Source organism: Strongylocentrotus purpuratus, unplaced genomic scaffold (genome assembly GCF_000002235.5).
Source record: "Strongylocentrotus purpuratus isolate Spur 01 unplaced genomic scaffold, Spur_5.0 spur5_scaffold_13, whole genome shotgun sequence".
In the NCBI taxonomy this organism is placed as follows: Eukaryota; Metazoa; Echinodermata; class Echinoidea; order Camarodonta; family Strongylocentrotidae; genus Strongylocentrotus; species Strongylocentrotus purpuratus.
Window position 1 is genome coordinate 23,302,044 of NW_022145598.1, and position 72,089 is coordinate 23,374,132.

The following is a 72,089-nucleotide window of genomic DNA, read 5'->3' on the forward strand; positions in this document are numbered from 1 at the left end:
AAGAAGAAGAAGGAGAAGAAGAACAACAACAACAACAAAGATAATAAGAACCTTTATCCTGTACAGTCATGATGTTCCTGTAATAAAGGAGTCCATTTTCCTCTCCATTTTAGTAAGCAAACCAATTAATAAACCTTTGACTGATTACTCACGGATGACCTCTGATGCTCCCCAAACTCAGTCGGGATGATACGAGGATATCAATAATTAGCGTCCGAACCAATCAACATACAAATTAACACGATGGATAGACAGTGCATCCTCATCTTCCTCTACGGTGTCTCACGTGCGAAATGGGAAAACAGAAGAGGAAGGAAAGGATTTTTTTAGAAGAGTGATACAATTTGTATAAGAATGACTCGAAGGAGCTACTTTTAGTAAGTGAAACTAATTATAGCCACACGACAAAGAGATAATCAATCGTGAATAATTATTATATATATATATATATATATATATATACATGTATATATATCATATATTTTCTTTCTTTCTTTTTGCAACTATACCAAAGGTATTTTTCCTACACTAACTTACCGGTAGCTGGCGCTCTTACCATGGAGACCATGCTCTTACAGACTCCACTTCACTGGTGGAGGTTCTGACAATTAACCACATACAAAAACTTCTTTATCCCTTAACCCCCTTCAACTTTAAAACAAAAAAAAGTGTACCCCCTCCCTGAAATAACTGCCCCCTCATGGATCCGCCTTTGTAACGACGTTACATCATTTTAGCTTTGAACTATATCTATAACTGGGTTGTCTCATTTGCAATACGCCTGTTTCCATCAGCTCGAGCATGCCAAATAACCTGCTATTTTAACTATCCCGATCGTAAATTATCCAGCTAATTTGCGTCTTCATCAGCCTGCAGTTGCGATTAGCGGGATATTTGGTCGAGAAAATATCCCGAAAAATATTGGTCTTTTTTGCACCCGTCCGAGCTAGTTTGGGAACAACGTATCCGTCTGGTGAGGACACAATTTCGAGTGTCGGGATAATATTCCGAGTCTGAAAAACGGGAGTTATTTGGCAAACTCGAGCTGATGAGACAGGCCTATTGAAGAAGCTAGGGTATTGCCCGTAAGGTCATGGTTCGGACCAGCTAGGCAGCCAGGAAATTATCTAGACTAACCCTAACAGGTCCTGGTCTTTACGAGCCCCAGAGCGGGCCCAGAGCTCAGAGCAACGGTCTTGATTGACACATAACGAGCCGAGTGCGTCCCTGCTTGACAGGAACTACAATAAAACAACAGAAAACAACACAAAACAGATGTACAGACCCCACTCGCCACAAACCAACATGACCAATGGGAGGAATTTACCAATTTAGATTAACAATAATATTAAAATCAAGAGGTTTCTGTTCTTTGTTTCGCATTTACTGGCGGAAATCTGTGACATCTGAAATTTTGACAGTTTAAGTAGATAATTATACCATAAAGCATGCTAAGAAACAGAATGATGTCATACGATACCCTGCATATAATTGAATAAATAATATTATTGAACGGGTCATAATAATTATAATGATCTCTGTAGCTTGTAGGTTTCCATGGTGATTGAGTATGTATACAAATTACAATATTTTTTTTTAAGCGTTCGGTAAATGGTTGCTTTTGTGTTATGGGTGTTGATATCATATAATCTCCATAACAAGAACCCGCCTGACCGCTCCGATCATAATTATGGTATTCATGAAATAGAAGAAAAAAAGTAGTTTCAAAAGAGGAAGAAATTAACAGAGATGGAAATCGAACCAACTTAAAACGTACAAACGAAGTAACAAAGATAGTTTAATTATTTTAGTTAGTGATTATGTCACATTAGTTTCATGTTTTGTACTATATTATGATATGTTACAATTGCATGAATTCTGTATATAAACACTGTTGTAAACAGCTGTTATTTTATGATATGAACAAATAAAATCCCCCAAAAAGGGTAAATGGAAAAAGAAAAAAACAACATTAGTAATGATGTCGATGAAATCAAATGAATGTAATAATTGGATACTTTTTATCCAATGCGGGGCACCATTGAACACTTCATTTATCAAACTACTGCATAAAAACTCAAGATAAATACAATAATAGGAAAAGGGGAAAACATGGAGGGGAAAGGTGAAGGATTTTTTTATCATAATGAAGAATGACACTGGAAAAGGAGAAAAATTGATAAAAATTAACAATATAAAAGTTTTGCTTTACCAAATATCAAACCCTTTATTCTTTGAAACTCCTTTCTCATTCTCCCATCACAAGTTTCTTTTTCAAAATATTAACGACACTTCTTCATCCGTCTACGCAAACTGCACTGAAATAGGATCCAGATGTTTAGACAAAAAGGGCGCGAAAAGAATTTGTCAAAAATCACAAGCGATTTCCGCCTGACATAAACATGATATGTTAGACATGAGAAAGGTCAACGCTAAGAGATAAAGTGAAAGGGACCCCGACGTAAAGACAGATTATCAGCCCAAACCACTATATTCCATGAATAAAATAAAAAGTATCAGACACGGTTCTGATCTTATACGTACTGAAAGGAAATTGGTTGCAATTATCCCCGTTCCGCCCACTTGTCACATGTGATTTTAAGAGTGAAGATGTAAATGTCCAGGTGTTGGATATATCTCAGACGAGTTGGTTCACAACTTTTCATATTTCCTTGTCGTTCAGAAGAATAATGTGATTAGCCTAACGATGTCATTGATTTAAAGCAGCTCTTTATGCCTTCTCTTTTGAAGTGGATATAAATGTCAAACGTAATTCCGACACAAAGCAGAGATATACAGCAGTAGGATAACGACTGACAGTTCACTTTTTGTCACATATTGGAAACTTAATATCACAAAGAGAGAAAGGTTTGCCGAATTTATGAAATTTCCTCAAATTCGTCAATAAGAGACTCCTCTAAAAGGGAAGGCCGTCCTTCCTGTTAAAATATAGTTTTGATATATGAATACAAAATCAAACAGGTGTTAAAAAAGATAAGCGACTGTTTTTAACAAATCAGATGAAAAATAAGTCACGTATCAAGTTCTTATTCGTCATTTTATTTTCAAATGCACGATTTATTCTTAGACCTTTGGCGATTGTAAAATATGCAGATACATGGAGAATATGTCTTTATTAACATCATACATGTTGCCTACATACTTAAGAAATAGATCCCCCATGAGTATTATTTGCTTTTCATACGAAATTGATGATTTTTAAACAAAGTAAATACAAATAGACGCTCGCTCCAAGTCAATTATCACTCTACTACAGTTTTCATCTTCAAAAATAATGTCACACCTTTTCGCGTTATGAGATCATCTCGCGTCCTTCTTCCTTAACAACGCTTTGACATATTTCAACTCTTACATTTCATCTCTAATTAATTGCAGGTGGCGAAACAGATGAGAGGAAGAAAAATGTTAGTGACAGCAAAATGCATCGAATATAGGGTGTTGATAAGTTGAAAGGGGAAATATGAAACGACCGCTTCCGAATATCCTACGTTCCCACGGGATATGTAATTCATCATCAATCATAAACTTTGTGATCTTCCTTTTCTCACCTCAGATCACAATGGCGGACCCAGGATTTTGTTGCGAGAGGGGGGGGGGGGTGGGGGGCATTAATCAAACACAAACAGGCAAACAAGACAAAACAGGTATCATTTGTTCAGCGCTCCCCCCCCCCCCCCCTGTATCCGCCACTATAGATCGGCTCCCACCGTACATTATTATCATCATCTAAAGACGGTCTTCATTCATGATGATAAAAACAACAACATGCATTGGGGTCGAACCTGGAGGGAGGGGGTGGGGGCACTTTGGCAGTAACCCCCATCCTACCGAGCACCCATCCCCCCTCCAAAAAAAAAGAACCAAAAAAAAAGAAGAGCGGGTGGAGATATGAAGTTTTTTTTTCATGATAACCGAAATTGTGGGCTTTAATGAATAAACTTTGAGGTTAATTCGCCTTGTGTGTTGTTTTTTTGTTTGAGCCCGTCCTCCCAATCTTACGAGAAATAAACTTTTTATACATAAGAGGGTTTTACCCACACCCTCCCCCCATACACACATCCCACTTCTTTCTCTATATATCATATATATGTTTATAACTTCTCCCTCTCTCTCTCTCTCTCTCTCTCTCTCTCTCTCTCTCTCTCTCCCTCTCCCTCTCTCTCTCTCTCTCTCTTTCCCTCTCACTCACCTTGTCTCTTTTATTTTAATCCAATTTACCCCCTTATTCCGTAATTTTCCTCATTCAACGTCACATTTTCACCTCAAGGTCACGCCAATTAAAAATAAAACAAATTCATTCACTGTATTCATTTTATAAATTTATCAAATTCAGAAATAAGTGCAATTCATTTGTAATGGAATAGATAATCAAGTCACATTGTAATATTATTTGAATTATAATTCCATCTACTTGGTAGGAAGAAGAAAAAACACAACACATAAATTACGTTGATATCACATACCATCATTATTAAATACAACTTCAACTACTTTGACATAAACAATACATCTTGGCAGCCATTTTGACAGCAGATGTAGGATAAGTTGTGAGCCATTTCAATGTATCCCTTTTAGAAAATTGCCAATATATCAGGGCCTTTTTTTCCTATCGGCAATAAAATAATGGTAAAACCGTGAACTTTCTTTTTTTTTTTTTTTTTAATCCTGTTGGCAAATTGTCCAGAAGTTTGTCCGATATTAATGGGTTGGGCGGTGTGAGAAAAAAATTTTGCCCCCCCCCCCCCCAAGAAAAAACACACAAGCCCCATGCCCTCTCGCCTTCTCAAGAAGGATCTGCAATGATTTTTTTGATTTTTTGTTTGTTTTGTTTTTATAACGGTTTCAAACATTTTTCCTAACACAACCAACACAAGCATGACAAAAAAAAAACATCGAAAACGTTGAATGTGAGGGGCGTCACCTTATAAGCGACCCCCACTCCTAGTCCTTTTGGCGAAGGTTCATTTCATTTCTATGCTTTTACACTACTTTCTTCTCTTTGGGTCGCGGTGGTAATTTTAGCATTTTGACTTTTCTTTGACTTGCCGTTTCCATTAAAGTCCTGTAAAAGGAAGATAAAAAAGGAAGTTGTACATTTAGGTCTGTTTTCATCAGACCGAAGTTGCAAAATACTCCCTGCTATTTTAACTAGCCCGATCTCAAATCAGCCAGCTAATTTGCGTCTTTATTAGTCCGCAGTTGCAATAAGCGGCCAATTTGGTCTAGAAAATATCCCGAGAAATGCTGGTCTTGTTTACAAAATAGCCCGATTTTGGGAAATGGCGGGCTAATTTGCGCCCGTCCGAGCTAGTCTGTGATGAGCGTATTGGTCTGGTGGAAACGCGATTTCGAGCTTCGGGAAAACATCCCGAGTCTGAAAATAGCGGGTTATTTTGCAACTTCGGTCTGATGAGGAAAGTTCGGAATTGTTCGTATTGGGCGGATTAGATGGATTGCAACCAACATGCACATTTTAGAACATTATTGGGTTCTGGGCCATTTCATCAAACTTGTTATCGATAACAACTTGCAATAGCTGTTATAAGCTACTGAAATGGTAGCCTTTGATTGGCTGAGAGCAAATTGTCATAGAAAAGTGACACTTGTTATCGATAACAAGTTGCAATAGCTGTAATAATTAAGCTACTGAAACCGTTGCATTTGTTTGGCTGAGAGCAAATTGTCATAGAAAAGTGACACTTGTTATCGATAACAAGTTTTATGAAACGCCATGTAGCGCATGATAGAAATTGAACGGATTCAACAGAAAGTGAATCAGGGCTGAGCAAAGAGTAATGACCAAAGAATGGAAAGATGATGAAAATTGATCAATTCGACCTGCCAAACAAATAGGTGTAACGAACTAACTATACATGTACATTACGAGCCAAGTTTTAGTTGTTCGTAAAAATTATAATCTGATCGCAAGAAATAAATATAGTTGAGAAATAACGATAGAAAAAAGTCATTGAAATATAATGCTTATTTCACAGCATTAAATGGAATTGGATTAAAAAACATTTTCAAATGTTTAATTTATTTTCCTCAATTGAAGAATTGAAATGCAAAAAAGTCGAAGTGAAGTAAAAAATAAGATCTAACCTGCAAGTGCTAACTTTAAATTATAACCAATCTAAGATATTTTTTTTTTAAAGGGACCATGACTTTAAAACACACTGGGGGAAGAATGAAGAATAAAAAGTAAAGGAAACAAACAAAGCAAAAACGAACAAAACAAAAGCATAAACAACGAATAAGTCGCAGACTGAAACCAAGTTATGTAATATGTATATAAAGTTGTTTTGAATGATTGTTCAACATACAATGTACATGCTTATCGTATTTTTGTATTTTTACCACTTTGGACCCTCCGTCTCAGTAGGCTACTTACCTTTCACTTTACCTAGGAGCTATGTTTGTAATTTTATAATTCAATGGATGCATTACGATTAAAAAAGATGAAAAAATAAAATGAGAAGAAAACAAATTCAATCCGTGAGAGATCTGAGAATGTGAAGAATTTATAAAATGGACCAATTATTAAGATTTATACATACTTTATTTCCTGTATGAGAGTAATAAGGAGTAATTTTTCCAGAGGAGAGAATATAAAAACAAACAGATTATCGTGGAGAATTCACAAAATAAAAATAAGAGAGAGAGAGAGGGAGAGAGAGAGGGGAGAGATGGGGAGTGAGAGAGATAGAGAGAAAGAGAGAAAGAGAGAAAGAGAGAACGAGAGAGAGAGAGAGAGAGAGAGAGAGGGAGAGAGAGAGAGAGAGAGAGAGAGAGAGAGGTGATGATGATGATGAAGATGATAATCATCAATAACAATTATCAATATCATCAATATCATCATCACAATCATCATCATCGTCATTATAATTATTATCACTGTCGATATCATTATCACCATCATTATCATTATCGTCGTCTTTTTTGTCCTCACCTCTATATCTTTCTCGGCATCGCTGGATTTCCCCGCCATCCGAGCTGTCTTGACCAGGAGAACGAGTAGGATGATGATGCCAATGCTGAAGAGCAGCCACTCGAGGCCGACGATGATGTTCCATAACTCCACGAAGCCCAACTTGAAGTCAGCGACTATTTGGTCGTTGGCTTCGACGCTCTGTTAAAAAAAAATGACGAATAACAAAATATAAACTCATTGTTTTTCCCATTTCAAGGCATTACTTTCAATATTTGTGTATAAAATGGTTTTTCCTTGGCCAAATAATTTGTACCAGATCATTTATATCGTTTGATAGATTAATCACAAGGAGCCAAACATACTAAAAATGGGGATATGTTCATCAAATATAAGTCATAAGTATATTTGTAAAGCGCCTAGAGACATTAAATTTGTATTAAGCGGTATATAAAAAGCGGAATATTATTATTATTAAATGACAAGACGACAATAATTAATTCTGATTACTGATCATGACTAGAGCTTTTGTTGGTTTTGTTTTGTATTAAACTGACCTAATATTTCCATAATTATAGTGGATAATTTCAGTGGAGTAGAGTGAACCAAGCCATTGAGGCCCTCCCCCCTGGTATGTTTATGGGAGAGGGGAGGGGGGGGGGGGTGGGCATGCATCAGTCAATTAGCAAGGCCACCAATTATAAGGACGGTGCTTGTGGGAGAGAGTTCCAATACCTTGTCAGGTTCCTCCCCCCCCCCTTCTCTCCTTCATTATAATTATAATAATACCTCCCCATCCCACTTCCACGAGATTGGAGGGTCCGTAACCCCCACCTTCTTTGTTTGGATACGCCATAGGGGAGTGGGGGTGGGGGTAGGGGTAGGGGTATTTACCTGTTCAATCCAGAGCAGGGGTAGATACATCTCACGAATTTCTTCGGTTTCCCTGATTAGGACGAGAATAACAATTGCGAAATACATACATAAAACATAAAACATAAAATACATCATGTTTTCATGTAATAGATAACTAGCAAAAGAGTACATGTGAGGAGAGGGAGACAGAGAGGGAGAGGGAGACAGACATATATATATATATATATAGAGAGAGAGAGAGAGAGAGAGAGAGAAAGAGAGAGAGAGGGAGAGAGAGAGAGGGAGGAATTAAGGGGGAGACAGAGAGAGAGAGAGAGAGGGAGAGAGGGAGGAATTAAGGGGGAGACAGAGAGAGAGAGAGAGAGGGAGACAGAGAGAGAGAGAGAGAGTGGTATTCACAATACATGTATTTTACAGAGACTAGGGTTCGAAGAAGTGGATGCCTAACCCCATCTCTTATCATCTTTTTTTCTTGGTAGAGCTAAGGACATGATACAAAACTAAGTCGATTTTGATCATAATTATTTGGATAGCATTCGCTCTCCCCACGAGTCATCATACTTTGGCCATGTGAGGGCGCCCGACTGGTACTTTTAGTGGTCAAAGTGAACTTTCGTCATCATTATACAAACTAATGGTCTTTTTAAAAGCGACCCTTCCTTGTTCCCGTTACGCTACGACATGAATAGATTAGATCAATCGATCAAAACTAAAAAAACTTGTAATCTGTCAGAAAGACTTACCTGATCCCGCCCACTGGTTTTACAAACATGTTAATCTGGACGCGAAACTTCATCACGAAGGGAATACCAGTTTTCTGTATAGGAGCAATTGAAAATTGCATTTGAATATTTAATACCCCAAAAGAATCCTCTCATTAAACAAAATCAAGTCGAACAGATTATTTTGGCAATGATTACAGAAAATGATGACAATGACGATGGTGGTTGTGGTGGTGGTGATGACGATGAAGATGATGATGCTGATGGTGAGTGATGATGAAGAGGATGACGGTGACGTTGATGACGAGGAATATGGTGACGTTGGTGGTGGTGGTGGTGGTGGTGGTGGTGGTGGTGGGGATGGTGGCTGCGATGATGATGATGATGACGTCCACCTCAAAATTGTTGATAATAATAATGACGAAGATGAAAAACAATTCATATTCATCTAATCTCATTGATTTCCTGTTAATAAGTTAAAAAAATAAACTAGTTTACCGGTTCTACTTCCATATAGCTGTCATGAAGCGAGGAATTAGGTGACAGGCCATCGACGTCATCAAACAAAGTTTGTTGACCTCCTAAGAAATGAGGATTGGATATCGCTACCGGACTTCCTGTATCGATCAAACAAAGTAAATTTTCAACAGATGTTCTTTTTTTATCATTCTAAATCATCTTGCAGGCCCTTTTATTGACATGTTATCCATCTTTTATGGGCTTCTCTTTCATGGATAATAGCTCCTACTTGTTGTTTTTGTATCTTACCATGACTGAATTATATATGAAACTTTGAATTTGCCAGTTGTTATAAATAATTTAGGCTATTTCACTAAATAGACAGTTTTGTCGTTTTCCATAATAAAGTAACGTCCATTAAAATGAAATGTTGTAATATTTGGTTTTGTTTGGTCTTCGGGATAAAGTATATAAACATATCAGATAATTTTGACGTGTTAATACTTTTAGGATTTTTATATAAAAAATATAGGTCATGTAAAATATAACAATAAAAAAGTTGTCATTTAAAATTTCTAGCTCTTCCTGGTACTATGTACCAGTTCAAAACAGTTTAGTTTTTAAAAAATGATAACGAGAAATGTTGCCATTCTTATTCTTTTAAGCATTTAGCATTTTATTCTAATTAGCATTTAGTCTTTAGCATTTACATAATAATGCCGATTCGCTTTCCATTTATGATTCGGTCACATAACATTGAATGAATCAATTAAAGCCCGTCTGTGCTAGTTTGGCCGGGGGGGGGAGGATTAGACCATCCAGTGTGGTCACTCAGCTCTCAATTAACATAAAAAGAGGGTCATGGGGCTGGTACCAACGGGCACCGCTTAGGCATGCTATATAGAGGGCGCAAGTAGCTACAAGTACACATTGCAGTCCCGCTTTAAACAAATGTTTGTTCACCAAAATGGCAGGGGTCTTGTCGCATCACACCCGATGGTCCACACAGCTCTCGTTGACCGCTACAAAATCCCTCGTTCGGTGGAAAAGCTGTAGCGTTCATGTAGGTAGAGGGCGACAGACTGAATTTCAGTAGCGGTATGCCCTCGTAGCTGGAGTCCTTCACAAAATCGTACGACACAGACCTACATATTAGACACATTAATTAATTGAAATAAAGCTCTAAGAATAACTGTCAGAATTATACAGTTTATTTTCCCAACTGGGGGAGTAGCTGCAAAGTTTTAGTTTCATTTTTCATTTCCAACAGAACAGTGATTTTGACAAGAAATCAGAAATACAATTTAATGTTCGAGAATATAATACATTTTCATGGGTTAAAGTTATAAAATAAAACGTATACATAAATATGCAGTATAATAGTTTTTTTTTAATTTATTGTATAAGTAAAGTCTGTGGAAGGGAGGGATCCACTGAAAAGCAGAGCTTGTATAATATGGATCCCTCAAAATAATGACAAAGACAATTTTTGTAACAGGTAAATATACTGACTTGAAAGAAATATGTATATTATATACATAGACTACCAATTAATGGCAGAATAATAATAGAATTATAAATCCGTAATTTTGAAAACTTGTTACGGCACGTATATTATATAGTAATAATAATAATAATAATATAATAATAACGTTTTATTTACCCAGGGTAGCCACTTCAGTTATGAAACTGCTCTTCCAGTGGGTCCTGCATAACATAATATGTTATTACTACCCTTCTCCAATCTAATATGCAATTCATGACACTCCTTGTAGTTACTCGCCTCACCTACCATCCCAGTATAGCTTCCTGAGTGAGCTGCCAAAGGGATTACCCAACCAAGTACCAAGTACCAAGCGCCTAGCTAGAAGGTAGAAGGTCTCATTGTTATAAGTCTTTGGTATGACTCGGCCGGGGTTCGAACCCACGACCCCCGTTCATGAGGCGGGCGCTCTAACCACTGAGCCATCATGCCCGGAAAGGTTAAAAGCGACATTGAAATAAATGCAAGGAAAGAGAGAAATGCAAGGATAGAAAATGTTGGAAATGAATTGCATTTCCTTGCCCTCATCCATGTTTATTGCTTCTCATCACACCAAGGACGGATTCGCAACATATTATAAGAAAGTATAAAATAGTATATACATTTAAGACCACTAACCTGCAAAGTGGAGGCTGATACATTTGTAGTGTGTCTGTCTTCTCGACGTTCGGATGATAAAGTGAACCATCTAAACAGAGGATAACAATATCAAAAGCCCCAATAAAATCTACCATTGCAGTCGTTCGCATAGGGGTTCTGGGACACCCACCCCTGGACAACCACCCCCCGATAACCATGCCTAGGATAACCACCCTTTAGGACAACTACTCCAGACAACTACCAACTCAGGGAAAAAATTACTTTAACAATTTCTGGGCTACTTTTCAAGCTTGCTTGCATGAAAACGACACTCTTTAATTTGTTTTGCATTGAACTCTTTGAAAAATTTGGGGGCTCTTGTAAGATTTTGGCGGGCTCTTTTGGGCATTTCGGGGGCCAATTCGCCCCGAGCCCCCGTTTATTTTGTTTTCCCTGTACCACCTACGACAACCATCCTCTAGGACAACTTCCTCCCTAACAACTATCCTAGGGGGGGGGGGGGGAGTTCTCTGGGTGTTAGTTGTCCGGGGGTAATTGTCCGGGGGTTTATTTGTCCGGGGGTTAGTTGTCCTAGGGGGTAGTTATCCTAGGGGGTAGTCATCCTAGGGGGTAGTCATCCTAGGGGATAGTTGTCCTTGGGATAGTTGTCCTAGGGTTAGTCGTCCTAGAGGGCGGTTGCCCTAGAGGGTAGTCGTCCTTGAGGGTGGTGCCCTATGGGTAGTTGTCCTAGAGTGTAGTTGTCCTAGGGTTAGTCGTCCTAGAGGGCGGTTGCCCTAGGGGTAGTCGACCTAGAGGGTGGTTGCCCTATGTGTAGTTGTCTTAGGGGGTAGTTGTCCTAGAGTGTAGTTGTCCTATAGTTGTCCTATAGGGTGGTTATCCAGGGGATAGGTGTCCGGATGCGCGCATAGGAGCTCCTTTCGTCAAGGGATGCGGGCTCTAGCCTGACTTCTTAACTTCGAGCATTACGAGCAAGCGAGCAAAATCTCGATACTCTTATTAGAACCCGACAGTTATGAAGCATCATTAAACGAGTAACCCTTTACCAACTCGAAGCTGAATATAAGTGAGCGGTAATTTTGAAACTGGGGGGGGGGGGGGGGGGGTGCACTGATGTGTATGAGGGGTGTGGAGGGCCCGTATCATCTTATAAAAATGTAATTTTCCCCTCTCCCTCTCTTTCCCAATCCTTTCTCTCTTTCTTCCTGTGTCTCATTTTCACCACAGAGAGATAGATTCATGTTAAAGGTAATACAAAGTTTTGGGAAATTTCGAAAATTGGGTGGATAGTGAATCTTTACAATTTTGATATATTTGGATGCCCCTGTGGAAGTAATATAAGCACTCAAAAAATTAACCCCTAAAACACTTCTGTTTTCGAGAAAAATTGAATATCAAAATTTACCGGTGCTCCCGGTAAATTTTGATAAATTTCAAATAGCGCATACGACCGTACAATGGTAGCTGCGACCATGAAAATCTCAGAATATGTAGTTGTGATATAAAATTTCCAAACGGGAATAGCTAATCGGTCGATTTTAGTCAAGAAACATTGTTTCATAACTAAATTAATATCTTGGCCTTGAGAGGGAGCTATACAACATAAAGAGTTTATTATTTATAATTTCATAACTTTAGACTCGATTTCGACCGGGACAACGATCAATGAATATTGTAGGAACGCATATGCTTCCAATATGTTAATTTGAACCAAATTCATGACCCCATACCAAAACTTTGTAATACCTTTAAAATGGCACGCTAATACTAATCTTACCTGTGCTTTCTGCGATTTCATTAGCTTCATCTGACCACCAGAAAGGCAGGTTTTTCTTGCCATCTACTCTTTCAATGTGATTGATTAAGCTCCCGTTTTCTTTTCCAGTGAACACGTTGAATTGCCCGACGTATGTAGTATTGAACTAATAAAGAGAACACATATTATTTCGACATTTTAAGATAGTGACAGTGTAATTTTGTTATCAAGACAGGCGTTATAATAATAATAATAATAATAATAATAATAATAATAATAATAATACATGAGATTTATATAGCGCCATTATCCATTTTAATTAAATGCTCAAGGCGCTTCAAAATATTAGGGAACACATTACATCATGACAAAGAATCGTGTACATTTACATAAGAAAGAAAATGCAAAAATGAAAGAATGAATGTTTGTCTTCAAAACGCAAAATTAAACAAATGGGATTTAACCTTTTTTTATTTTTTTATTTTATTTTAATAAAACAAGTGGTGGCAATAATACAGATAGACCACTTCCCTGAACGAATATGTGTGGTGACGGATGCCCCGAATATTTAAGTGACGATTTGGTGGGGGGGGGGGGGGGGGGTGATATCAAGTCAATGATATGAAAGCTTTAATTAAGGGATAGCGGAAGCAAATGGGTTTGAGGTTAAGGTATTTAGGGTTAAATGAAATGTTTTTTCGTTGGTAGGCATCGGGTTGGGTTAGAGTAGAGGTAACTGACCGCGGGGCTATTGACGCCAGAGCATTTGTCGTACCACCACTATATTCAATCATAAGGACTCACTCCAACAAAGTAACCGAACCGACCCGACTCGAATGCGGGCGGGACTGTCTGGAACTGCTTCGCGACGACTAGAAGAGGCTCGTAGTATCCCCACATCATCTCCGAGATCGTCCTCGTGACGATGACTCGCTCATCGAGCTCGTAGAGGAGACCACGGATTGCCGTACGAACCAGGAATTGATAGTTTTTCATGATGTGAGCAGTCGTCTGGGGGGAGAGGGGGGGGGGGGAGAGAGAGAGAGAGAGAAATAGTGAACAATGTATGGAAAGACAATCAATGTGTTTTAGTAAATGGGTATATACGGCTTTTGCTCGAAGTTGTTTGATGATTTGAAGCAAATAAATAATAGAGAGAGCGAGAGAGAGAGAGAGAGAGAGAGAGAGAGAGAGAGAGAGAGAGAGAGAGAGAGAGAGAGAGAGAGAAGGGGGGTTGAGGGATATTAAGAGTTAGAAAAATTGAGAGAGATTTTCAGAGGGGGAGAGAAAGAGGGATACACAAAGGGAGAGAGACAGTTATAGAAAGAGTGACAGATACAGAAAGATACATAAAGAGAGAGAGAGAGAGAGAGAGAGAGAGAGAGAGGGAGAGAGAGAGATAGAGAGAGAGAGAAAGATCAGCTGGGGGCGTTTCACAAAACTTGTCATCAGTGACAAATGACATGTTTTGTTAATATAAGCTATACTGAAATCCTTTTTAAATACATGCAATCATACATATTTATGTATGATTAACAAAAGTTAAATTAACTTTTGTTCATTATTAGGCCTATGTCAAATAAACAAACAAAAAAAATCTACAAAAGAAACTAAATAACCGAAGTCGGATATTTACCAACAGTGGAGAGTTGATGGCCGTTACGGTATCCGTCTCCGGTCCCACTGAACGATCCTCATCAAAAAAGTATCGGTAGCGTAGAAGAAAGGACACAGTGTCGTTATCGTGGAAAGTGACGTTATCGCGAGCCAACTCCATTCTTTAAAAAAAAAAAAAAAAAAAAGATAGAAAATACATTAGACAAGAAAAATACCTAAGTTAAGTTGATGCATCCGACACCAGACCCCCTCCCTCCCCCTCCCCTTCCCCCTAAAAATGAAATAAATAACTGTTACAAAATTACCTTACCCAAAATGGAATCATGTTGGTTTGGCGGGGTCAAGGAGATGTAACAAAAAAAATTAAACGTGCCACTTTTTGAAATCTGCTTCCACGACATGACCAGGGATAAAAATATTACATAATTATTTGGCATCAACTTTATTGAACCTTTTTTTGGTGGGGCGGGGGGGGGGGGGCGGGGTGTCTAGAAACCCAAGATTCTGCTTAACCTGCTTTATTCTCAACAAAAAAAGCGGACAAAAAGGCCAAGGGCTTGGTAAAAGATATATAAAGAAATGAGGCGAAAGAATAATTAAAAAGTGGTAAACAGAGAATGATAAGGATGATAAGGAGAAGAAGGTTATTGTTGATCCGTCATAGCGACTAAATAATATAATTTAGAAATAATTCCTATGCTGACCTGTACACATAAGGGCCCTTCTCTACGACCTTTGGCCTTTGACCTTTTATCAGGTCATCAGGATTTTGGATGTCAAAGAAGTACACGCTCTGATAGATGGGCAAAGAAGGTTGTTGCCACTCGGGGAAAAAGCGAGAATTGGGATCCAAAACGAAGACCTGGTGTAGGAAGAAATATCAATGATATGATGAGAATCACTGGCGTAGCCTACTGGTGGAGGGGCGGGGCGCTTGCCCCCGAAATAAAATTAAACCATGATTTATTGTCAATTCGATACGTCAAGTGATTTACAAATGTTCGTGATATCACATGATTTTCAACAAAATGCGCGTTTCTTCATTTCTGTTGCAAACTGACACATTCCCAAATAGCCAGGAAGAGCATATGTTTGTCTATAGCCACTAACAGTAACGATAGTAGAAAATTGCAAATGCTTCCTACTCTGGTATCCAATTTATTTCCACTGCAGTATAATGATTTATTTGGTTACGTAAAATAAATGGAATTAAACAACAAAACTTACATGATGTATGACGTAGCCATACATACTCTCCACGGACCATGGCAGGAATAGCAATCCCGTGAAAATCAACGCCAGTGCCATCAGCAGCAAGAATGCGTGGCAGACGACAAGACGGGGTGTGCATTTTCGCTTCACACCATCCTTTGTGAGGTTCTGTTCGATGTCATCGAGCGGTCGCTTGATGAGTGGGGCCATATCGGCATCGCATTCAAAAGATGAATCGTCGTCATCATCTTCCATCATGTGCATTGTGTATTAGCCTTAGGTCTTCGACGAGGTTCAGATAAGACAAAATAGACCTTTACAGTCATAAAATAGTAGTTTAAGCCTAACAAAATATTTACACCCCTTACAAAAACTGTGTACCTACATGTACATGATATTTTGAAAATGACAACACAATAAATGAATGTTATCTAAATTAGAGACTAGATTAAAGAATAATTTTTTGAGTAGAATGAATGAACGAATACCCTGAGCCTTAAAATAGTGACAATTTGGGCAAATAATACAACAGTGGAGTGTCACAAAAATATATAGGCCTATGTTCCTTGCAATGATGCACTTTGATACAATTTATTATTTATTTTGTATTTATGTGTTTATTTCTAATCTGTTGCCATGGTAGCCCATTCGCCCATAAGTAGTGGTCTTTCATGGGGCTCTGAATAATAATGCACATACTTGCATCAGAAAGCATAACATTTATAAGGAACAGTTAAAATAAAATTCCATAGTACATTTAGAAAGAGATAACACAGCAATAATAGACGTGGCAGAAACGAATACTCTTTTGCAAAATAATCATCAGTAACCTATAGTTGTAATGCCAATAGGAAAATATTGATTCAGTCGCAAATATGTGAATCAATAATGTTAATATTACAGAATATGCAATGAAGACAAATTATGCAGAATATGGGGTTAAAACAATTATTCGGCGTATAATATTCAACGATTGAAGAGCAGGGCTGCGTACCACAAAACCGTCATAAGTACAAGTTCAGCGACATCCCATTGAAATGCGTGTAGTAAGTTTAACACGCGTTTCAATGGGATGTAGGTGAACTTGTACTTATGACGGTTTCGTGAGACGCAGCCCTGATCACTAATTTTGCTTATAAAACCCGCGAAATCAGAGAGAACAAAATGTAGGCTTTATCTTATACAATATTACAGGTCGAATAATCTTGACTGTCTAATGTACAATGAAGACTACTAGTATACACTATGCTATTGCTATCCATGGATCAGTAATGAGAATTTGTATTTAATCAAAAAAGATCCATTTACCTGTTGACTTCGCTCCAATATGGTAGTCTCTCACGCACTGTATGTCGACTGCTTGTAGCTACATCCACTTTCCAAGTGCCGAACAGCGTATCGTTATACATTAACCGTTCTTCGTTTACAGAGGTTAGATTAAATTACAATTATAGCAAATATTTATGCAAATGATCCTCCTGAATACCCATATTCCAGGTGCAAGTATTCGGTACATGATAAGCACTTTTTTGTCATCTAACCCCATTCAGACGGGCTAATTATATTCCAAACCGACCGCCGATGTAGATGAATCTTTACCACTCGCCTGACTCGGGTGTAACGTCATTTTTTTTCTCGTTAGGTCTGTCGGGCGCCGTTTTGTTCACGAAAACGTCATACGTACAGGTTTGCCGACATCCCATTGAAACGCGTGTTTGATTCAAAACGCGCGTTTCAATGGGATGTCGGCGAACTTCTACTTATAATTATGACGGTCTTGTGAAACGCTGCCCTAGTGTCGTTGACTTTTTTTTTTGGGGGGGGGGCGGTGTCTCATTCACATCGCTAAATCGATTCCCCAAACCCAAACCAACCTGTTCTTGCAGGCAGTGAAATAGCGCGGCTCAGTCAACATTTTTCTTAAATTCACGGCACCCTTTTAGGATTTCATTTAAGAATTATCATGTTGTCCTGCATTATTGCTACACATATTAATATTAATCTTTAAAGAGCGTTTTCGAGTAATCTTTCCCTTTATATTGTCTCCATTTTTTCCTTTTCCTTCATCTCTGTCCACATGCTTTCACCGTTTTGTTTGCCATTCGATGTGGAGGGGGTGGTGTGTAGCACGTGCCCAAACTGCGTCAAACTGCGATGTTTAGCATGCATGGCGGGATATCACATCGTACGGACCCAGATGAGATCTGCGGTAAGAACACGACTCATTCCCCCATGATCTATGATCACTTCACGAATGTTACATTAGGGTTGTGTTTAGACAAAAATTGTGTCTACTTTAAAAACATGCTTTTTGTCTAACTTGGCCACAAAAAAGGAATAGGCCTACAATGAAAATCCACAATATTCCATTCTCGTATACGCATAACACAAGTCATTATAACGTCCCTATGCGCTTCCAACGAGCTTAGGAAATTATTACCCTAGTTGTAGCTCTGGCAGCCGTTATCAGCGCATAGTGTATTTCGAGGAGCAGGTAATCATTTACTTCATCTGGGTGAAGTGTGGCAAATGTAGATTAAACATATACTGCATAATCAAATATAAGGCGGGAAATTTGGCTAGGCATTGTACCCGCTCGTGTTTTTCGGTTCTAACATTGCAGAATTAAAAATATAACCTCAAACATTCCCGAGAATATCCCCTTCAAAGGGATAGTTGAGTTCTGTTTTCAGACCGCAAATTGCTTCAAAGTGCATGGTTATTGCACTTTATTCTTATCTATGACATTTCTAGTGCCATTTCAGAACCTACAATTGCTATCAAGGTAATTTTAGACCCCAAAATGTATGAAATTTAGCCAATATGATCATACGATTTCAGCTCCACTTTCAAAAAAATATGGTGACCGTTAATTAATTATTTAATTAAAAATAACAATACATGGGCAGGCTGGTTGTGCGTAATATAAACAACACGAAAATGCCAACAAAAAAGGCAACGTAGGCATTGGCTAAAATACGACGTATAAGGCGCTTTTTCATTTTTCAACTGCTTTTTCAAATGATCTAATATTTGTGGGGGTACACAAGACAGTATTAGAAATCGTTATATTTATGGATATTTCAGCCGTCTCTGAACCGATTTTGTTCAAGCAAAGATGATGTTGTCACTTATATCGTATGTTCTTTCAAATTCAACACAAAGTTTTTCATTATCTCACAAAAAATAGTTTGTGTAGCGCCCGCTGCAACAGAGCTCAACTTTCCCTTTAAACACAACGCTTCTATCCATCTCATGCGTAAAACAAATTCCATAATTCCGTAATACGATTGTGGCCTCATAAGCCTCATTGGTAAATCAGTTGTGAGTCAAGGTGTGGTGATTATAGTGGCATGTAGAAAATTATAATTATTGAATATGAGATTAATATACGATAATGGTCGAATATATTTACTCAAGAAACGTGACACCGACGATATACCAGCAATTATCGGGAAAAGCGTCACGACCTTAAATCTATAACCCTGATTAACGTTGGAAATTCTGGGTTTTTTTTCTATGCACGTGGATGATAGCCTATATACTTAAAAGTGGAAGTCCACTCTACTCTGATATAACAGTTGGTTTAAATATAGAAGCAGAAAATGAGGAAACAGGTCTATGAATGTTTGAGCAAAAGCCGATTAAAATATTTATTAAAAAAAAATCATTTTGAAGGCGCAATTACTCAAACACAAAGGGCAACACTGTGACATAATTATCTTGCGAGCTCTCCTCCCATCTATCATGCAATAAAAAAAGCAATAAGAGTTTAAATTTTCCTTAAGAATATTTAAATCATACATTTACCCTAAATATAATGATTGCAAATATGTTTCTAATCGGATAATGCTCAAACTTTCACTATTGTTTTTCTCTTATTAGGTGGGTTCTGCTAATATGTGCTTTCCTGGTGCTCCGGCATGTGCTCTGTACGGCGACACTCGTGAAAATTGCCACCGGTTGATTTCGTCAAAGCTGTAAAGGTTAGGTTTAAAGCCCCACTGTCCTACTTGTAGCTACTTGCTATCTCTATATAGAAAACTTCCCCAATCGATGCCTGTTGGTCCCCCATGATCCTCTTTTTCGTCTCCTCTTTTCCCCCTTTCTTTTCTCTTCCTCTCTGTATCTCCTTCTCTCTCTCTCTCTCTCTCTCTCTTTCTCTTTCTCTCTCTCTCTCTCTCTCTCTCTCTCTCTTTCTCTCTCTCTCTCTCTCTCTCTTTCTCTCTCTCTCTCTCTCTTTCTTCACATATGAAACTCGGGGAAGTTCACGATCACTATCGAGTATCGATACATCATAATTCAAAACGGAATAACCAGTCACATGAACAGTATTGAATATCATCCATTTCATGTAGCAAGAAAGAAATTCATGTCATCTTAGAGAGTTGTTTCTGCAAGGTAGCTTATATTAGCACAAGTAAAGATAAGTGTACATGGACATGTGTGCTTTTTCAACGTTGGTGAGAAGTATTTGTTTTATTGTTAGAATTATTGCATTGACAATACTTGGTATTTAGATTAGGCCAAATATTCCAGTAAAAGAACATTTAAATGATTTTTCTTTTTCGTAAAGTTTGGATTGGTCAGACAGTGTCTTTTAGTAAGAATTGGATGAACAGCTTGTGAAAGTTTTATCTTGAAAATAATTGTCATTCACTTCCTTGATATTCTTTTTTGTGTCTCTTTCTTATCTAAAAATACCGCTGCAAAGAAAAGTATTAGCTCTATGTATAGAAATGAACCGGCTACTGTACCTATTCAAACAGTCCTTAAACTGAAAGTAAATATATTATGGTATATCCATGTGTGGTATAACAGAGGTAGGAAAGACATTATTGTCAAGTATACTTAAAAATCCAATAATACTTGAAAGACGTTATATCAATTAATCATAAACATTGTTTCCAAATCACAGTACTTGAGAGCAGTTGATAAAAGATAAATTGAAATTATCCTAATTTGCATCACTTCTCAACACTTGAACAACTATGACATTGCTTAGTATAAACGTGTTAATAGATTAGTTTCTGCTATGCAGACGAATAATATAACATGTACATGCACAAGCATAGCAGTATAGGCACATTTTCGTATGGGGGCTGATGCTTTTTGCGCAAATATTATCACCTCTTCAGTTTCAAAATGTTACGCACACAAGTGAAATGAGTGTCAAATATTTTTGAATTTTTTTTTCCCTCTGAAAATCACAGAAATGACATATTCGGGCACCTCCTGCCTTTCTATTGGGGCATCTTACTTCATGAACTTTTTTTTACTATTTACAAAAGTTTTGTTGGAAAAGAATTTAAAAAGAAAACAACTAAAAAGAGACTTCTTCATATTTTTGTTTACCTATTAAGTTATCGTTTACAAATAGAAGAAAATATTAGAAAACCATGTATATCCCTCCAGAAATGGAGGCAAATGCTAAAAATGTGAATATGTTTATATTATTATGAAGAAAAGAATAAAGAAGACCTGAAATGGTTATTTTACACAAAAAATAAAAAAATCTTACTTTATGAACGGTGATATTTTGGCACCTCAATATTGTAACTTTAATCTTTCTTGGGGGTGGCAAGTATGAACGGTTCCCCCCTCCGCCTATGTAAACGAGGTGTTTGTGACAATCATAGCAAATTCAATTTAATGTGTCATACATTTTTTCCAATTTACTAATCATGGTCAGAATTCCTGCAGTGAAGGAAACAGGGTATGAGACATGAAAAAGGTATTATATAGAATTTGCTTAGTTATTGAGTAAAATAAGTATTGTGATTTCGTTATTTATTACAGTTATTAAGTTGTAAATGCAATATGTAAAATGCTTACTCTGTAATTGACATTGCTAAATATTTCATTTTTTCAGAGTAGCATGCATGTACCTATCAACTTTAAGAATGTTTAAAGTTTAGGTACATAAGACTTATATGTACTGCATTGCAGAAATATCGGAATTCACAATCTTTTAGAAATCTCAAGTTTCTAAAAGAATTGATTTTGAGGTACTAGGAAGTAATGGCGGTTCGATTGTTGTCTTTTTTTATGATCTGGCCTGTAACACTTTAGGAGGCGCGATAGCTCAGTCGGTAGAGCAGTGGTTTCGTAATCCGGTGGCCCGGGTGCGATTTTTTTTTTCCTACGAACTTTGAGCTCGCGAGGGAACCTGCGCATGCGCACTCGCGAAGGAAACCAGCGCATGCGTACGTGGAATCCGGTAGGGTGGTCAATAGGGTGATAGTAATTATACAAAGCAATCTTTCATCAACTCATCGTTAGCTCAATCGGTAAGGACAGCGTGTTACTAATTGAACCTTGGAGTTGCCGTGAGGGTTCAAATCTCAGTTTATTTAGTTTTTTTACCTTTATAAATAGTGAGGCAAAGCAATAAATAATCAAAGTCTAATTGTTTGTGACCTCTTTGCATGCGTCAAGTATAACAGTTCGTATGTGAGCATGCGCCAGGTATAAAAGTTCGTAGGAAAAAAAAGTTCGCGGCCCGGGTTCGAAACCAAGTCGATGCGCTAGTGCCCTTGGTAAGGCATTAATCCTCATTACCAGGCCCTCGGATAGGACCTTAAACCGTCGGTCTTACTAACAAGCATTTATTGCTTTCTTAGCTGTCAGATAAAATAACCACCACTATCACTACCACTTTATAACTTAATTTGAAACCAAAAGTTTGGAATGAAAACTATAAGGATGGGATAAAATTCCATAGGAGACTTAAGTTTTCAGCTGGTGAAATGGCAGTCGAACCTTTAACAACGACATGTACACAAGTCGCAACAGAAATCCTCGGGTATATATTTACTCGATAAGTAGAATCTTAAATAAAAAGTAAAAATCTTTGAGTGACCGGTTTTACTATACTTATTTTCCCCAATTGACTGTAGTGTTATGAAAACCGTTTGGCAAACCGTTTTTTTTTTAATTTGTAATTCCAATCATAAATATCTTGATTATCAGACAGGCGATCGGCTTGTAAAAGTCAAGGGGTTCCTGACTGACCTAAAGGTTTATGTACTGGCGATATGAATTGACTTTCACCTTACAAAACAAGTTATAAGAAGATCTTGATAAAATTTATTTTTCATTGCATGTCCATCCAGTTAAGTCTTTTCCAAAGATTATATGTGGAGAATATACTGAATCTTAGTCTTTCAATTTGAAATATGTTTTAAAGACTTTTATATTTTTTTAAAGAATTTATTGAATTAAAGGAATATTGTTGTTGTTGTTGTTCAGTTAGCTATTATGCAGAATTTCAATTCTATCCTGGATCATGTAACTAAATTGTACTTTTAAAGCCATAAATTTGATTGCAAATTATATTTGTGATAATAAGATTTTGTACGTGTGTTAGCCAAGCTGAACTTTAAAGTTTCTCTATCAAAGAAATGTTGGTATAATAATGCATCATATTGTATACAAGATACTTTACAGCACGGGTGGCCAACCCGCGGCCCGCGGGCTTTTCTGGTGCGGCCCGCGGAGCATTAAAGAAGTGATAATAAAAATAGCTCATGAATGAAATGCGGCCCGCATAGCAGCGATGAAATAGGGTAAAACATTCACAAACAGCTATCTCTATTTCCATAATTTGTTCCCATCATTCACAACATATTGAATCGTTACGTGGTTGATACAAAACTCCTAAAATTTCCTCTCATTACATTACATTAACGACATTAACACCCGGGGGGGGGGGGGTATTCACCTATCACATACGGGGGTGTGCCACTCTAATGGGTGACTTTGTCACAAAAAAATCCCTAAACATGGGTCCCACTTCTAACAAAAATACCATTAAAAATGGGTCCGTTTCTTCAAAAATTTCAAAATTTCGGGCGTTTGCCATGCAAATACCCCAAAACATCCGAAAAACATCCGAAAATTGTGAAAAATGGGTCTTTTTTCGAGAAAAATTACCCCTAATAATGGGTAGGGGTTTCGAGGCTTGAGCGGCACACCCCCGTCCAAGCCAAATCTGAGTATCCCCCGGGCATTAACATCACTCGCCGTGTTAATTTCAGTTTTTACATATACAAATTAATGTTGTGAATCGAGAAATAAATTATGTTTGAAATGCTATACTTGACTTGAAACTTGCAGCCCTTTTCTCCCGCCGTTTTGTTTTGCACTGATTTTTTTTTTTGCTTATTTTTTTTTGCAAAATTGCAGGTGTGTACATGTATTGCATGAGTGTTTTTTTTTTTTTTTTTTTTTTTGGGGGGGGGGGGGGGGAGATGACTGCCTATGGCCCGCCAAGTTATGCCATTCGTTAGCTGTGGCCCGCGAGCTTTAAAAGGTTGGCCACCCGTGCCGTAGGGGGTAGTTGTCTAGGGGTAATTGTCCGGGGTAGTTGTCCCAGCGGGTCGTTGTCCGTTCTTTCCCTTTGTAGCACTACTTGAACTTTTGCAAAGATTTTACAATCTGTAGATAACATTTCGTTGATATATTCTATTGTATTTTTGTATTGGTGTGGTTTATTGAGATAAAAATCATCGACCATGCAGCAGATAGCTGAAACTGTTCAAGTTACACAGTCAAAATTACATGGCATAAAAATTACATTAAAAGATAAGGAAAACAATTCAAGTGTTGTTTACATTTAGATACAATTTAAAAGTTTTATTGTTAATATATAATTGCAATTTTTTGGAGGAAAATAAAAATTGATATTTAATAATTTACAGTTAATTGCAACAATGACGGAGTAGGTGGCCCACGAAGTCTGATAAAGATTGAACAATAAAATTGTTTCCAGCGGCTTTGTTGCCAAATTTTAGCTGATGACCCTCTCCTATCAAAAGCACCTCTTCCCCTCCCAGGTTAGCAATTCTTGTACCAAGGATTTTTCAAATATACAAAGAAGTGCGCTTATCTTCAATATGTTTCATAATGCCGGTATATTTAGGGATATAATATTTATATAGGCAGATAACAGACTCTTAGGAAGCAGCTTACTATGAGTCGCCCTGGGAACTTTGAACTCTTAATCTGAGATAATTTGTTGGGAAAACACTTGAAAAACTTATGCCTTATCAAATCATGACAGGTCGACTAAATCACCCAGTTATTGGTCTGTAAACTGTGGGTCTGTGGGAGAAACAGGTCAATCTAATAGCATCAGACATTTACCCCTCTAAAGATAACAATCATACTTCGGCGATCTGCCTTTTGAAATCAACACAATTGAACATTACATATATCGGTACTTAAGGATCCACGCAAAACTTAGGATTGAACAACGTAGGAAAGATGTTACTGCTATCACAAACTGTAGTTACTAAGCGTTGGTCTAATGTACTCTATTTATTGATGTGGCACTTGTATCAGGGAGGGGAATGGGGAGGGGTGCAGGGTGTCACCAGTCTTACAGTTTGGATTAAAAGCGAGATCACAACCTCGTCGAGTGAGGTCAGGATAACTCCCGTCTCTCCTCATTTACTTTTCTCTTTTCACTCCTTTACTTCATCAGTTTTCATATTTTTCTTTTCTAGTTTTCAATACAGGCCCACATGTCCAGTGCTGATAAAACGAAATGAATAATCTGAATCGAAGTAAACGGAGTCGTCTGGTTCTAAATTGTTGTTAATTATAATTAATTGAATGATGATTATGATAATTTTTAGAATTCAAATCGTGTAAAACTACGGTCATGGTGATGGTCCTAGTCTGGTGCAGTCATATCAATTCCACTTGTTGAGCAAACAATAGATACATGACCCGTCAGAATAAATTAAAGGAGTTTCATAAAAACTAAATAGCTAGTCAGCACTGGCAAGTATTTTGATAAGTCTCATACTATTGTTGATTTACTTATGCTAATAGCGCCTTGATGACTCGGTAAATACAGAGTTGAACGCCATTTGCTTATAAGACTTTGCATTTGTTTGCTTCGGTAATCACAGAAGTTTGCTAATTGTTAAGTGCATCACAAGGCCAAATGAAAACAAAATTAGGGTGTATGGAAGTCAGGTGACATAACTGTATCAATGATGTACGTGCTATTACCACGATTACGAGGAAAAGAAGTCGCTCTTCAGACTTCACCATAACCGTCAACCACTCATATTTTATATTTGAGAGCTATATTGATCGTCATAGAAAAATTGAATTTTAGACCGTGTACAAACTTTAAAGAAGTAAGTACCATGCATGATGGGTGTTCTATTCTGTCAAATTATGTAAGCAATGATGATTGTGTCTGTATTCTATTTTGTTTCGTAGTTACCGCAGTTTATCTTGTCTCGTTGGGTGTCTAGACGATGAACGACTGTATTGTTCAACTAAGTGAACAAATAAACTTCTTGCAAATTTCTTGCATTGTTTTCTCAAAACAGTGTTTACAGGTGTCACTGAATGATATAGTTATTGAATAATTTCTTTTATGATTTTATTATGTTTTCTATTGGACTTGATGATATTCTAAAATGATTTGACACTCACACGTTTTATGACATTGCTCCTATTGTAGTCGCTAATAATAGTTATTAGCCAAGAAACATATATCGTGCTTCAGCTTATGCAATATTTTTCAGATTTATTTTTTCATTTTTTTCACAGAGGAAACACGTCATAATACTGAAGATGGCGAGGGTTTCGTCCAATAAGTTGATTTGTTGGGGTGTGACCGGTGCGATCATGGCCAGTATCGGAATCGTTCTCATTCCCGTCACAGATGTCGTCATTTTAAAAGTCTTGGAACAGGTAAGTTACAAAACAAGCTGCCCTATTTTATTGAATAAGAAGTTACTCTAGCAATCTAGCGGGTTCGACGCAGTAGAAAGGAATGTCTTTTTTTCTTTTTAGATCTATGATCAATCTTTGCTATTTTGTTTTTATAGTAACGTAAAAAACTTGATGATACAAAGGATTGAAGACACTATACAGTATATATACCATTCAACGTTATAAGCTATGGTGAATGATCGTGCTATAATGTTGACGAACAGACATAATATTATGCTCTCTCACCCATTTCCTGTCAGCTATACATGTTTTGTCGTTTATATTATTTGCTGATGATTCTTCAGTGTTTTTCTCACATAAAAACCCCAATTCACTACTTGAAACCATAAATCTTGAAATGAAACTTGTTGAAGAGTGGATCTGTGCTAACAAACTTTCCTTGAACTTAAATAAAACTCAATGTATGCTCTTCAGCAACTCTATTTCGGGATTGCCTGGCAATGTTTACATTAATAAAACAATTATAAACTTAGTTAATTCGTCAAAATTCCTTGGTTTTATCATTGACAATAAACTTTCTTGGAAAGAACACAACTTATATTTAAGTAAAACACTATCAAGGAACATTGGAATAATCAATAAATTCAAAATGTCGTTTCCTAAATATATTTTGAAAAGTTTGGACTCAACGCTTATCTTGCCTTATCTTAACTATGGCATACTTGCGTGGGGTAATTCGTTTAATTACCAGTTGGACAAATTATTGATACTTCAAAAACGCGTCATACGAATAATCTGCCACACTAATAGGTTAAGCCACACTAATAGCTTATTTTTAGAAAATAAAATATTGAAAGTTCATGACTTGTATAATTTCTTTTTAGGCTGTTTTATGTTTCGATTAAATTCTAAGGAACTTCCTCATGCCATTTCATCGACATTCAAAAAGAATCAAGAACTTCATAATTATCCAACCAGACAGTCTTCCTTTTGTCACTTACACAAACTGAGAACCTTACTAAAAAACAACAACTTTGATTTATACTGGTCCGGTGTACTGGAACTCATTGGACATTTCGCTCAAACAGCTGCCAAGTTTAATTACGTTTAAATATCACTTGAAACATAAACTTCTTCTTCAGTGTGAGAATGTTTAAGGTCATCATGATTAGAGACCATCGGTATTATCAACACTTGTTGGCTGGCTGCACCACACACCCGTTTTTTTTTGTGTTTTTTTCTTTTCTTTTTTTATAAATTATGTAACGAACGTATTATGTAAAGGGAACCTTAATTACAAGCATAATGCTTCCAAGGTTTCCTCCTCATTACTGCAGATTATTGTTAGCATCATTTGTATTTAATGACTTGCCATTAAATCGTTTTTATTACTGTTGTATCTATCAAATATTATGTACATATTTTGTTACCTTGTCTATACCTTACTTTGTAAATTCTTTTCATATGCAGTTAATGTGGAAATAAAACCTAAATAATTTTTTTTTTAAATACAAATACATGTATATGTGAGGATGTTGTAATCCCAAAATCTTAATCCCTCACTCACCTCCTTCATATCTTCCTCTTTCTTTTCCCCTTTTCTTTCATCCTTTTCTTTCTCCTCTCTCTCTGTCTCCCTTTCTCTTTCTCTGCCCATTTCTCTTTGTCTGTCTCTATCAATCTGCTCCCCTCCCTTCTCCACCACCTCTAATTCTCTCTCTTTCTCTCTCTATCTCTCTCTCTCTCTCATCGTCTCTCACCGTCTCTCTCTCTCTCTCTCTCCCTCACCGTCTCTCTCCCTCTCTCTCCGTCACTCTATCTTCTGCTGTCCCTCTCTCCTCACCGTTCTCTCACTCCTATGTAATAGGAGGGAATCATTGTCCCCAGCGCCCTGGCCTACCCTCTATGGGAAGAGGTCCCTATCCCAATTTATTTCCAGTTCTGGTTCTGGAACCTCACCAACCCCGAGGAGTTCTTACAAGGTGGACCAGCCAGACTAGTAGAGCTGGGACCTTATACCTACAGGTGGGTAAACCTCGGACAAAGGAATGTATACAGGCCTACATAATCACCGTTACCCCCACCCCCTCTCTCTTTCTCTCTCTCTCTCTTTCTCTCCAGCTTTCTCTTTCTCTCCCTTTCCCTCTTTCTCTTCCTCTTTCTTTCCCTCTTTCTCTACTTCTGTCTCTCCCTTCCCCTCTCTCTCAGGCACCGTATTCTTTTTTTGTTATCATAATGAGACCTATGTACATGTATTTATTTTTAAAGATTATTATCTGGTGAACCAAAATGTCTAACTCAATACATCAATTGATTTTTTTTTTAGGAAAATCAAAAAAAGGTATCAGTTTTCAAAAATATCACAATTTTCCTCCTTTTTACTTTTTGACACCCCCATTCAAATTGGTCTGGCGACTCCCCTGAAAATGTTGACAATTAGGTAACAAAATTTACTTGTTGGACATCGATCTCTATCACACTCTTAATCAAGCATATGAATTTCCATTCATACATTTAATTGATTATACAATTAATGATATATGTAATAATAATAATAATATTTAGCTTTCATGATGACGATGTATCTCTATAATTATCAAATAAAATCACACTCTTTAATTTCTCAACCACGCACCAGGGAGTATCGTCCCAAGGTGAACATAACTCATTACGATAACCGGACAGCAAGCTACCTCAACATGAAGAGTTTTGTCTTTGATCTGGAGATGTCTGTCGGTCCCGAATCAGACACCTTCACCGCAATCAACGGTCCTGTCTTTGTGAGTACATGACTGTGGCAAATGAAAGACATATCCCTAATACGTAACATACAAGTAGAGTCCTTCTCAATTTCCCATCCAAATGGCACCTGAAAACCTAATTTGGCATATGTGTCTTTATTTTTGCTAGTCCGAAATCTTTATGTGTAGATTGCAACCTGAAAATTTGATGACCTTTCCTCTCTTTTTGATTTGTCAGAATTTGGTACTGACTTCTGTGCCTCTCCCTCCTGCAAAAACATAGATCCTCCCCTTCATAGTGGATTTTGGATGAGTAGAAATGGCATCTTCCATGTTTTTCACTCAATGTTAAAAGGTCCACGGAGCCAAAACCAAGTTGTTGAACATTTTGTCTCGTGAAAACTCATCACTTATCTGAACTCAATTTTAAATTAGGGGTGGTATTTTTGTTTAGTAAATTCTTATCTCGAATCACAATTTAAAGCTCAGTCCCTTATCGAGTATGCATAATACTCAGAAACGTCACAGTGCTTTAGTAGTCAAGTTTTGAACCATCAGCGTTCCTTCCATTTGATGACATTTCCTCTTTACCTCAAAGACTATTGCCCACTGGCTCAAGAACGCCCCGGACTTGGTGCAGAAGGCTTGGAAGCTCATTCACGAGCTTTCCAAAGCAGATGTCATCATAGAACTTTCAGTTGATGGCTTCGTCTGGGGCTATCCGGACAAGTATTTGGAACTAGCCCAAAGGATTCTTGGTGAAGAAGTCGTTCCTTTTACCAACTTTGGGATACTATTGGGGGTAAGAGGTTTCTGTTGTGTTCATATTGTCTAGAAGTCGCCGTTTCTCTTTTTACAATCTGGCATTGTCCATCCTTTGTTTTTCTCTCTGTTCCAATCTCTCTGTCTGATTGCCTGTCTTTCTCCTCTTTGCTCTTCGCCCCTTCCCCCCCCTTTTCCTTTCTCTCTCTATCTCTCTCTCTCTCTCTCTCTCTCTCTCTCTTTCGCGCCCTCTCTCTACCTATTTCTCCCCCTCTCTTTCTTTCCACATTCTTTAATCCCACACCGGTCTACCAATTTTAATTAATTATTGTCAGTACTCCTTCTCGCTCTAAGTATATCCTGCTCTCTCTCTCTCTCTCAGTACAATACTGGTCATGATGGTATTTTGGTCGAAACAGGTGTCTGCCCCCTCTCTCCTACCAGTTTCATTTGTTTATTTATCATCCCTTTTCGCTTTATTCCATCTCACTCTTTCTTATTACAATAATAGTTAATATGATGGACATCTCTTTTGTGTATACCGATGATTGTTTCTTTCTCTCTCTCTCTCTCTCTCCCTCTCTCTCTCTCTCTCTTTCTCTCTGTCATTTTCATCCTACCTCTATTGAAACGAGTGTCAGTTTCATTTAAAATTAATAACAATAATAACTACATTTATGAGGCGCTTAATACAGGCGTTTCTAGGCGCACAGGTGGTACTGCATAATTCAGTTAAATTTTCAACATGGTCAATAGCTTAAAAGCAACAAAATAAAATATTACTAATACTAATTACTAATTTATCTCTCTAATTCTACCCTGCTCTTTCTCAGACCCGACAAAAGTGATGATGGCATTTTGGTTGATTCAGGTGTCTGCCCCCCCCCCCTCCCCCCTCTCTCTCTCTCTCTCTCCCTCTCTTCATTCTCCAACCAGTTTCAGTTATATATTTAACTAATACTCATTCTCGTTTTAATTCTCTCCTGATCTTCTTTTCCGTACAAGTGATGGTGTTTGGTCGGCGCTTAACGGTGCCCCCCCCCCCCCCACTTCCCTCAAAAGTGATGATGGCACTTTGGTTCATTCAGTGTGTTTGCCTCCCCCTTTCTCTCTCACTCTCTCATTCTCCAACCAGTTTCAGTTATGTCAAGTTTCAAGTTTTACTGTCCACATTTTACAGAAAATATAGACATACATATATAATAAAAATTATACAATTCAATTGTAGTATAAATGAGCGCATCTCAATGATTCTCAATTCATATAATAGATTAAGTAGAATGTGAGGAACCTATTAAAAAGCAGTGCTTGTATAATATAGGTTCCTGGAAAAAATAAGTAATGTAGATGAAAAACAGTAGCAGTAGAGAAAGACGTAATTTAGAGGAGAGAACTTAAAACACACAAAAAGGGACATTTGTATACAAAATAATGCATTAGCACCAATACCCAGAGTCACCCGGTTAAAATGCGTAGTCAAAATGCGTAGTCATCCGAGCAATTTAGTAAGCATAGCACAAAGTAATTTGTTTTCATACATTACAATAACGGAACATGCATCATTAATGAACAATTAAGATTAGCATTGCAGAAAAAAGGACTGTGGGGAGGGCAAACAATTATATTAGATGTAAGAATTTAAAAGAAAAGTTCGAAGTTTGCGTTTAAAGGTACTATGTCCCATTTGCAGGCCAAAAAAATGAAAAGGTTAAATTCCAACGGCATTTGAAAGACAATACTAATTTAGAACTTCCCTAGAGAAAGGGGGGGGGGGGGGCTTGAAAATGTCTTTAAGTGGGAAAATAACGACTATTAGTTTTCAAATCGACTTAGTAATAATAGTAAGTAATAGTCTGATTTTTCAGACCATTGTACCGAATGGTCGTTCGTTTTATGCTGCACAAAGATTTAATCAGTGTATTTTCGGCCATTACAAGAAGTGGGTTATTGATGTAGACAAATGCTCATGTACCCTTTACAGCTCATTTTATGTATGTTATTACCAAAGATGAAAAAGGGTCAGTCAGTCACTCAATGGTGTCTGACAGTGAAGTCTAGCGAGTAAACGGGTTTCCTTGCATAATTGGAATATTAGGACGCTGCTAACGTTTAAATTTCACAGATAGAGCATACATGACATATTCATAATTCCTGCACAGTTCTACAGAATTTGATGTTGGCTGCAAAAGGGACATAGTATCTTTAACACAGTCTTTTGAATGTTAAATCTGAGATACACGGTTCTACATGTTATCAGTGTCTGTGATATGATGTAATACTGAAGCCCTAAAATTATTGCGCTTCAAAATGATCAAGAAGTGCCTCAAAAAAGTAAAAATCTTTGAGTGACCGGTTTTACCATACTCGTTTCCCCCAATAGACTGTAGTGTTATGAAAACCGTCAGGCGAACGGTTTTCAAAATTTGTAATTCCAATCATAAATATCTTGATAATCAGACAGGCGATCGGCTTGTAAAAATCACTGGGTTCCTGACTGACCTAAAGGTTTATAATTATCATTGCATCATGAGCTAAATCAAGAATATGTTTTCAGAATCTGAGACAAAGTTACCGGATCCCTTTAAAGCAATTTAACGATGGTGCTTTCTTAACCTCCGAATCCAAACCATTCCAAAAAGAGGGACCGGTATACATGATTGTTTTGGGGGCAAAAACTGTCCGGATTGGGGGGAGATGGAAATTGTCTCTTTGTCTTGTGGGATAGGAGTAAATAACGCTGTTCAAAGCGAACATAGGAGGGAATATATTGGGCAAATTATCCTTGCTTAGCTGATACATGAAAATTCCGAGGAAATAAATGTTTAAATCAGGTACTTTCAGAAAACGATTTGCAAGAAATAAAATTTTGTGTGGGCCTGGAAATCTGCCAGATTTATTATTCTTATTGCTCTCTTTTGGATCATAAAAATTGAATTGATTTTTTTTTTTTTGAACAATTTCCCAACGCTAGCACCCCGTAATTTAGATACGGTAGCAACAGAGTTGAATATAATATTTTTAAGACATGAGATGGAAAAGAAGATTTCAACTTTTGTATTTATTACACCTACGTTCCTAGACAACAGTTAGCATAAATGATCAATTTGATTTTTCAGTCAATAAAAAGACTAAGAAATTTAGTGGAGTTTATCTGGGTTAAGGGTAATCCATTAACCAAAACTGGTAGCTCACATAGTGTATTGCTGAAAATCATAAAATTAGTTTTGTTCAGATTCAGGGATAATTTGTTTGTTTGTATCAATTCAACTACAAAACGCAATTCAAAATACAGGGAATCAAGAAGAATTCTAGGATTGGGATGTGAGCAAAAAATGCTTGAGTCGTCTGCAAAGTGTAGGAACGAAAGAACCATGGATGAATTTATGAAATCATTTATATAGATAATAAAAAGAAGCGGGCCCAAGAGAGCCTTGTGGTACCTCACAAGTTATTGATCAAATACTTGAGTTACAATCATTAATAGAGACAAATTGGGTTCTGTTGGTAATAATTAATAATAACTAGCTCTAATTCTCTCCTTCATGATCTTCTTTTAAGTACAAGTGATGGTATTTGGTCGGCGCTTAACGGTGTCCTCCCTCCATCTGTCTCCCTTTCTGACTCCCTTTCTGTAATTCTTAAAATCCCATCTTAATTGATACCAATATATATTCTATCTTGCTCTTCTCAGTATAACAACAGTGATGATGGCGTTTGGTCGGTGTATACCGGTGAAGATGATCTTATGATGCTCAATCAAATGGATATGTGGAACAGGGAGAAGTTACTACCTTGGTGGACTACAGACTACGCCAATGCCTTGAATGGAACAGGTCAGTAATATTGGTGATAGTGGTACTAAAAATAGTGTTAATGAAAATAATAATAATCAACCAATGAGAAACATATAGCTCTACTAATTAGGCTTGATAAGGAACAATGAAATAAGAGTTTGCTTTTCGAACATTTCGCGGTTCTTTTTCATACTTTGCCAATTACACTACTATCCGATACACCCGATTTTTCATAGACTCTTTTCTGTTTACTTTCAAAAGGGGATGCAACCAACATACCCGTAAAAACAACCCCAAAATTGATGGTGATAATATCGATAATAATTTTTAAAAATCAAACAAGAACGACGACAACAATAGTAATAACAATAATGATAATAATAATAATACAAACAATAATAATGATGGTAATAATAAAAGAAGAGGAAAAAGAAGAAGAAAAGAAGAAGATTATAATTATGATTATGATAATAATCATTACATTCATACAGCGCTTTATACTAATTTCTCTGTGCGCTTTATTACTATTACCCCGGTTTTAAAGGCACACTGTCCTACTTGTAGCTACTTGCTCCCTCTATATAGAAAACTTCCCCAATCGGTGCCTGTTGGTCCCCCATGATCCTCTTTTTCTTATGTTAAATGAGAGCAGAGTTAATGAGATAGCCACCTGTCACAGTGGCCTCGCTGGCTCGCTGGGTGGTCTAATCCCTTGTAGCTGAAGTAGTAAAGCCTACCTTTAACCGAATTACCCTGAAAGGCGCCCTGCCCTGGCATTCAAGGAATTTATCTTTCCGGGTACCCATTTATTTCAAGTGGGTGGAGAGTGGTAAATGGACACCAATGTTTTGCCAACTAGTGCCATATCAGTGATTCGAACTGCATACCTTGCGATCCATAGTCCGATGACATACCCACGAGACCGGCCACAACACCTTCAGGTACCCGTGGCGTCTCCGCCTAGATAAATATAGTATCGAAAATAATATCGCTAGTGATATTCGTTTGTCTCGCAATGTGGTCAATAAGGAATCTAAAAGTTCACGACGTTTCGTGCGCTACTGCAACACTTCGTCAGGTGATAAAAACTACTGTGAGCACCTGACGAAGTGTTGCAGTAGCGCACGAAACGTCGTGAACTTTTAGATTCCTTATTGACCACATTGCGAGACAAACGAATATCACTAGCGATATTATTTCCGATACTACATCCGCAATCAGGCGCGCCGGAAGCAGTTTGGGATTGGGGGGGCAAACATTCCAGGGGGCTCACATTCCAGGGGCAGTGACGTAATGAGAAAAAAAGTTCGGAAGGGGGGGGGGGGGCAGACGAAAAATCTGCATCACCACCAGTCTTACACGTTACATGCAGGTCCCGCGAAACGTTTTTCAAAGTGGAGTATTATTGATCAGGTAGAGCGTAAATTGGCGTGGGGTCCAGGGCATGAGCCTCGGCAGGGGGTCAAGGGGCTGAGCCCCCGGAAGCTCAGGGGTTTTAGGTATTTAATTAAGGTCAGATGAGCATCCAGGGGGCCGCCTTAGGGCCCGTGGTGGGGTCCAGGGGGCAAAGCCCCGGAAGCTCAGGGGTTTTAGGTATTTAATTAAGGTCAGATGAGCATCCAGGGGGCCGCCTTAGGGCCCTTGGTGGGGTCCAGGGGGCAGAGCCCCCGGAAGCTCAGGGGATTTAGGTATTTAATTAAGGTCAGATGAGCATCCAGGGGGCCGCCTTAGGGCCCTTGGTGGGGTCCAGGGGCAAAGCCCCGGAAGCTCAGGGGTTTTAGGTATTTAATTACGGTCAGATGAGCATCCAGGGGCCCGCCTTAGAGCCCTTGTTGGGGTCCAGGGGGCAGAGCCCCTGGAAGCTCGGGGGTTTTAGGTATTTAAATACGGTCAGATGAGCATCCAGGGGCCCGCCTTAGGTCCCTTAGTGGGGTCCGGGGGCAGAGCCCCCGTAAGCTCTGGGGTTTTAAGCATTTAATTACGGTCAGATGAGCATTTTTTATACCTTATTTGTGACATTGGCAGGTCACTTATTTTTTTCTCCGTCTTTCTTTCTTTTTCTCTTTAACATACTTTTTCAAAAAGGAGGGGGGGGGGGGAGGGGGGGGGGGGCTCGAGCCCAGCCACTTTGCAGACCATGACATAAAGGCTTCTAAATAAGCGTATTTCGCCCGACTGTAATTTGGGAATTTCTTATTTTCCAACAAACACATAAGAAGGTATGACTTACAAAAAAAATGGAGAAAAAATGCCGGAAAATCATGTCACAACATCAACATTTGTATATCACTTGTTTCGAATAAGAAATACATCACCCCCCCCCATCAGTACGCCAACGTTCAGGGGCTCATGTCTTCTCACCCCTATAACAAAAAAACGGACACGCTTTCCCATTCTCGCACAATATGTCCACGATATGCGCGTATCGCTATTATAGAGACCTCCATTGATAAATACCGTATAGGTGGCATGCGCAATGTTTATGAAATTTAATTCCTGTGAACTTTCCTTTTTCTTTGAATGGAATTGTATATGTGATTTAATTCAGGTTTTTATTATTGTTACGTTCTTTTGGATTAAAAATACAAACCATGTTTACTCCTTTACTGTTTTTTTTGTTTTTTTGGAGGGGGGGGGGGCGTTTTGGGGGGGGGGGCAAAAATGCGTTTTGCCCCCCCACTTTTTTGACTGGGGGGGCAACTGCCCCCCCTGCCCCCCCACTTCCGGCGCCTATGTCCGCAATGAGTAATATATTTAGCATAAATATAGTAGTTGTCAAATATTATTATAAACTTGTTTATTTTTTCTCCCCATTTCAGATGGGACGATAATGCATCCATTCGTAGACAAAGATGAAGAGGTGTATGTTTACTCTACCTATGTGTGTCGGTAAGTCTAACAACTCCCTAGGGAATGGAAATCAGCTTTTGTGATTTTGTCATGATTAATTAGGGATGACTTTGTTTTTGAGTGGAAATTCACGCTCATATTAGTGGAATCCACTCCCAAAAGATAAGTTAACCACTACTTTGGGATGGATTCCACCTAGTTAACTTTATGGAGTGGAAAACGAGGTGATTCTTAGAGTGGATTTTAACTTCTCTGCATTAAAAGAAAAAATGTTCAGGAATCACTGTCCAAGTTTAGCGTTCATGACAAGCATTTGATATTATATTCCTCAAATTGTACAGAAGCTGCATCATAAACGAGTACAAACCCATTATACAAACTACGTGATGCTGCGATTATTGTAACCCATACGAGCTCTCTCAATGAAAAGATAAATAGAGGAGGTGGTGTGGGCGTGTGGTTTAGCGGAATAACTGATTTTCTTTGAGCTGTTATTTAATTATTTAAGCAAAATTTTGTTTGAATTATTTGCAGATCTGGCTTGTTGGTGTTTAAGGGGTACCGGGAGTTTCGTGGTATATGGTTGTATTACTTTAGCGCACCAGAGTACCTGTATGCCAATGCCAGCATCTACCCCACTAACATCGATTTCTGCACCCCTGATCAGACTACCTGCCCCCCTACAGGATTGATCAATGTCAGTGAATGCTATTTTCGTAAGTAAACATTAATAATATGATTAACGTGGCCTCATTTGCCCAGAGTAGCTATATAAGTATCAATACTGCTGTTGCTTCCTATTTCATTATACTTCCTTCCCTTTACTGTTTCAGTATCATTGCTTTTTTTTCGCTACTGCTTACCGGATTCTTTACTTGACTAATTCGTGATTTTATCATTTAATTATTATGATTATTTTTTGTTTTAGTATTATTAGTATTGTTTGTTGTTTTTGATTTTGTTTATATTTATTTTATTCATTTGTATCTGGCAATAAATAAAATACAAAATAATTCAGGGAAAAAAAAAATGTTTTACAAGTTTAGATAATGCAATCTCTGGAACGCCAGGGTTAGAGAAAAAAGTTATCGTAACTAGGGCATAAAGCCCCCTTCCAATAACCAGTTTTTGTTAACATAAAATACATTAAGTTCGGTGTCTTCACTCAAAGGACATTAGAAATGTGTATAAATAGATTATACCCACTCTGAGACAAATCAAGAAGTCAACAAATTTTGTATGTGCGATTGACCGTGGTCTTTATAGAGAGCTGATTACCATGATAAACTCTTTATCAATCAAACTGGTCAGCAAAGTAATTATAATGAAAACATAACAAACAACAATGAATGCAAATCATTACTTAGAGCATTATATGTCGAGAGTGATCCGGCCGGGCGACAAAGTAATATCTTTTGACTAGCCGTATAATTTAACAATTCTTCTATTCGCCTGGCCAAGCGAACGGGGCTCCTTCTCTTGCTGGTTTTGCACAGACAAGAGACACGCATGAGCGAAGGTGACTTCCCGCCTGAAATCCTGAGCGTTACATCCGGCATTAGCCAGGCAATCTCAGCTTAGGCCCAAAAAAAAATTTGGTTGTCCTCGATTGCTTTTCTGGAGTAGGGGCGGGTGGGTGGACGGATTTTAATTATTTTTTTATTTTTTTCTTCATTTTTTGTGTCTTTTTTTTTTTTTTTTTGTCTCCCCCCATTTTTATTCTTTTATTTTTTGTATTAATATTTTTCCATAAAGAAATAAAAATTCATTGGGATGTCAAGCATTTAAACAAACAAAGTCTATAAAACACTTTAATATGGTAAAAGACTAGTTTAATGAATTATATACACTTAAAATATTGTATCAAACCATATTATGTTTATGTAAATTTATGATGAAGAAAAGAAAAAAGATGCAGAAACCAATATATCAAATCAAGACCAACACAGAAAGTATTTTTGGCTTCGAAATACAGCACCTTTTAAATCCCCACTGTACTACTTATAGCTACTTGTGCCCTCTATATAGCAAACAATGCCTAATCGGTGACCATTGGCCCCATGATCCTATTTATCTTATGTTAACTGAGAGCTGATTTGATGAGATAACCACCTGTCCAGTGACCTTGCAGGGTGGTCTTATCCCTCCTGTAAACTAGTATAGATAGGCTTTAAAATGAGTTTAAAAATGCTCAGAAACTGATTTGAATGAACGGCATTTTGACATAGAAAAATAAAAATGGCAAGTTTAATAAATACAGAATTGCGTACTGAAAAGGCCAAACTGGCAACGGGACGCATTTTGATCCTTGCAAAATGCATAAAATGGTATATTTGGCATTTAAGAATGCTCCCCCCCAAAAAAAAAAAAAAAATAATAATAATATTAATAATAATAATAATAAATAAATAAATAAAAAAATACGAGAGGCCCGAAATGACCAACCAAAAACGTGGTGAGCCTAACGACTTCCCGGTTAAGACCCTGGGCAATACTGATTGTATCCCCAGCGTACGGACAAGTCAGGCTCGTAAAATTGTTTAGATACCGCAATAAAAACAATCCTCTAATATCATAAAATTTTGTCTCCCCTTCCTAACAGACCGCTTGCTCTAGTTTTACATTAAGACAACAAATATATGTCTTATATCTGCGATTATAGGCGTCCAAATTCGCATGAATGCCGCGAAATGGACGAATTAAATGCAGACGAATTAATTCACCTGATGAACATCCAAAATGTATTATGTTTCAAAATATAAACAGAACAGTTTGTGTTTTCTGTCTTGAATATTTCGTAAACAGAAGCACCTATTTATCTGTCATCACCACATTTTCTCTTTGGGGATGATAGACTTTTCGATGACGTCATTGGCATGACACCTGACTTCAATGTTCATGGAGTAGAGGCTGAAATTGAACCGGTAAAAAACACGCTTAATTTGCCTTTTATATATGTTCTCCTTTTTCTTCATGTTCTAATAAGTCCTTGTTGTTATTCATCAGCTTTCCTCGTCTTCTCCTTCTTTACTTTTTTTCTTCATCATTACTTCTTCTGCGCCTTTTAAAATGTTAATTTGTCTTTGTCCATCCTTAGAAAATATTCGATATTTATTATTCTGTTTGATATATTTGTTATTATTGTTACTCTCCATCTCGATCGGATTCCATCATTCTGTTCTTCGTATACCCTTTCGCTTTCTCATATGTTTATGTTGCTTTTAATGCATGTACATATTCCATGTCTTACAAAATAGAGACTGTCAGGCGCGGATCCACGTGGCGATTTTTCCGGCCTGCCCCCACCCCCCCAGCCCCAAAAACTGTTTTTTTTAAAATAGGGTAAAAATGTAAATTTAACCTTTTTTAAAACAAAAAACGAAAGCGGCCCCCCACCCCCCCCCCCCCCATAAAAATAATAATAATATTTTCGCTCACACCAAAACAAAATTAGTGGTTCTCCTTTCCATCACCCCCCCCCCCTCCCCTGCGTATTCCCCGGTTGAATGAATCGCTGCTAAATATTTTCTAACGAATTGGCCCCCCCCAAAAAAAAAAAAATATGTGCTCCCCCCCCCCCGCTTATTCAACGGCCGGCTAAGTCGCCGCTAAATTTTTTCTCAAGATTTGGGCCCCCCCCCCCCCCTCTTGTCGCCGGCTGGATCCGCCCCTGGAGACTGTCTACACCATTACCAATGTAATCACACTCAATGAGACCACGTGTTATACAAAATTGAATTGCTATATATTATCGTTGAACCTATTACTAAATAATAATTTAAAATACATAAAATATAATCGTTAAAGCACAGGTTTTGAAATCAATCAAATTATTTTCGCCTATTGGACATCAATGATAACAATGAATTAGTGGTATACCTTAAAGGTATTACAAAGTTTTGGTATGGGGTCATGAGTTTGGTTCAAATTAAAATATAGGAAGCATATGCGTTCCTACAATATTCATTGATCGTTGTCCCGGTTGAAATCGAGTCTAAAGTTATGAAATTATAAATAATAAACTCTTTATGTTGTATAGCTCCCTCTCAAGGTCAAGATATTAATTTAGCTATGAAACAATGTTTCTTGACTAAAATCGACCGATTAGCTATTGCCGTTTGGAAATAACATATCACAACTACATATTCTGAGATTTTCATGGTCGCAGCTACCATTGTACGGCCGTAGGCGCTATTTGAAATTTATCAAAATTTATTTTTATATTCAATTTTTCTCGAAAACAGAAGTGTTTTAGGGGGTAATTTTTTTAGTGCTTATAATACATCCACAGGGGCATCCAAATATATCAAAATTGTAAAGATTCACTATCCACCCAATTTTCAAAATTTCCCAAAACTTTGTATTACCTTTAAGAGTTATGACTAATATTTAGACTACTATGTCACCAAGTGTTTTATCATGATTATAATTGTATTTTCCTCAGTTATCTGGCGTTACATTCAGAGGAAATCTGCGGGCTCAGGTGAATTTCAAGGTTGGACCATATGATTTTATCCCGTGAGTATGATGATCATCTTGCCTATGATTAGTCTTATTCGAAAATATAAACCTTCATTAACCAAACACATGTTTATAGTACGATTCGATTTATATTGAAAGATAGTACTATACTTTGATGTGTCGTGATTTAGTCATTGTTGGTCAAACAGTTTTTGAGCGTCAAATAACGCCGGGCTGGAATGCACCCCAGAGAGTGGAGACTGTGCACACAGTCTGTGCGGGCAAGACTAGTATTCAATCCAATGACCGGTGTAATGTAAAGCGCTTAGAGAAATTTTGTATGAAGCGCTATATTATAGCGGAATATTATTATTATTATTAGTGAATGAATCACCGGACTAATGAAGCTCATTTTATGGGGTTCGGCTCGAGTCTCTGCCACCGAATCAATGACCTCTAGCCAAAACATTAATCTACATTTGCCGCTCTCCACCCAGGTGATTTACATCCTGTCCATCACACAAATGTCCTTTAGCTCTTACAGATAAAAATGTAAAAATGTACTTCATGTTTGTTTTACGTACACTGGAAGTCTACAAAACTGCACTGAGTGACTATTTGCGACTGAGAGGTGAAAGAAAGAAAAATGATTAGAAATAAATGCTGTTCTTTCACATAGAGAAAAAATGATTGTTTATGTTGTTTAACCTTCTCATTATTGCATTACTCTTTCACTCCAAAAAGCTGAATACCATGCAAGATGCACCGCCTTTTCATAAAGGCTCTGTACCTCATTTGAATATTAAATTACTTTGAAATTCTTTGTGTGATTCCACTGCCTAACCACATGTAATATGCTCACCTTTTCGACTTGTACTTCTCGTTACTGAATACTATTATAATCATACTTCAGTTGTGTTTGTATAATTTAGGAATTATATAAATTCATTTAAATTAATGGAATCATCCAATAATTGCTATAAAAATAAACTTTCATGATGAGGAGATGGTACTGTGGTTATATTTGATACGAAGAGGCCACAGAGAACAGATGATGAGAGTTTCAGGCCAACAATTTCTTTTTTTCTTCTTCTTCATTTGATCAATCCCCAGACAAGCAGAGCATATTAGGGACATGTATCTTCCACTGATATGGTTAAATGAGGTGAGGATATAACCATTCTAATAATCATCTATTTTCTAAGGAGTATTTTAACAATCTTTTTTTTTTCAACGCCCGTTATTTCTACAATTTTGTCCGTGAATAACATTTACATGGGAGCCGTGACGGCTCAGTGGTAGAGCAGTGGTCTCGTAACCGGGAGGTCCCGGGTTCGAAGCCAAATCGATGTGCTATAGTGCCCTTTGGTAAGGTATTACTCCTCATTACCAAGTCTCTCAGAGAGGACTTACAAGCATACACATGCTTTCTTAGCAGTTAATTAAAAAACCAATCAAGGTTATTAAAATACACATGTTGTTGTTGTTGCTATTGTTTAGGTTTATAGGCGTTCAATATTCAGGAGTGAATATTTACGCCTCTTCTGTTATTTTTTTTTATTTTTCATTTCAAATTACATTTCATTTTTTTTAATATACGGTGTGAGTCAAAAAAAAGTTTACACCTAGAAAATTGCTAATTTAAAAATCATCTATAAACAGTGAACTATTATAAATCTTATGAAAGAGTGTATAATCCCGAATCATTTAGTATCATTTTGTGTGGTATGTGTTCACGCTTGGATGAACAGGAGACATTGTTTGCGAGAGTGCAAAAATCGACTTGCGCCAAAGTTGCTTATGTGATGTTTGAATAACACAATTGGGATTTGGGTATTAATTCGGTCTTTGCAAATCCAAATAACGTCCCTAACAAAATTAATAATGCCACACATATTAAATATCGAATATAAAAATCAACGAACATTTGTGCGAGTGTGTGTGTGTGACTTTACTTCTGCAAAAAGCATATGCAATGCATTTCATTTGATACATTCGATTCTTTCTCTCCACTCCTCTTATCCCAACATTATACATACTGTATAGGCATCACAAGTCGATTTTTGCACTCTCGCAAACAATAAACAATGAACCTTCTGAACCTTCTGAATTTGGAGTCAGCAGGGCGGTATTCCGCATGTCGCTAACTTGTATGGCAGGTGGTACATGCTAAAGTGTGTTTCTAAAGTTCTCAACAGATGTGGCTATTACAGACTGCTGGTCGAGTGCGTTCCATGCTCGTCCAGTTCTTGGGAAACAGGAGTATTTATAAACGTCCTTTCTGGCAAAGGGGATTTCTATTGAGCATTGGTGGTTTCTTCTTTACCTTGACCCTGTTGATACTTGTATGTAGTCCTCTTGCGTTAGGCCAACCTTTCCCTTTTTGATTTTGTACAGCATAACTAAACGACTTTTTCCCCTCCTGCGTTCCAGTGTTTCCCATTCTAGGCAGGTCTGTATTTGTGTGACACTGCAGTCCCATTGGTAGTTTCTGGTTACGAAGCGTGCCGCCCTCCTTTGAACTGCGTCCACTGTATCAGGCGCGTAGCCAGGGGGGGAGGGGGGGGCGTTCGGGGCGGTCGCCCCCCCCCCCCCATAAAAAAAAAACGCCGGCCAAAAAAAATAAAAGAGAGAAAAAAAGAAGAAAGGAAGAGGAAGTAGGAAGAGTCGAGAACGGTACAACGAATTTGAATTTGAATTTGATTCGGTTTATTGAAATAAAAGAACATGCAGCTGGGAAGCTGAAATTATTCAATTTACAAAGTCAATATACAACACAATAAACGATCAAAATATGAATGATTAAAACGTACGACTTTAAATCATGCATAATGAAACAAAATGAAAATCAAATATTACATCAAAATCTAAATATATAACAAACATTAATTCAAAATCTAAATATGTTACGAATATTACATAAAAATCTAAATATATTACAAATATTACGTTAAAATTTAAATATATTACAAAAATTGTCTTCTTTCTCCAATAATTTATGAACGTCAAAGCTTCCGCGCTTCGCGCGGGAGGGGGGGGGGGGGAACTGAATTCAGATATGGATTAAGAGTCGAGAACGGTACAACGAATCGTCTTCTTTCTCTAATAATTTATGAAACGTCAAAGCTTCCGTGCCTCGCGCGAGAGCGGGGAAACTAAATTCAGACAAGGATTTAGAGTCGAGAACGGTAAAACGAATCGTCTTCTTTCCCTAATAATTTAATGAAACGTCCAAGCTTCCGCGCTTCGCGCGGGAGGGGGTGGGGGAACTGAATTCAGACAAGGATTAAGAGTCGAACGAGAATGGTACAACGAATCGTTTTCTTTCTTTAATAATCTAATGAAACGTCAGAGCTTTGGGAACTTGATTCAAACAAGGATTAAGAGTCGGGGACGGTACAACGAATCGTCTCCTTTCTCTTGACTAATGAAACTGAATTTAGATAAGGATTAAGAGTCGAGAACGGTCCAACGAATCGTCTTCTTTCTCTCATAATTTAATGGAACGTCAAAGCTTCCGCGCTTTGCGCGGGAGGAACTCCCCTTCCTGCACCCACCCCCCCCCCCAGGGAGCGCGCTACACGCTTCCCGTGCTCACTACCGCCCCCCTAAAATGAAATCCTGGATACGCGCTTGCACTTTATTAATTTGCCCTACCCTGTATGGATCCCAGGCACAGCTTGCGTACTCTAATACTGGTATTACCAGGGTCTTGTATGCGAGGGCTTTCACATTCCCTGGGCAAAACCATAGATTTCTCCTGAGGAATCCTAACGTGCGGTTGGCTTTCATGGCTGTGTTTTTAACATGGTTCGACCACGTCAGTTTACTGTCTATTTCTTCTCCCAAGTATAAGGATGAGAGCTTTTCTATTGTAAGTCTTGTCCACAAAAGATACAATCCCTTGTCAGAGGTTTTTTCTTATTCGAGATGATTATCACTGAACACTTGGAAGCGTTGAACTTTATGTTCCACCTATTATATCTTGCCCCGACTCCAGAGATGTAAGATCCGCCTGTAAGGAGTCTGTGTGCATCTCATTCTCTACTTCCTTGTATACCAAACAGTCATCTGCGAATAGTCTGGTTTAGCTTTTCAGCAGGTCTGGAACGTCATTGATATACATCAGGAACGGTAACGGCCCGAGCACTGTACCCTGGGGCACCCCGGATAGAAATTGTTGATGACATCCTACCTTCACAAGTCACTCTCTGTGTGCGGAATGTCAAGAAATTTCTAAGCCACCGATGTATATGGTGTCTAATCCCGTAGTAAGCTTTTCCAGTGGTTGTTCATGTGGAACCTTGTCGAACGCTTTAGCAAAGTCCAAGATGGCCATGTGTACCGAGTTACCCCGGTCAAGTATTCTAGCAACATCATCGATCGTTGAGATCCTGTTCATCCAAGCGTGAACACATACCGCACACAAATGATACCAAATGATTTGGGATAAAACACTCTTTCATGAGATGAATAATAATTAACTATTCGTAGATGATTTTTAAAATAATTAGCAATTTTCTAGGTGTAAGCCTTTTTTTTACTCACACGGTATAGATTTGGATAAATTGGATTTATTAAAAGTTAAACTTTTTATTAAATTTTGAAGAGGTCAATGGCTGGTGAGAAAAATGCCTATCGGCTATATTTTACGTCCAAGGACATTAAACAATAAAGAGTAGTCTCGCCCACAAAACCTACAGAAGTTATCATGACTATCGATTAGCTCGTTACATAACTACGTTTAAGACCCCTCCCCTCTCTTCTCTGCATGTCATATTTTAATTTTAATTATCAGTTTTCTTTGTCCTTTTGTCCTTTCTGTCTCTTAACAGACGATAAGACCCATGTCAATTTTATGAATATCTAAATATTACGTACTTTATATTATGTATATCTATGAATACTTATTTATTTATTTATTTATTCCGTTTTATTTAAACAGGGTAGCCCCGTCAGTAATCACAGTACTGTTTTCCAGGGGCCCCTGTAAACAAAATAATGCAACATATATGAAGATACAAACTACTTGAACAATATAAACATCATCGAAAACATCAATACATAGTAACATATAACAGAAAATAAGAGAAGAATAAGAGTGACTAATGAACAAAGCCGTAGTAAGAATATTAAATTTCAATGAGCAATTTCAAATCAATAAAAATATACTCTGATTATTATCAATTATCTGTTCAGATTTTAACATATACCATGTCAGTCATTATATTATTGTTATTATATGTACATGTACAGTCTGTCTTTGTTGTAACAATCCTCAGATCAGAATTTTGCACCTAATAAGAAAATATTTTATCATAAATATCATTATTATTATTATTATTATTATGATAATAATAATCGTTATCATTATAATTATTATTTCTAGTAGTAGTAGTATAAGTAGCAAAAGTGGAAGTAGCAGTAGTAGTAGTCGTAGGAGTAGTAGTATAGTTGTTATTTGGTCATCGTTGATGTTGTTGGTATCATCGTTCATTTTCCAACCTTTTAAATCTTTGTTTTCAGAGCGCGACCCTCCCAGTGGAATATACAGACTTGTATCATAATTACGTCCAGATCCCCCAGTATGTGGTGCTCACGGTCATCGTCCTACTCGTATCTGTAGGGGGTGGGATCGTTGTCGGACTCATCAATTTTCTCATCTGGCGAGCATGGAGAGCGAGAAAAGACAGATTGATGGATGAAGAGAGCAAGGTAGCACCATATTCTACGTTTCGAACACCCCCCCCCCCACCCAATTAAAAAAACAACAATAATTTCTTTAAAAATCTATACAAACAAACACCAACAAATCAAAAAATAATAAAAGCAAAGCAATTAAATTGTGGACATGAAGGATAATCGTTAGAAAACAGTGGCGTATCTGTGAGGACACAATGTCCTCCTCCTCCCCATGTAAATTACAAATAAATCCTCCCCATATGAATGCCTTTTAAAAAGGAGACAACACATTCTATGATTCAATATGTCAGTTTGTTTTAATTGAGCATTTGTATTTATCAAATTGTTTATTTCAATGAATAGATTTGATTAGAGCTACAGGTCTGTAATAAAAATGCACGAGGAGTTTCCCTTCTAATGTCTTGGGAGCCTCAAATTTTCTAACAAATTTGATGGCAAATTTCACTTAAACTGGAATGATGTGAGTAGGATGTCATATAACACTCAACTCTGCCAGGATTTTCAAAAGGATATGTGTTTGAAGACGAATATTGATGATAGAATCCAAAACTTGGGTTTTGTGTTGTACGCAGAAAACCTATATTTTGAATTCTTCCATCAATATTCGTTTTCAAACACATTTATTATTTATTATTATTAAATGACATCTTGTTTCATATACAATGGAATGTTAATGTTTCCCATCACATTGTCTCTTCTTCTATCAAAATTGTGTTTCATCTTAGGAGCAACGCTTTGATATTAATTATCGATTTTTTTTTCCTCTCCTTTCTTTGTTCTTTCTCATTTCTCTTTCTTTTTTCTCTTTCTTCTTTATATTTCTCTTTCTCTTTCTATTTTCTCTTCCTTTTTAAAATCTTTTCTCTTTCTCTTTTTCCTTTCTTTTATTCTTTTCTCCTTGCCCTTATCTATTTTTCTTGTCCTTTTCTCTTTATATTCCTCCTTTGTCTTTGTTTGTGTGGTCTGTTTGTCAAAAAGCAGCATCTCAGTTCCACCAAGAATACTGAGGAGGTTGAAAGCAAGGATTATGCTTCTGTTGTTAATAAAGTCGTTTAATCAGCGGTCTCCAGAGACACATCAACCGAGAGACGTTCGGCATCGTGGCTTTTTGCTCCGTATGCCACTGGTTGAATAATAGTATTAATATGTTCTGATGGTAATAGTGCTACTATGTTCTGATGCATAGTGACGTAGCTTTGGACTTTGGAAAGGGCATGATGAGGGCAAGTGCCCCCATTCGAATGACAAAATAAACTAACGAAAGAAACGGGAAAGACAGAGAAAAGGGGAAGGATAGGGGAAAAAGTGAAGCGATATGGACACTACCTCTCCAACATTCCCCCTCCGACTTTATCCAGTGACTGGTCGCCGCCCCTTTCAATTGCCTAACTTACGCTGCACCATGCACTGCCGATACTTCCCCAAAATGATACACATTATATTATTGCAATGTAAATTAAAGACGTGTGTTCTTGATGAAACCATTGCTATATAGTCACAGATCAAGGACTTGGAAATATAAGGGGCACCCGCAAGTGATGGGAGTTGCGCTAAATATTGAGAGGATGTATACTCCTTTAAACCTCTCTCATGCCACCATATTATCATCGTGAATTATAATTATTTTACTTTTATATGTGTCTCTCGAAAGACAGGGCATGAAGCGAAAAGAAAATTGAGAATTAATTGTATTTATACTTCATGACTTTATTAGCGAGACGAAAAATTAAATGCGTTTATTTTTGTTAAGAATCAGTATTTAAAAAGAAAAGAAAAAAAAATGGCATTAAATCAGCTGAAATAAAGGTCTCATACTGGGTTGTTCCCTGTATAAGAGATGTAACACATGGCTGTTCAAGGTTTAAAAAAGTATGACCCCCTCATGTTTTGCAAAAGCGAGAAGATTATCTGCGTAACCAGCCTTCTATTTAACACAAAATAAGATAAATTATGTTGCCTTATAAGATGCCCATTAGTCATGCGTGTCTACAGATAGCTGTAAACACTTTGTATTTTATGACACCATTGTATCTTATGATCTGATTGCTGTCATTTTGCCCATGTCATGTAGCCAACTTGAGTTCACATTGTTTTAAAAATGGAAACAAATTTAATTGAATCGAACTGAATTGAGCTGTCACGGGAAACTTTCCTTTTAAGAACGAAGATAATTATAACAGCATGTATTGCTTGTTGGAAAATTCTATGAATATAATACCATCATGCAATATACATCAATAAGTCATTTATGCACAGGTGGTTGATCCTCCCTTTTTTTTAAATATATTTTCAGAGGCAACTGTACTCATATAATATGACTACAGGGTGTGTATATCTATTTGTCAAATGCACAAATGGTACTACCCTCTTTTTATAAAAGGTAAACACTTTAAGGGAAAGTGAATTTAATATTCATAAGAATCACTTTTTTTAAAGGGGGACTAGGAGGGCCATTGGAAATCATCTTTTGTAAAGAGTACATCATTTCTGTCTCAATGCAGGAGGAAATGAGAGGAAGACTTTTTATCGTCAACTTGCCTATGGTGGACATCACGAACCATGGCCATAGTGTTGCCCTGGCCTCGTGGAATAGGATAGAAATATCGTTAAACCATCACGCTAATGATTGCATTTTAAGCGCGGACTTTATGTAAGGTTGCACATGGCTTTTAATGAAGATGTCCATCATTTGCTCCATCAGCTTTTATGCACTTTGAATACGATGAAGGCTCGAAATTTGTTATATACTGCCTTGTTCTTCCACTTTTATACATCTTTTTATTGTTATTGTGTAATACTGTATATGGATAAGGTGTCGTCCGTCTTTGACGAAAATGCTGCTTTAGGGCAAATATGGGATTGTCTTGGAAAAGCATCTTAAAATACCTCTTTTGGAAACAGTACTTGATGAATGCACATGACTGTATATTTTTCTGTAACTTCAAGTCGACAGGGTACAAACTCGGTTGTGATATTCATTATGTTTAGGCCTGCATAGTTTATAAATGTTTTGACGGTATATACTTTATTGAAATGACTATGAATTTTACATTATATTATATAATAAAGAAATGTTCTATATTTTTGGGGTAAAATTGCATGTAGTATCAACTATAAGTGTGGATTATTGATGCTGTTCTACATAACAATAATACTGATGAATGTCTGGGGTTTTGTTATTGTCGTTGTTAACACGATCTCAAAAAAAAAAAAATGGGTGGATAGTGATTCTTTACAATTTTGATATATTTGGATGCCCCTGTGGATGTTTTATAAGCACTAGAAAATTTAGCCCCTAAAACACTTCTGCTTTCGAGCAAAAATTAAATATCAAATTTACCGGTGCTCCCGGTAAATTTTGATAAATTTAAATCTCAGAATATGTAGTTGTGATATATAATTGCTAAACGGGAATAGCTAATCGGTCGTTTCTAGTCAATTATAGGTTGGTTGGTTGGTTGGTTCTTCGTTTAGATGGCGCTCTTCAATCTCAAAGATTATTTGCGCCAGTCAATTTCGTGTATAGCTTTGGCGTGGGCTTCGGAAATCAAGCCCACGAGCGACTTTCCTTGGTGAAATGAAATTAATAATGATATGGTTTTATAATAAAAAAAAATTAAAAAAAAAAAAAAAAAAAAAAAAAAAAGCTGCAATATTAAAATTGCATAAAATGCACATAAAAGGCGAGATGGGAGTTAGTTGCAATTGTTCATGGAAGAACCGCAAATACTTCATTTTATATATTATTACAGGATCGACATAAGTTAAGGGGATCACTGATAGCTTTAAAAGCTATCTAAAACGATTAGTATCGTATATGTAACCCAATAATTCACGAGTAAAAATTGGGTTAGACATCAATAATTGTTTCAGATTGGGGTTGTTCAATTTAATCCTTTCTTTTAAGAGACGTCTATCTTTGTCGTATTTTGTACAATAGAAAATAAAATGTTTAATTGTTTCATCTTCTTGACAAACTTCACAAAGACCAGTATCGTGTTGGTTAATTTGAAAAAGGTAATAATTTAAACTACAGTTACCTACTCTTAGTTGTTGTATCAAGCATTCTTCTCTGCGAGATAGGCCTTGTCTATGTATGGGCTTTGAAACGTCGCTATGCAAAGCATATAAAAATCTACCGTGTTCTGCATTGTCCCATTCTGCTTGCCATAATTTGTTATAATGGATCAAACGAGAGGCTGCCAATTCACTTCTTGTATTTGGTATAACTATGTCTATACACCTTTTCATGGCTCCTTTTTTGGCAGCCCGATCTACGATCTCATTGCCCCTAATATCGCAATTATAGCTTAATTAATATCTTGACCTTGAGAGGGAGCTATACAACATGAAAAGTTTATTATTTACAATTTCATAACTTTAGACTCGATTTCAACCGCGACAACGATCACTGAATATTGTAGGATCGCATATGCTTCTAATATGTTCATTTGAATGAAATTCATGACCCCATACCAAAACTTGTATAACCTTTAAAGGGAAACCCAACCTCGATAGCAAACTACTCTCGAACAAAGCAGAAAAATCAGAGCAGCAGACTTGTGAAAGTGAGAATGAAATCGGACAAAAAATGAGAAAGTTTTGAACTTTATAAAGTTGCAATAGTATGGGCTCTTCAAATAGGCTGAATCGGCAAAGCTGTAGTGATCTCACATTCATATCTTTCTTATTATTGGTCCAATTTGTTTCAAAATGTAGACATTCTGTTTATCTGATTTTTCCGCTTTCGTTCAAATGAACTTATTACAAGGGTTGGATTGCCCTTTAAGTTGATTTTTCGAAAGTTGTGGCGATCGTGTTTGTTGCTATTGGTTTGTTTTGTTTTTGTTCATACAACGAGAAGAAGGAAGGCAGCAAATCTGAAGTACAGGTTGCATGTGCCCTTATCATGCTTGTGTTTGGGAATCTTTCTATCTATTATGCTAGTACTTCTGTTACCAGTCAGCCTAACGAATGAATGCTTTTATTTAACATCCTTACTTCCTTGTCTCCTTCCTTCGCTTTTACCGTTCTAGGGTAGTGAGTCATATTTAGAAATAGGGCTTGTATTGAAGAAGAAAAAAAAGTGAAAGGGGAGGAAGAGAGAGAGAGCGAGAGAGTGAGCGGGGGGTCGAATAAGAGAAATACAGCTAAACCTGACAGAGATAATAGTTGATGATGGCAAATATTTTGTTATGATAGAGAGAGAGAGAGAGGGGGGGAGAGGGAGAGGTCATATTATATTTATTCTTTGGAACTTACAAAAACAAGCTATGCTTTTCGGTAAGTTCTTGTTTCATCTTATTATGTTGATCTTACTTTGTCAACTATGTTCTTTTTTGTGCAAACCATTGTTATATGAAATGGAATAAAATCAATCAATCAATCTTTGTTTTCTTTATGTATATACAATAATTTCGTTTGTTTGTTTTTGTTTGTTTGTCATTGTAATCATATTTGAAATGTATTTTATCAACAATTTGTAGTTTTATCTTGTGGATGGACCCCTTTAAAGACGAGCTTTCAGCTAAAAAGGGTGATCCTTCCCATATGTGGAAAATAAATAAATAAATACGACAAAAATGAGGAGCTGTTTTGTACAACCATCCCCTCTCTTTTCCTTTCTACAGGGGTACACAAATATTCACTGAATGGAATTGTGTGCTATACCATCATAATTGCATTTGTTATTGTTGCTATGCTATAATTAACATTATTAAAGTTCCTTTCCTTAAATATTGTCACAGCTTTGTAACGTAATCACATTAAAAATGTCAACATATTCATGAAAAAATAAACATACACGTATTAATCAAAGCGAGACTCATGAATTTGTGGAATAAATCAAATCAAGTTTTGAGACTAAGACTTATGATGAAAAAATACAATGTTTACAAGAGAATTAATTCATAATTGGAAGCATCTTTATTAAAGACTAACTCCATCCCATGCTTCAGTAATCAAGTAATAATATGAATAAGTGAGAAATTTCAACAAGTCGCATCATAACATGTCAATTTTAACAGATATGCATTTCGAAATCAAAAGGTATGGTGACAAAAGGGGATTTTGAAACACACTTCCCCCAAAACTCATCTTTGCATTGAAAGGTTAAAAATAGTGCAACGGTATTCATTTAGGAAGACAAGTCGCGTATTGAACAGTGCTCCTGGGATGAAGAAGTGAATTTAGATGAAAAAATGCATAAATGATATTAAGTCGAAGTAGAAATTGCCGTACATTATATGTACAACTATATACGTTCATGAAGTGGGAATCTGAAGAACAGACATTTAAACACAACGCATGTTCTAAATATACAATATAAAAATACATAGACATGTTATAAACAAATTTAAAGACACGCAACATATTATACTTTTATGATATAAACATGATCCATGATTACAATTCCTTTACACCTTGGATCAATCGCAACATGTTCTCACAGTATTATTTGTGGCAGAGGCGTACGCAGGATTAAAAAAAGAGGGGGGGGTGGGTTTAACAATTTTAAATCGACTCAGCCGGCCGTTGAATAAGCGGGGGGGGGGGGGGGGGGGGGGGGTAAGAGGACACTTTTTTTTTTTTTTTTGTCTCGAATTTTGAAAATTTATCATTTTGCTCCGTGGGGGGGGGGTATTAAAGGTCACCTTTTTTAGGTCAGCCATTGGCATAATTTTTTTTTTTTTTTTTTTTTTTAATTAAAAAAAAAAAAAATCACAAAGGTGTGTGGGGGGGGGGGGTTCGGTCCGAAATACACACATAAACAAAACTGAAGGGGGTGGTTTAACCCCCCCCCCCCCTGCGTACGCGCCTGATATGTGGTATATTACGGATACAAATATGCCTTTCCTCGGTTCAAAGATTTAATTGTTATAATGTATGGTAATGTATATAAATGATATATAATTGACAAGAAAATGTAGAATGTCTTTCAGCAACAATGTAAAGCTTCCAGTATATAATAATCCATATTCACAGTACTGTATATGAACATTATGTTTCATACTTGGGGTCGAATTATGTCTATCTGCCAGGACAATTACAACCTGAAACCTGCCCCCGGACACCAACCATAGGACAATAATACCTCCGACAACTACCCCGCCCCTAGAACAATGACAAGTACCAATAACCCCGAAAGACTGCCACCTCCACCCCCCCCCCCCCATACACATACACACACACACATGCTGCCATGCTCGACTTTGTATGTAAACCATGTTAATCTAATGTATGTTTCTTTGTAAAAATTGTGATTGCTTTTTATATGCACGGCCATGCTAAAGAACAACCATATGGCTGAAGTTTGCTAATGTAGAGTATTATTTAAGTTAGGTATTATGTGAGATTTTGTATTGCTTTCGAAGCAGAATGACTGAGTAAAGCCATTGATGTTGTTCTATGTAAATGAAAATCTAGAGACGAAAAATTGCTGTCAAGCAAATTGTGTTTTTCTGAGGCCTCCAATCTCATAATTAGCACCCTCCTTTATTTTGCCTGCCTGTCCCCGGTCTGGGTTGTAGGTCTATGTAAGGATCTGGTCCGTTCTCTCCAGTCCTGGTTGGTACTTTGCGTCTGTTACAGAAGAAGAAAAAATGTCACATGAATAAACCCATATTATTTCACATTCATCCCCTCTCCACCCAGGTGTTAAATGGATACCCGGTAGGATGCAAAGTCATTTTAGTTCAGTGATCAGCATTGTGAGCGTCTTTAAAATAGCGCCTGTCCTGGAATGCTCCCCAAGGAGTGGAGACAATAGATACACTGTGTGTGGGCAAGCCTGAATCATAATACCGGGGTAACATTAGATCTGAAAAGTGCTTAGAGACATCGTCAATGTATTAAGCGCTATTTATACCCTGAATATTATTGTTAGTATTATTATTACAAACGATTTGTATAGAACAACTGAAAAGAAATATCGTAGCAATGTTTTGTCCACAAAACAATACCATATCAAATCTATCAAATATGTTATCATTATAGGCCTTTACAATAATTATATGTAATAAATCTAATACAATTACTTTCACTTAAATCTCATTTTTTTAGTATCATTTAGTATAAGCATCATAAATCAAGTGAAATTGTAATGATATTTCTAATAAATAAAAGAATTCCAATCATTGGGGTATATTTTTTTTTAAATTCAAATAGTTATAAATTCTGGCAGAATCATCACAAAATGGAGAGAAAAAATACTTTAGAAGGGAACGTTTCTTAATCAAGAAGAAACAGAATTTGAATCTATTTACACTGTTGCTCATAAAGTTTGAATGATTATTTTTCTCACCATTTTTCAAGAAAAGATTCTGAAAATATGGTTTACTCTTGATAGATAAAGTTTATATTTTCTCAGAACTTTATAGATCGATTTAAAGAGTCATATAGATTGATCGAGCTCAAGAAAAGCGGGTGCTGATTCAAGCGATTAAAGAGAGACCGAATAAATTGCTTGGACACATAATGCGGCATGATGAGGGCTTGATGCTCAAAGGTCGTTTTCATGGAAAGAAGAAGAGGGGGAGACCTCGTAAAGGCTTCCTAGATGATGGAATCACATAATGTGGAGCAACAGGGTATGAAACGCTGAAACGGATGGCTCAAGACCGAGGCACATGGAGAGACACTTGATATAGAATTTTGATTGGGTCACTGAACCTGTCATAAACTGACAGATCACTATATAATTGATGAGAGATTGATCAATAAAGTTCTGAGAAAATATAAACTTCAAATATAAGTCTTATCGTCATTAATTTCATGGCAAGCGTTAAGAAAAATCGCAGGGGTATGAAGCAAATCCCTCAAGTAATTCATAAACTTTATGATGGATAAACTCCACGACAGAGTATTCTTAAACCTAAAGTGCATTGGAAAAAAGGTTGCAATGTTTAAATCATTGCTGATTCGAAACAACCCAATTATGTAATTTCCTTACATCTGAAAAAGACAACTCAACGGTTAAAGTGTGATTCTGGTTTGAATGTGGTAGTACCTTTCTACAGTTTTTCATTGTGTCTATTAATAACTCGTAAAAGGTGAAATATAAGGCTGAAATAAATGACATGAACCTTAAATTACCTGAGCTGAATGAGCAAGAAAGTAATAGCAACTGCGTAAAGCAACAGGGCTACATCAACTACGATCAGGCTAATTTGCACCCCTGGGAAAAGAAAAAGAAAAGAAAAACTATATGTAAAGCGGATTACATTTGCCCACAAGTTCTACCTTGTTTAACAGGAGAATGGAGCATTTCAGCTTTTAACCTGATCAATGATACTGTTTTAAATCAGGCCTGGAACCCGTTTTTATAGAGAGTTGATATTAATTATTAATTATTAGCGATATGTACATAAGAGATAGAGAACTGCAAACTTGCAATTGATTGGAGGACTTGCGATTGATTTGGATCAATCGTAACTCTACAAGACGGGGCTCAGGTGTATAATAATTACATTATAAATCGCTTAAACGGTAAACTATCATACAAATGTGACTATCATTATTATTAGAGTTGTTGGTAACAAAATTTGACTGGCCAACGGGTTTGCTGTGTGCAGATTTGTACTCCCATTAATGGTATTTCCACCCAGTCTGGTGTCAGCGAATTACGGCTTTCTGCACATGGAAACTGACTACCCACTCCCTTTAACTAAAAATAAAGTAAACTAAAACAACACAAATAATTACGCTACATTGACACAATTAAATAGCACTGTTTAGAAAGAGATGGGTTTTTATTATAATATAAAGACAGAATTGCGTACTGAAAAGACCAAATTGACGACGGGACAAATTTTGATCCTTGCAACATGCATAAAATGGTATGTTTGCCGTTTAAAATTGCTTCCCCCACAAAAAAAAAATATATATATATATTAAAAAATGACAAGCGGGCGGTCGAGGAAAACGAAATTATTATTATTATTATTTTTTTTTTTTTTTTTTTTTTTGGGGGGGGGGGGGGGGGAGGGGGGAGGGGGGGGCCTAAGCCTGAATCCGATGACTGGGGTAATAATACAGGTGTATATATATATATATATATGTCTGTAAAGAGCTTTGAGAGGATCTGCGGTCCTGCAAAGCGCTATATAAGAACGAACTATTATTATTATAATAAAATTTAAAAAAATTGTTTGTGTCGGTATGGGCTGTCGTTTTTTTGGATAAACCCGCTGATTGATTGATTGATTGATTGATTTTTATTCGACAAGCTTCCAACATACAACAATATACAATAATAACAGATCAAAAAAAGTCAGCTTGAACAGGATAACCCACGAAAGCTCGAGAGCTTATTTCCAGTGGGGTCCCTAATACGATAATACATGTTTTTATTTAATAATGAATGTTTCATTATACTTCCAAGAAACTCATCCATACTTACCTTTGGACGACGAACATTCTGGTTTTGGAGGACATGTCAAATTATCTGACTGAGTTGATGTTGATGTTCCAGAAGAAAGAGTAGAATATATGCTGGTACTAAAGAGCTCACTAGTAGATTGAGTAGAGTGATTAGTCTCTGAGACTTCGTGTGCTGTGGTGGTCAGCCCAACGAATGTACCTAAATTTAAAAAAAGCAGACGGGGAGATTTTTAATCACATTTATGGTGCTGCATTACACAAGCGAAGTTCCGAAATCGAATTAGGCCGTGTATGTGATTTATGAAATGTATAATTGTTTTTTACATGATGTGAATCTTCCATGCATGCAATGTACGATGTTTTCAGTTACTCAATTTACTTTACATATATTTAAACGAACTATCTGCACCCCTAGCCATTTCTGTTTATGATATAAGGTTACATCCATGTTGCTTGTAGGCTTTGAATTCTGCCGATAAAACAACAAACAAGAATTTGATTGACTTAGTGTTGTTGTTTTTATCAATGCTTCAATAAATATTCATAATTTAAATAATCATATAATCAGAATTAGATACAAGATACAATTATTTTTTTTTTTTTTTTTTTTTTTATTTTTTTTTTTTTTTTTTTTACTATATAGGCCTATATTTAAAAATTCCTAATGCATTGAGGCTTATAACGTTGGAGTCACATTCTGGGTTTTTTACGACATAAGTTCTCTTCCTACATATTTTGAAGTAATTCATTTCTTGGTTGGTTTGATTGGTGTTTTCTTTTTTTAACAGACTGCTAAGGAAGCATGTGTATGGTTTATAGGTGAGCAACCGGAGGACCGACGGACATGGAGGATTAAGGCCTTACCAAAGGGTACTAGCGCATCGCCTTGGTTTCAAACCCGGGACATCCTGATTACAAGACCACTGCTCTACCACTGAGCCACCCAGCCTCCATTTTTTCTCTTAACAGCCATGAGGTTTCGTTTAAAATTGACGTAGAGCAGTCGGTACCTTTGTCAAATAAGTTGTTTTCGCGGTTTCTGCACCAGATGTAGAAGTGCCTTGTGTTTTAGATTCTGGTGAAGATGACCACAGTCGTGGTTATCTTACATTGATTTTATTGTAATTTACAGAAAGGTACCTTAAATATCCATTGCAAAATCATCATGGTCATGGTAAATACATGGTAAATACATGAAGTTTTTATCGCCTAGTTTTAAATCAGAAATAACCATTCCAACAATTTGTTATCATATATTTTGAGATTTCCTGCATAATGAGTTGTGTTTGGCAAATAACAGTAAACATAAATCCCCGGTCCTGCACAAAGAGAAAAAGAGGTGTTAATTGACTCCCTATAGGGAGTAACTGCCTGTCGCATAAGTGACACCCCTCAGGGAGTAAAAAAAGAAATTAATAAGAAGGTGTAAATTTGCACCCCAATGTTATGATTTTACTCCCTTTAAGGAGTGAAATTTGCACCCAATGGTGCTTAATTAACACCTTTTGGTTCCATTTTTCATGAAAATGGGTTCAAATTTACACCTGTGGGGTTGAATTTTATACCCGTTATGATCGATTCCACACCCTGTGGGGAGTAAATCTACACCCTTCTTATGCACAGCATCAACCAACATCCCTCGAGCAATCAATCATCCATGCTTCGTAATCACCTAACAGTCACTGACCAATCAGAGCTCGTCTGACTAAAATAGGGTGTAAAATTACATCCCTCAAATATACACCCTTGCGTATTTCCGTGTTTTACTCCCTTAAAGGTGTAATAGGGGGCGATTTTTTTTTTTTCAATTTCGTTTTTCTCCCCAAGAACACCTTTTTTTTCTCAGTGTGTGCATGTGTCGTGAATGACTTACCTTCCGTCGTTGTGCGATCAGTTGAAGGCACTGATGGAGCAGAGGGTGCTGGTGATGATGATGATGAGGAAAATAATGTTGATAAGGCTTACGAAAAATTTAATCATAAGCTACAAAAGTATTATGATAAAAATATTCCACTTCTTCGAACAAAATATAAGAAAGTTAAAAATCCATGGATCACTAAAGGAATTTTAAAGTCGATAAAAACTAGAAATAAACTTTATAAGAAAAGTCTTAAAAAGGTGAGTGATGAGAATTGTAGCAAGTATAAAATTTATAGAAATAAATTAACTTCAATAATTCGACTTTCACGTAAATTATATTATTCAAATAAAATAGACATGATAGGCCAAGAGCATTAGTTTTAACATGGAAATTTTTGGTAACAAGCTGATTTTTTCAGGATAGGTCCAGGAATATGTCTAGATTAACATACTAAAAGTCCTCATAAATCCTCCTTGAGCATTTTCCGCAATCCAAGATGGCGTCCAAAATGGCCGCCATGTCCTGAATTTCTTATAGCTTTGCAACTAGATAACCCAAATACAAAATTTAAATGTCTAAATATATGTTTTTTAGCATAAGGAACTCAATAAAATATATGTTGATAAATTCTTAAACACACAAGTAGCTATAAACCACTTTTAGCCCTTTTCGAAATCCAAAATGGCGCCCGAAATTGACGCCATTTCCTGTATTTCTTCTCACTTTGCAACTAGATAACCCAAATACCAAATTTAAATGTCTAAACATATGTTTTTCAGCATAAGGAACTCAACTAAATAGTTATTAACAAATTTTGAAACACACAAGTGGCAGTAAAACCACTTGGGCCCTTCCCAAAATCCAAAATGGCACCCAAAATGGCCATTATTTCCAAATTTATCTCATTGTAAGTAGATACGTAATGAATATAATCAAATGTCTAGACTAGAAAAGCACCATTGAAATACATATCAGTACAACAATCTTTTAATTAAAAAATACTTCTTATGCATAAAGTACACACACACACACACCCACATACACATATGGCTGCTTCCATCATCCTCAACGATATCAGACTGACAATGTGCAACCGTGAAGAGTACTCAACCTTAGATCGAACTGAAAATGTAGACACATTAGTACCAAGGTCGCTAAAGCTTTTTATACATAATGAATGTAAGAAGTGCGGTATGGACATTGATTTGCTGCAGCACTAGTTGGAAGTAGACTTTTTAACTGAAAAGATGAACTCAGAGAACTGCGACCAATTGCCCGTTTAATTGTATGCAGTGTGACGGTAGTCATCAAGAACTGCTGGCCCCATAAAGGCTTTCCCGGCTCTTTTTTTTACCTCGTCATGGGTGCTTCCACTGCGAATGTATCAAGCAAGCCATAGTCAAGTTTCTTGTAGACCATATTGAAAGTTTAACGACTGCCCTGACGGTAGATTGCAGAGACCGTATCACACCCTGTCACAGCTTAAAGAAACATCAGGCAATTTATAGTGTCCCCTATGGCATGCTGAATTTCATGAATGCTGAAGACCGTGACAGGATTCCGCGGCATAGCATGTGCATATCTGTGAAAGTGGTTGCCGGAGCAACTAGCATGACCAGTAAATCTGTGTCCTTACCAACGACTACAACGGGCACCTGTTCTGACTCCGCTACTGCTTGTGCTGTAGAGACAATCAGGTTATTGGCATCAAATCATCAAATAAACAGGTACATCTTTGGGCTATTCGTCTCTGCTCAGCTACCTTTGTCGAAGTTGCACTTCCATGTCCATCGAACACCACCGTAAAATGAGCTCCATAATGCTTAAGGGTGCAGTAGGCGACCACCATCGCCCATTTCTGGCACGTTGGATTGCTTGGAGAACGAATTCAGCAGGAGACCCAGAGAACTCGTTGTTGGCTTCCGCATCACTCCACCTTTGAAAGGGAAAGTGCGTGGGAATATGTTCATAAGCAAAGACCGATTCCATTTCAGTGTTGTTATTCAGGACACATGTTATTCTGTTGAACAGTAGTGTTGGCTTGACTTATGTGCTTTGTCCACTGTTTTTCAATCTCTTACTCTTGGCACCAATGGTCTTCACCTCGTCCTTACGATGTACGTAGCTTGAATTCTGTAAACTTCCTACCATGCATTCGTTTCGGATGCCGCTACTAGGCCGATTTGTACAGGTTAATAACAATTAACAGATAAGCCAGCGACGATGCCAGTTGATAAGGAGACCAGGCAATGCATTTCGTATCGAGCAAATGGTGATGTGCCTGCAGCCATCCAACAAAGATACATATTTCTTTATTGTCTCTTAACCTGGTACTTTGCTGTATGTCTTTATGCTGCTCTGGTGTACCAGTGTGTACTCGGGTAAACTGTTCCAGTTAATCACAGGTAGGAACACAGTGAGGAAGTGCATGAACCCACTTTAATAGCCAATGTACTGTCTATGATTCCACGTCCACGAGTCATTGATCTAGATGTTTTCAACTGCCGCATCAGGAACTTTTCAATGGTCTGATCAGAGAAGTTTCCACCCCAAAATAATCAACATGGCGGATGGTGAAGTATCCCATTTCTGCGAATTGTGAATATTCATTTCCTGGCATGGTTTGCTCTAGAGCTTCCATCTGTTATAAAAACAACCTGGCATATTTGAACTAGAGAAGATGTCCTGCAGCATGGAAATGTTGTATCATTTCCCTCACAGAGCTGAGATGGAGCTTCCAGTCCCCTGTCCTTTCAGTTGGCATGAAAAATTGCAGAAGAGACACATAAATGTCGGATTTACTGCAACCAAAGTTTCCCTGTCCTACTGTGTCCTGCTGCCCGTTCAATGAGTTGTGAAATGATCTGACTTTAACTGTTTGACACACTCTTCTCAGGTACGGCAGTCACCTTCTTGTCCTGGTTGGGGAGTGCACCATACAGATTCGCTAAGTGGTCCTTATCTATGCTGTCTAAGACGCCAGGTTTACCCATCAACACGCCAATGAGGGCAGCTAAAGTAAGAATGTGAGCACGAAGAGAAGGGGAAAATGCAAGACCAGATTGCATATGTATGACAGACCCTTTGGCGTACACTGTCTCTCATAGCTCTACAAGCATACTTCTGCCCATGACGTGGACTATATGCTGCCGAGATATGACATGAGGAGGTGAAATCCACCAAAACGGGTGATTACTTTTCCTAGGTCTTGAGAAGAAGCTACAATCTCTGCTGCCTTGATGTACGAGGGCTGGTTAAATGTTACTGCACATATTCTTAAGTTATACGTTTTTCACATTGTGACTGTGCAAAGTATAGTGCCGTGTAGATGGTACTCGGATTGGAGGGGTCTAAGTTTATGATGGGCAGAGTTTCAATTCTCGTCCTGGTCACTCTGCATGGCCACTTTCATGAAACCAATCCATGAAGGACAAAGCTCATGTTGCTCAGCTCAAGATGTCCACATGTATCTGTTCATGTGAGCCACACTTCCGGTGTTTATACGAAGCCAATTCCAACAATATTGGCGACAGAAATGACCTGGTCTACTAGCAGAGATGACATGGCATGTGCTATTGAGGTGCATTTCCTGTTTGAAACCTTGTGACTTTTGCCTTTGCGACAGTAATTGGTACTAATGTGTCTCTATTTTCAGTTCCATCTAACGTTGAGTACTCTTCACGGTTTGCACACTGTCAGTCTGATGGAAGCAGCCATATGTGTGCATGTGTGTGTGGGTGGGTGGGTGGGTAGGTGTGTATACGTTATGTATAAGAAATATTTAATTATTTAATGAAAGGTTTATTTGGACTGATATGTATGAATGCTTTTCTAGTACAGACATTCGATTGTATTCATAACGCACCTACTTTAATACAGTGAGATAAATTCGAAATAATGGCCATTTTGGACGCCATTTTGGACGCCATTTTGGATTTCGGAAAGGGCTCAAGTGGCTTTACTGCCACTTGTGTGTTTCAAAATGTATTGATAAGTATTTGGTTGAGTTGCTTATGCTGAAAAACATATATTTGGACATTTAAATTTGGTATTTGGGTTATCTAGTTGCACAGTTATAAGAAATTCAGGAAATGGCAGCAATTTTGGGCGCCATTTTGGATTTCGGGAAGGGCTAAAGTGGTTTATAGCTACTTGTGTGTTTCAAAATTTATCAACAAGTATTTTATTGAGTTCCTTATGCTAAAAAACATATATTTAGACATTTAAATTTTGTATTTGGGTTATCTAGTTGCAAAGTTATAAGAAAATCAGGAAATGGCGGCCATTTTGGACGCCATCTTGGATTACGGAAAACGCTCAAGGAGGATATACGAGGACTTTTAGTATGTTATTCTAGACATATTCCTGGAGCTATCCTGAAAAAATCAGCTTGTTACCAAAAATTTCCAGGTTTAAGCCTATTTTGACCTAATGCTCTTGGCCTATGAATAAGACAAGTAATGATTCAATATGGCAAATTGTTAAAGATATGATTGGTTCTAAAAAAAAATACTCCTAAATCATTTTTTAAAGATGGTCAGGAAATAAGTAATCCAGTAAGAATTGCAAATATGTTTAATTCATATTTTAATGATATAGGTCCAAATTTAGCATCAGAATTTAATATTGATCAAAATAGTTATAAACAATATTTGGATGAACCATTTTATAAATCTTTATTTTTACGACCAACATCCTCTCACGAAATTATTAAAGTTGTACAGTCTTTAAAATCCACTAAATCCACTGGTTATGATGGGATAAGTGTGAATCTTTTGAAAAAAAATATTTATAATATTGTCTCTCCAATAACATATGTTTTTAATTTATCGATCACACTTGGTGTTTTTCAAATATATTGAACATTTCTAAAATAATCCCAATATATAAAAAAGTTGATTTTTCATTAGTAAATAATTATCGTCCTATTTCCCTTTTACCGGCTATCTCAAACATTCTTGAAAAAATTATTTATGAACGACTTTATGATTTTTTAAATAGTAATGATTTACTTGTTCCTAATCAGTTTGGTTTTAGAAAGCATCATTCGACAGATCATGCAATTATTCAACTTTATGATAAAATTATTACACCATTGGCTAATAAGGAACACAGTGTAGGCATTTTTATGGACCTGAGTAAGGCCTTTGATACTATTGATCATAAAATATTGATTGATAAATTACACTTTTATGGAGTAAGGGGTATTGCTTTGTCATGGTTTAAAAATTATTTGTTAAATAGAGAACAGTATGTATACTTTCAATCTAAAGAGTCGAGTAGATTACCTATAACTTGTGGCGTCCCTCAGGGATCGATTCTAGGTCCTTTATTATTTTTGTTATACGTTAATGATATTGTAAAATCATCTAAACTTTTAACATTTATATTGTATGCAGACGACACTAATGTATTTTATTCTCATACAAATTTAGACACACTTACGTCAATCTTAAATGTTGAATTATCTAAAATATATGTTTGGTTTAAGTCTAATAAGTTATCTTTAAATTTTACTAAAACAAACTTTATATACTTTAGAAATGTTCATTCACCAAAAGTAAATTGTAGATTATATATTAATGATATTTTGCTTTCAGAAAAAAATTCTGTCAAATTTTTGGGGTTAACCATTGATTCTAATTCAACTTGGTTCGATCATATACATAATATATTGAACACTGTTTCTAGGAACATTGGAATATTATATAAATTGAAATTATTACTAACTCCCAAATCTCTTTTTATGATTTATAATGCTTTTGTACTTTCGCATATTAATTATTGTAATATCGTATGGGGAAACTGTTGTAAAACTAAAATTAACTCACTTAAACTTTTACAAAAGAAAGCTCTACGAATTTGTACACAATCTGATTATTTAGCACACACTACACCTATTTTTAAAACATTGAAAACTCTCAAAGTAACTGATATGCACATTTTTCAAACAGCTTTTTTTATGTATAAATATGTCTCCAATGTCTCCGATGTGTGGAACTCCTTGCTTATAACATTAAAATTATGTACAACACTTGTTTCCTTTAAAGTGAAGATGAAAGAATATTTATTGATAAGGTATGAAAATTAGATTCTGGTCATAATATACTACATGTACTTTGTTTTAATATAAATATTCATTGTTTATTTGTATATAAAAGGGAAATTATTTGATAGATTGAGGAGCTCGCGCAGTGCACTCTTCACTTTGCACAGCACTCTCTTCACCCGCTCTTTCTTCCTGTCTCCTCTCCTCCTTTTGTAAGGCCGGTATCATTTCAAGCTCTGCTTACGATATCGGTCTTCTGCATTCTCCCCCTTTTCTTTCTTTTCAAATACGATTAATTGTACTATTGATTATTTATATTTATTTATTTGTGAATTACTACTTGTATTACTTATCATTATATTGCTAAAATGTATTCATTGTTATTTTTGTTATTGTTAATGGAAAATGCAGAAATAAAACTTGAAACTGAAAAAACTGGAAAAAAATGATGGTGATGGTGATGATGGTGATGGTGATGGTGATGATGGTGATGATGGTGATGGTGTTGATGGTGATGATGGTGACGGTGATGATGGTGATGGTGATGGTGATGGTGATGGTGGTGATGGTGATGATGGTGATGGTGATGATGGTGATGGTGATGGTGATGATGGTGGGGATGGGGGTTACGGTGATGATGTTGATGGTGATGGTGATGGTGATGATGATGGTGATGATGGTGATGGTGGTGATGGTGATGATGGTGGTGATGGTGGTGATGGTGATGATGGTGATGATGGTGATGGTGATGATGGTGATGGTGATGATGGTGGTGATGGTGGTGATGGTGATGATGGTGATGGTGATGATGGTGGGGGTGGGGGTTACGGTGATGATGTTGATGGTGATGGTGATGGTGATGTTGATGGTGATGATGGTGATGATAATGATGGTGATGATGGTGATGATGGTGATGGTAATGATGGTGGGATGGTGGTGATGGTGATGATGGTGATGGTGATGATGGTGGTGATGGTGGTAATGATTATATCATAAACAAGCATATTACCATGTCATATTTCCTTTAATTACAGACTTATTTTCAAGTCATGCAACAAATATGTCTAGGAACGAGAAGAAAAGAAAGAATGACATGCTGAGCAGTGAAAAGAAAGGAGGGGACAATTATTTTGCACATGGATAAACCTAGTTGAAAAAGAATATTAAAGTTACTAATTCATAGTTGCCATAGTAACATCAACGCCATGAATGCAATACTTATGCCTTCCATCATGAACCATTAACACTTGACCAAAAAAAAATGCGCATGTTATGAATGAAGTAAAAATGGATGAATATTAAGTGAATGGTTGATATAATTGACAAAGAAATGAGTAATGATCAGACTAACCTTCAGTTTGTGTTGAGATTGGTCCTGCACATATCGGAGCACTTGCGGTCCGTTTGGTATTTTGTAGATACAATTTGACTGTAAGTGTATAAGATACCGGAAAGGGCAGTTTGCACGTTAATAACTTTGTCGATATAGGATATATGATTTGACGATTCTGTAAGGTAAAATATCGTCTAAAACATCACCATTTCCCTCATAATGTTTAACTGTCCCGAAAGTCTCAAATTATCCTAACTTTCCTTTTGCCCTCTGTGGAGTTTAAGCGTCAAGTGGAATTTGTAATGAGCTTAACAATATCATTTTTTTCCTGGTTCACCCGGAAATCAATACTGACAAATCAAGTCTTCTTGTTTTTTCTTGTTAAGGGGAAGGGGTTATTTATTGTCTAAATGAAACATGTAACTTCTTACTAAGATGATAAGCAAATGGTAAGATCCCAGCTATAGACTTGGCTTTCTTTGATTTAAATACATTTAGGCCTACTTACTATCGAACAGTGCAATATCAGAGTCTCCTCCACATCTTTCCAATATGCTTCTTCCAGTGCACGGAGAGGAGCAGAGAATATCAGCTTCCCTGTCAGCCTGACTGATGGTTGTTGATGGATTCCCACATAAGCACATGTTGCCTTGGTACAAACCAGCATAGGTATAGATGTGACTGATGCCATGGCACAAGCTTACACACTTAGGTATTGTCAAGTCCTGAACTCCATTTTCACAAGGAGTTTGAAGATCTTCAAGCGCTGTTGCGCGGTAAGGGTAGCATCCTATGTATCCACTCTCTATAAATAAATATTTAAACAAAAAGATGTCGTTAATTCATTGATACTAGCCTATAAAGCCATTACTTTTGGTGTAAGTCATCAGTGACAAGAGAGTGCACTGAATATTTACATCACTGTTGTCATATTTATTAATTTATTTACTGCTAAAAGCGAAATCTACTGCGTTGGGCTTCTTCCCAATATTTAGACTCAAAACAAATCTTGTCTGCAAATATCCGTTTATCAGCATTCATCTTACATTTATCTTACTTTCGTAATGTGCTTCTCTTTGCACGATAGATTTTTCTAAAGCCTTCGATCGTGTCAACCACAATATAGTGATTCACAAACTCTTCACATATGGTGTCAATGAAGCAGTTCTTCAGACCGCGACCAGCTTCCTAACTGATCGCCCAGGCTGTTAGAGTTGGCTCTTGTATCTCCGAGGAAAGGCATTTGACGTGCGGAGGGCCCGATGATGTTCCTAGCTCTGGTGAATGATGCCGCACATGATATCGAGCATCATTGGAAATATGTTGACGACCTAAGCCTTCTCGAGATTCGCACGACATCGGCATCTCCGAAACTACAGGACCATCTTGACGAATTAGAAAATTGGAGTTAAGACAGTGACATGAAATTCAATACCACCAAGAGCAATGCCATGTCTGTCAACTTCACGAAACGTACCATCAACACTCAGTGTTTGCGTCTAAATGATGAGCCTTTGAAAATAACGGAATCCCAGAAAATACTGGGCGTGCACTTACAATCCGATCTCAAGTGGGACAAACAAGTTGGTGATATGGTATCAAGAGCGGGAAAGCGAGTATGTATGATAAGTCGTCTTCGAAAGGCATCTGTCCCAAGTTGTGACCTAGTCAACATCTACTCATCTTACATACCTCCTCTTTTGGACTATTCATCTCCCCTCTGGTCTCCAAGCATTACTGCAAATCAGTACAATGATATTGAGAAAATCCTGAAACGTGTTTGCCGCATCGTTATAAAGGACCATTATGTATCTTACAAACATGCTCTAGAGCACCTCTCCATCTGCCGTATGTCGGAGCGGCATGAACAACTACTGGATTATTTTGCTCTGTTGGAATCTCCCCGGCATCGGGATCTTCTCCCTCCCTTACGTAGTGATATCTCCTCTCGTCGCCTACGCTCTTCACATCTTCTCAACACCCCCCTCTGTCGGACTACCCGGTATTATTCCTCAACGATACCCACTATTGTTAGACTGCTTAATTCACCTTCAATTTTTTGCACTAAAACTAACAAAGATCGAGTCAACAAAACAATGTCTTTGTTTATATTTCCACATGCATTTGCATCTACTGATTGCTACTTTCGTATCTCCTCTTCTATGTGCAATATCAATTAATAACAGAACCTGAGAATTATTTTTCCAATCAATGTGAAATAGCCTATTTACTTGTTAAGATTTTTCTTTGTCGATGTCAACATCGCATCTTTATCATCACTACACTTAAAGCATTCAAGAATTCTTCACTTTATACTCTCTGATGTAAGATTAATTTGCCAATTTCGTTGAGTTCAGGAACATCACCTTGTTTAACCAATATTGAAACTTAATTTTAAGATCTTATCTTTTATCGTATTTTATCTGTATAAACATCTAAATGTTATCCCACCTACGTATCACTGTTAAAATAAACCTGTAAATTATTAATTATCTAATTTCTATTTCATGTAAAACGAATGACAATTTTATATCATCAATGAAACTTGTAAATCATATTTAAATATACACAATTTTTGTAAAGTGTTCCATATATTTTAATGTGTTATCAATGCAATGTTATGCCTTGTACTTTTTACTCTGTAAATTGAACAATTTCAGCTTTTAGCTGCATGTCCGATGATATTTATCTCAATAAACCAATACAATAAAATGTGTCAGACCTAATCCCTCTTTTTGGTGGTACTGTTTGTTATTAGTACATTACCTCTTTGTCACGTCACAAACGTTGTTACTGTTTCTGTTTCTGTATATTCCTTTCCAGTAGTTTGTTAATGTGGAGTGATGTCACTAACATTAATATTGTATCCATGTGTATAAAAGCACTTTCTATCTTTAAATAGAAAAGGCGCTATACAAATGAGTATATTTATTTCATTATTATTATTATTATTATTATTATTATTATTATTATTATTATCATCGTGATGTTCTTCATCACCATTATCATTACTATACAATCGCCCAACAGGTTTTTTGGTTCATTTCGACAATATTCTATCTAAAAATAAGATTATTAAAATACGATATGTTGGGGAAATTTCCAAGCATTAGGCCTATTACACACTGCAGTAAAGTAATGCAAGATCAAAGAAGAGAGCAGAATATATATATTTGAGCATGAAGAGAAGATGATAGAAACGACTTCCAGACTCCTTCAACCATGAATGGGTAAACTTTACGCCACGTGGCTGTTGAATCGGGGGGGGGGGGCACTCGTTTTTCCGAAGTTTTTTTATTTTCATATGTTCATAATTCCGAAACACAAATTTCCCATGCCTATGGGTTCATAATTCCGAACATTTGTTGCATTATTCCGAAGGTTCGTTATTCCATAGGTTCGTTTGTCCGAAGGTTCGTTATTCCATAGGTTCGTTTGTCGGAAGGTTCATAATTCCGAAAATGAATTAGGGTTCATATTTCCGAAGGTTCATTATTCCGAAAATGAAAAAAGGGTTTATATTTCCGAAAATAAAAAAGGGTTCATAATTCCGTAAATGAAATAGGGATCGTAATTCCGAAAATGAAAAAAGTAACTAAACAACAAACGAACATTGAAGGGAATTCAGGAGGACGAAAGAGCCCATCCCCCCCTCTCCCCATAATACATCTAAAAGGACTGGAGAGAGAGAGACAGAGAAAGACAGAGACCGGGAAAAAAGAAGAAGAAAACAAAAGACAATAGGACAATATAAAGGACAAATAAACAAGAAAAGGAAAGGAAGGAAGGAAAGAAAAGAGGAACATTAGAAAGAGGGGATAAGATTGAAATCGGTGATAGAGAGTAAAAGATAGAAGGGAGTGTCATGATTGATTAATAAGGTGATAAGTGGAGGTCATCTCACCAATTTTATTTTCGGAATTACGAACCCTATTTTATTTTCGAAATTACGAACCCTATTTCATTTTCGGAATTACGAAGCCTTTTTCATTTTCGGAGTAACTAACCCTATTTCAATTTCGGAAATACTAACCTTCGGGATTACGGACTTTCAAAATTATGAACCTTTGGAAATACGAACCTTCGGAAAAACGACGTGTAACCGTACAATCTATGTCCGACCAATCGCAAGATGATGAATAACTAAAACAATGTCTCACCGTAACAAACCACTTCTCCTTCACTAGCGCAGGATAATATGGAAAGCTGTGAACAATCAGCAAGAGTATCTTCATCTGTTTAGTTAACGGGGGACAAAGAAGGCAAACAGTTACTATAAATCTTCATATCATCAACGAAGTTTTTACCAATATGCTATACTAATCCGAATCGATGAGATGAGAAGGCACATTACGAGGATTTTCGACCTGAATGTTTTACACATTCTTTCTTTGTTTTGTTATTAATGGTATTGTATTATCTTCTCGTATTACCTGTTTCCGGTGGTATGATCTCAGTTCATAACCGAATTCGTTGATTTTTTAAAATTATTATTATCATTATTATTATTTTTTAATTTTTTTTTTTTTTTTTTTTTGGGGGGGGGGTAAAGTTTTATTGTAATGCCTGACCGTAACTTGCACCAAATTTTTTTTAATAATTTAAATTTTACACCACTCTTATCTTATCTTATCTTATCTCCTATCAATGAGGAAAATACTTCATTTGGTCTGAATTAAAGTGGTTTATCACCTGATGAATTTAATGATTTTGCTAATACACACAATTTAAATAAAATATTTACCTGTCTTCACATCAATTGTAGAAGCATTAAAACGAATTATGATAATCTTGCCTCTCTTGTAAATACAATTAATCATAAATTTTGTGCAGTAGAATTATCAGAGACTTGGTTAAAACCAAATGATCCCGTTTATAATCTTGATGGATATGAATTTGTTGAAAATGAGCGACAAATTCGCAATGTCGGTGGAGTGTGTGTCTATGTGCGTAATAGTTTTATATATAATCGTGGGCTTCATTTAGACATTAATGATAATGATTTTGAACTGTCTTTATTAAAATTAAAAGAGATAAGAAAAGTATTCGATTTGGAACTACATAGACCACCTAATACATGTTTGCCATCATTCGTAGAGTCTTTGAATTTAGTACTTAACATAGTAAACAAAGAAAATAAACTAATATATTTTGCTGGAGATTATAATATCAACTTATTGAATGACAGTTGTTGCCAACGAATACATAATTTCTTGGATGTCTTTATGGTTAATTCTTTGTTCCTTATGATTCACTACCCAAATAGGGGAACAATACATTATGCGACATTAATTAATAATATATTCACTAATGATATTGAAAATATAAGTAGCGGGATCCTATTTATCAATATGAGTGATAATTTTCCTATATTCTGTGTTCATAATGATTCAATTGAAAATAATTGTGAACTTGTATTTTCTTAACGCTACAGGTGTGAAAATGATGTTCGACAAATTATTTGTAAACTTGAAACTATATCTTAGCGCATAGACAATGTTAATCCCGATGTAAATTATGATTTTTTTTCTTTCTTATTCAAATTTAAATCTTCGTATGATGAATGCTTTCCTATTGTACGTAGATCCTGTAAAAAGAAGAAAGATAAATCTTGGTTTAATGAACAATTACGTAAAATGTGTACATATTACTCCGGATGTCTCATTTTCGCTCGCTGGACCATTGCCAGCACAAACATAGCTATTTCAACGGCACTACCAAAC

General features: G+C 36.9%; 2 protein-coding genes across 2 annotated transcripts; one reads left to right on the forward strand and one right to left on the reverse strand.

The window, feature by feature from the left end:
• Positions 1-1,127: 1,127 nt before the first annotated feature.
• On the reverse strand, positions 1,128-15,999 carry LOC105444870 (scavenger receptor class B member 1-like). Its single transcript, XM_030983635.1, has 12 exons — positions 15,747-15,999; positions 15,224-15,381; positions 14,539-14,680; positions 13,707-13,913; positions 12,924-13,068; positions 11,168-11,237; positions 9,970-10,151; positions 9,046-9,164; positions 8,569-8,642; positions 7,844-7,895; positions 6,971-7,150; positions 1,128-1,241 (listed from the first exon to the last, which is right to left on the reverse strand). Exons 1-12 carry the CDS (start codon positions 15,993-15,995, stop codon positions 1,128-1,130), a joined length of 1,692 nt encoding a protein of 563 aa, XP_030839495.1. The 5' UTR covers positions 15,996-15,999.
• Positions 16,000-26,310: 10,311 nt separating this feature from the next.
• LOC100889403 (lysosome membrane protein 2) lies at positions 26,311-48,524 on the forward strand. The gene is made up of 12 exons (XM_030983188.1): positions 26,311-26,450; positions 28,300-28,457; positions 29,071-29,212; positions 29,772-29,975; positions 33,627-33,768; positions 36,549-36,618; positions 37,114-37,295; positions 39,385-39,503; positions 41,024-41,097; positions 42,154-42,205; positions 46,567-46,755; positions 47,725-48,524. Exons 1-12 carry the CDS (start codon positions 26,331-26,333, stop codon positions 47,797-47,799), a joined length of 1,527 nt encoding a protein of 508 aa, XP_030839048.1. The 5' UTR covers positions 26,311-26,330; the 3' UTR covers positions 47,800-48,524.
• Positions 48,525-72,089: the final 23,565 nt, after the last annotated feature.

Excerpts from the sequence above, each read along its gene's own strand:
- LOC105444870 (XM_030983635.1), bottom strand. The coding sequence starts at position 15,995 with ATGCACATGATGGAAGATGATGACGACGATTCATCTTTTGAATGCGAT. Across the intron at positions 13,069-13,706 it reads GGTTCGGTTACTTTGTTGGA|TTCAATACTACATACGTCGG; the intron begins GTGAGTCCTTAT and ends TCTCTTTATTAG. Across the intron at positions 7,151-7,843 it reads CCCTGCTCTGGATTGAACAG|AGCGTCGAAGCCAACGACCA; the intron begins GTAAATACCCCT and ends TTTTTTTAACAG.
- LOC100889403 (XM_030983188.1), top strand. The coding sequence starts at position 26,331 with ATGGCGAGGGTTTCGTCCAATAAGTTGATTTGTTGGGGTGTGACCGGT. Across the intron at positions 37,296-39,384 it reads TGTCAGTGAATGCTATTTTC|AAGCACCTATTTATCTGTCA; the intron begins GTAAGTAAACAT and ends TTTCGTAAACAG. Across the intron at positions 39,504-41,023 it reads TAGAGGCTGAAATTGAACCG|TTATCTGGCGTTACATTCAG; the intron begins GTAAAAAACACG and ends TATTTTCCTCAG.